Genomic DNA, 58946 nt, shown 5'->3' with positions numbered 1-58946 from the left:
GGTATACGGGCCCAAAAGGGATTTATGTCTCCCTTCTTTTTGGTCGAACCCCAAATTTTTTCCCAAAAGTCTCGGGCATTTTTAAGACCTCGGTGGGGGAAACCGGCCCCGGAATCTTGTTTTCCGACCCCCGGCGGCTCTTTCCTTTCCCCGGTTTCCCGGCGTGCCATTGGCCCTTTTTTCGGCCCAATTTTCCCCCTTGTGGCCAAGGGGGAATGGCCATTCCCTGCCCGATTTTTTTTCCCTTTTGTTCTTGTTTTTCTCGAAAATGGACGCAAATTAATGGTCTTGGGTTCCTCCGGTTCGGGGGGTTTTTGGGTGGGGAAAACAATGTAACGGGTTTGATTTTTGGGGGATGGGGGGCCCGGGTGGGGGGGCCTTGATCCCGGTTTTTTTTTGGATTAAACCCCCCCCTTTCGAGTCGACGGGGTTGGGGTCGGCGGGGTTTTCGGGGGCCCCGTGGTTGGCCCTTTTCTTTTTCCCCGAAATTTTGGTGTTGTTAACGTGGCGGATTGCCGACGTCGGCCATAGATTTGTTTTTGACGAGGACGAACGAGGGGTTACGGTTTAAATGAGTTTGATAAGAATCAAGACTAAGAACTATTATCCTAGCCCCACGGTGAGCGCTTGGCTGTTACCCCGGAATCGGATAATCAATTGAATTTGTAAGTGGGTATAGGATATGTGCTTTGTTCTTGACGTATGTAAGATAAAGAAAATATAGATTTGAAGGCTCACCACTAAAGCAGCCAAAGATGTAAACGTTATGAGCAATGAATTATATTATTAGCAATAATTCTAAAAAGAAATGGCCTTGGCCGAATAAATGAAAGGGAGAATAAATATATGAGATTCTTCTCTTGCTAGTGTTCTTGAAAGATAAAGGGAGCCAACCCCTCCAAAGGAGGGGGGTGCCCCATATTTATAGTGCTGCCCCCATGGGCTTCGTACAATGTGAACTAAATAAAATAATAATAACAAGGACAGCCCTGAACGGATTTGGTGGGATTAGACCGCGGCGCCGTCGACACACGCATGGTTGGTGGGCGCCGGCAGCGCACGCTACCGACGCGTGGCTCGCGTGCAACGGTACATACCGGACCAACGACCACACGGACCAACGGCTACACCGGAACAACGGCCATGCGGATCGACGATAAAGGTGGTGGACCAAATGGTCTCCTAGCTCAGCTCCGGTCTAGGCGCCCCTCCGGTTCAGTTCGAATGTTATCGGACACGTTCCTCTCTTCTTTCCCTTGGTCCTCATTTCATCGGTTTACGTTATATCCGGTATTGACCGTATACAAAGATATGTTGAACTAGACATAAAGACAACTGAAATTCAAAATCGTAACATTATAATCACAACGTGATCTATAAGTAATTATTAAAATTTATATAATATTATTCATCGCATAACAATCTCCATGTTAATACTTACCACATCCAACTATGAAATACTCCCTCCGACCTATAATAAGTGTCACCTTAGTCAAAAACACACATATTAAGAAATCTATAATGCAATGTGAAGTTTACTAAATTACCCTTATATAATAAAAATAAATTACTTTTACCTTTTAATTAGAGCATGCACAAGAAGTAAACCTTTTGACATTGAGAATCCAATAATACCATGTTACTATGTGGCTTTTCTAATCATTATTTAGATGTTATTTTATTGTTTAAGAGTAGAATTGAAAAACACTAGTCAATTTATGTCTTGATTTCCTAATTTGACACTTATTATGAGATAAAAAATTAGTTAAGGTGACACTTATTATAAAATAGAAAGTGTAACTAACAAAAAGGAATAGCCTAAACAAATAAAAACACCCCTGGAAAATTAAAAAGTGTGGATCCAAAGCAAAAAGGTGGAAATAGCCAATCCACATTTATAGTACACCTAATGATTATCCTTTGAGTTCTCTCCACCACCTCCTTCCTAGTACCAAAAAAAAAAAAAAAAAAAAAGTCCACTTTCCTTCTCCTTCTTCTTTTTCCTATAAATTTTGCAACATCTATTTGCAAAACTTTCCTTTTCATCTTTTTCCCCTCTCTCTCTGTATATATTCTACATATATAGAGGGAGAAAAAGAAAATCAAGAAAAGAAGAAGAAGCATATGAGCCAATATTGTTGAAAAAATAACCACATTTGCAAAAATGTTGGCTTTTGAGAGCATACAAGAGGCCTCTATGTCTCTAGGGAGGAACCTAACATTTGGAGAGACATTATGGTTCAACTACACAGCTGATAAATCAGATTTCTATCTGTATTGCCACAACACAATTTTTCTGATCATTTTCTACACGATGGTCCCTTTGCCAATGGTGATTCTTGAGCTAATGAGGTCCAACAAGTTTGATGTTTACAAGATTCAACCCAAGATCAGATTTTCTTTATCTGAGATGATGGAATGCTACAGAAAAGTCCTCATCACTTTTATATTTGCTGTTGGCCCCCTCCAATTTTTCTCCTATCCCATCATTGAGGTGTGTATCCATCCATGCACTGTTGTTCTATTTGTTTGATGAAAATTTTACACACAGTGGACATTAGTTGCGTGATTTTTTTTTTTCTTTTGCCTCACGGGTTAGTGGATCAAATCTATGAACTCAAAAGTGTAAGATTTGGTCCACCAATTCATGAGACAAAAACCAAAGCACATGATAAAGTTTTTTGAAATGGAATTATTTTGTCCTTTTTTTGGTTTTTGGCTCATAAGTGTCTGGCCATTAATAACGTAATAATGACCTCTCCACTAAATGTTGCTCAAGCTAAAAAAATGCAATTAAAATTAGGGAAAATGACCAAAAATACATTTGAACTATTCAAAACAAGTTATCCCATTTCGAACAATTCAAATACCGTCAAGTTAAAATAAAATCACAACACCAAGTAAAAAATTTAATTTAATAATTTAGAAAATAAGACTAATAACTTATTTATATCAAATTTAAAATATACCGATAGTGTTAAAAATTAGACTATTAATATAGCATACCGACTAACACTCTTTGTATGTATGATCGCCTTGGTGTGATACAGGTAAGCAATAAAAATTAGTCATGCAAATGAATTTATTACCTACTATGTTGTATGCGTGTCTCATTGAATTGACTAGAATATTTCTCTCTCTCTCTCTCTCTCTGTCCCGTTCATCCTTAAGATATTTTGAAATGACAAGGGCATTTTTCTTTACAAAATTAGGATTCCCCCTTTGACGCAAATTATTTGAAATTCTTACATTATACATGTTCGAAACTGCCAATACTACTTTGCATGTTTCATGGATGACGATATGAATTAGGTCTAAAACTAACAATAGACAAATCCTGTTCATGATTTTGAGATCTTGGAAAGAATTGAAGTGTTTGAAGTTGCAGGAGATATATGAAGTGTTTAAACTTTTCATATTGTACCCAGTGACGGAACTAGGATTTTTATTAAGGGGTGTCAAAATATAAAAAAGTAAATCTACAACGAAATTAAGGGGTCAACACATAGTATATATACATAAAAAATATTTTTTTACGTATTTACACAGTGTAATTTTTTGGCGAAGGGGTGTCAACATGGCTCCGCCACTGATTGTACCGAATAAAACAAAATTAACATTTTACAAGTCTTTTCTTTATACTCGTACGATCACATTCAAATTTATGAGTGAACTTAAAAGGTAGGTGGGGGAGGGTGTTAGATAATGTTTTGATATAAGCAATAGAAGCATCTAAATTTTCTTAATGGTTTAAGTTTTTCCCATCAAGTGTAGTATATAAGGACACCAAAGAATCTATGCATGTCTTGAATTGAGCTACTTCACAGGTTGTCTTAAAATTTTGAACTGGATCTTTTTTTCACTGAATGGTAAAATTCAATAACCTTACATGCAGCCCAAACTTTCATGTACTTTCCTGTTAACATCTTGCAATTAAAAAAAGGGAGGTAAAGGCCAAGAAAGATAGAATATAGGAGTAATATATTTTTCTCATTATTGATTTTAGTACTCTATTTGGGCTTTGTGCAGTGGGTTGGAATAAGGACAAGTTTGCCCCTGCCATCTGCATCAGAAGTGTTTTGGCAATTACTGGTATATTTCTTAGTTGAAGACTATGCAAACTATTGGCTTCACAGGATGCTTCATCACTATAAATGGGGTTATGACAAAATCCACAGAGTCCATCATGAATATGTGGCCCCAATTGGTTTTGCAGCACCTTATGCCCATTGGGCTGAGATTATTATCTTGGGCTTGGCTTCTTTCCTTGGCCCACTTATTGTTCCTTGTCACATGTTAACCTTTTGGCTTTGGTTTGTCTTGAGGCAAATTGAAGCCATTGAGACACACAGCGGGTACACATGATTATTACTTTATTGCTCAATTGACCATTCGTTACTACTCGATTATTTTATTTTTTTGGAAGAAAGAATGATATTTGATATAGAATTTAATTTAATTATGCAGCTATGAATTTCCATGGAGTCCTTCAAAATACATACCATTTTATGGGGGAGCAATATACCATGATTATCACCACTTTGTTGGAGAAAGTTGTCACAGCAACTTTGCTTCAGTCTTCACTTACTGTGATTACCTCTATGGAACCGACAAGGTCTGTTCACCGTTAACCTTTATATCATACAAATGAAATTTCAAGAACTCGATTTTCTATAAATAAAAAGATACAAAATTTGGAAAAAGACCACTTGTTATAGAGTCGAGACAAGGGGAACTAAAAATACGGGATTTATTTTGAAAATCTGAATTACTTAATGTTGCGTTACATGAGCAAAATATGTTATGCTAATGATTTACCCTCGTAATTCTATAATATTTTCTTTTTGTCTCAGGGATACCGATACCAGAAGGAAGTCTTCGAAAAGGTATCAACAGAACATTCTTTCTCTTTTTTCCTTTTCACAGAATACGGCCAAATTGAAGAAAAAAAGAAAAACAAAACCTTCATATTAATCCGTAAAACATTCTTTTTCTTCATATTAATTCGTAAAACATTCTTTTTCTAAAAAGAAAATTCGTGAAAAATGTTTCTAATCATTAGATTAAGAGGAGAGAGCATGAATGTTTTCATTTGGGGGAACATTAGGAGCTTTCATTGGCCTTTTTTTTTTTTCCTAATGTAGAAAGAAATACAGTCAAACGTCACTATAACAGTGTTGTTTGTTCGGATATATTTTGATTCTTTATAGCGAAATGTTGTTAAAGAGAACATATTTATATAACATAACATGTAAAACTTGTTCCAGAGAAATTTTTTATAATAATTATATGTTATTATAAAGAATAACCGTTATAGAGAGGTCCAACGAAAGCATGTTAAATTGTCTAACTTGTGTCTTGTGAATATGACAGAGAAGAGAGAAATTGAGGATGGAAGACAATCGTGATGGATCTACACCTCCCTTCAAATCTGAATAAATGCAATAACCCTTTTTTGAGGCTTTGAAACTCTGCCTTTTTGTTCTTTTTATTTTTATTTTAAATGTGTGATCCTTTCTCTCTCTTTCGAGACAAGTTGATTTAGTAAAATGTTGGATTAAGTGTGAATGTACGTGCTGCTTCTATCAGGCACTATATAAATGGAGTGCTTGCATAGTTTGTGTTTTTTCTTATGTAACCTAAAAGTTAGAGATGTTAATTATATGGCTAGTTCTATAATTCTTCTTTATGCACCATCTTTTGAAACCTATGCTATTACTTTTTTAATGTATATCAATGCAAGTGAACGTACTTAACCTTACACCAATTTGAACTTATTCAAATTTAGAACCTTTCCTATATTTATTTTATAAAGTAAAAGACACTGCAAAAGTACTATTGTAATAATAAGAATAGACGTGTAACAATGAAAGATGAAATTACACATTTGTTATTTTTTTGTTTCTTCTGAAAAAGAAAAAGAAACTCTTAAAAGTTGAATTTGAGGACGAAAGACCAAACATGACATCAAAAAGAGGCTTTTAATAATTTAGTTTTAGGTTCCAATTATTTTAAAATGTACATAAGCGGCACCAAGGTGTAACATCAAACTTTGTAGTAAAGTAAATCAACGAAACCACAAGCCCGTCTAGCTCAGTTGGTAGAGCGCAAGGCTCTTAACCTTGTGGTCGTGGGTTCGAGCCCCACGGTGGGCGTTAGTTTTTTTGGTTCCTTCTGGATTTCAAACTTTGCTTTTTCTGGAGATTGTCACTGCTTCCTCTATTTCAATTTATGTGGCAATATTTGATTGAGCTTGATGTTTATGAAAGATTTTTTTTTGGATAAACTAATAGTAGAAAATTACCACATAAATTAGATCTAAGGTAGTAGTATTATTTAATGATTACCTTTATTCGTCAAGATCACTGTTCCACCCTACTTTATCTATTTTTCTTCCTCGACACTTCAAATGCTCTACGTCACCATACCTGCAAATTACAGTGTGCTAACCTTTTACCTTTTAATAAGTTGATGATGAGCCTCAACAAGGAGAACCGTTTCCACTTCTTATGGCATTGCAATTTCTGGTTTTCTCTCTTTAAGTTACTGAAAGCAGAAAGAAAACAATCCCATTTTCCCTAATAAGTTGATGACCAAACCGAAAGAGCAACTTGACATTCTACTTTCTAGTTTCTACCGCAAGCAAAACAGAACTTTCCATATTTTGTCATCTTTTTTCGCTGTGGACAGAAAAGAGGAAATGACTAACATAACCAAGTGGATCATTTTCTACATTCTACAGCAAGGAAAATAGAACTCCCTATTCCTTTGTTATTAACTTTTGACTGAACAGAAAAGAGAACCTCCTGTTTTTTCTAATAAGTTGACAACAAACACTTCAAAATATATATTGCTCTTTTAACCTGAAACAAAAAAAACCACCTTTTCCAATTCTCAGCTCTAAAAATAAGCAACACCTCATCACTTCTCAGGGCTTGAGAGAGAACCACTAACCCATGTATAAAACATCAAAATTTGTCTAGCTTACTACATTCTGGTTAAATCTCACTTTGCATAACAAAAACCCTCAAAAGATGTCAGAACTCATCCTCTAACTTAGTCTGTATTCTGCTCTTCGGACTTGAACCCTATATATAGTATGTGATCTATTAGTTCAGAAACTGGGTGAGACATCAATAGCTTGTCATTGACGGACGGGGCAAGGCTCCATAGCTTATTCATGATGCATTCAGGGATGGAGCTGCCCACAACTTCACTTTCTTATCGACACTGGCTGTGGCCAACACCACAGCTTGCTTGTCACCTGATACACAGTTGCAACAAGAAAAAGAAAACCAACATAATAATGTGAGACCATCTCCAGAAAGCAACGATTATAGAAACTTTTTGCACAAAAGAAACACTATTATTTTCTTTTGCTGCCATCACAAATCCTTGCTAAATGCACCTATGAATTTAGAGCCTAATGGTTATTAAGTTACTAGAATTTCTTCAACAGCAGGAGGAAGTGTAATGATAGCTTCCTCCTAAACCACGAGGATTTGGTCCTACTATTCAATTTTTCCTTTTCGCGACAGTTTTTCATACTTTTCCCCATCATAGCTATAATACAGAAAGCGAGTCTCATCTCCATACTTGCTAAAATATATAGGGGAAAAATGGAAGAATTCAGAAAATCCATTAAAACTAGAAAGAAGACTTGAAAGCAAGATGCCAGCCAAAAGAGACCAACTATCGTTTGACTTGGTGACAAAAGACTTGGAAAAAAAAAAAGAGGAAAAAAGCTGATCCTCTTTATGAGCTAATGTAGACAAGAAAATAAAATAAAATAAAATCACACATAATACAGAACTTCCCTTGGGATGGGAGAGAGACTTACCGATTGGAATCGGAGAAGGCGACCATGCCATGTCAGTGATATCACCTGTACACAAAAAGTGGAAGAATATAAATTTTCAGATCAGGTTAATATAACTTGACAGCGTGGCTGGTATGGCTGGACTACCAGCCACAGTGGCAGAGCCACGTTGAACACGCTGGGTTCACGGAAACCTATGCTACTTCCCCAAATTTTGTTTTGTGTTGTACACTATACTTGTAAATCAGGCTCATAATGTCGTTGTGCACCCAGTAGACTAAAAGCATTGTGATGCACAAGTCAATGAATAAGTTACTTGCATCTTTATCGGAGACTCTCGTTAAGTTTTTCTAATAAAGTTTCTTATTTATATTGTGTTTGCACAAACAATAAATGTTGTGAACACCGGTTAAGTAATGAATTGTGATACTTAGGCCAAGGGTTCTATTCCTTTATGGTATTTTTATTAGATTATCATTTTTTATGGTTTTCCTATTCTGCTATTTTTTTTTTTGATGACACTATTCTGCTATTTGGTTCAGTTTGTTTTACTTCTCTCTTTCATTTTATTCCGGTGTAATATTGCCCTTTCTTTTTCTTCTAATCCCAAGTTCGCCTATCATCTCTCGCGGGTCACTGATCAATTACTTGTAACTTGATAATATAAAAAGAATTAACACTGTTGGTAAAAGTTAAACTCTTTTGGAAAAAGAAAATCACTATTTTCTCTTCTCTCTCATCCAACTCCATTCCAGTAGCTTTCAGTTCTCACTTTAGCCATCCCAAGAATTCCAAGTCTGGCATCCTACACTCATGACTTCGTCCATCTTCTGTCAGCAGTGGTGCACCGATCCCCATAAAATCCTAGATCTGCATGCCACCTTCAAGCACCATGATAGAACAACTTTACCCTCATCTCCTATTGATCTAAGACATCCCCTCTCATCTCCTATTGACCTAAGACATCATATTGCTTCATACAAAATTACACCTATAGCGCAGAAACTATGTAAGCGCAGCAGAGGTTCTAAGACAAAACTCATGACTTAAACAAGAATAGTAAGTAGAATGGTTCCAGCAGAGCCTCACAGCATCTAGGAACAATGAAATCTAACTTAAAATATTCGTGACTCCTGAGGAAACTGAAAAGGAACACTCGTGAGGAAAAGAAAAGGTATCAAGACAATACAGTGCTCAATAAAATGAAAGCTAAAATGCGGATGACGTCCCAATTAGATTCTAGGTAACACTTTATGAATCTTCCTCCTCCTTTTGATGGGGAAGGGGTGGCAGGATGGGATTTGGAGAAGGTTTTAAAAGGATGTGCTAATGTATTCCATTGAGGTTCTTGTTGTCTATTGGGAAGGAACGAAAAGTTGAACTGTTGCAAAGAAGCATCCAGTCATAGGCTCATAGCTGCTTCAGAATATAGAAAAATTTCTACAGACTGGTTCAATACATACAAAGGGATGAAAATGGTGGGACATTTTCTGATATAGGTGCTAAGTAATTTTAAAAATATACCATCATGTGCTTTTTCAGCTGTGTCCAAAACCTTCCCAGTCTCCGCACATAGCCATTGCATCATTGAACCATGAGTGGTGGCCAATATCTTCCCATCAGGTGACAGACATAAACGATCATAGTGTAAAGTTGTGCCATTTGCATCCTTAAGGGGAATAGGGAACACCTTTAATGTCTTAGGGTCCTCAGAAAGATGATAGCGCACTGCAGAACAAGAATGTTGCACAAAGGAATATAATTAGATGAGGTAATAATGGTAAATTGGTAACTAATAAGAGCTAGGGAGGGAAGACGTACCATTAATATTCCACACTCTGATGGTACCATCCTTCGATGCAGTGACTATTTGTTCAGAATTCGGGCTAAAGCATAGCCACGTCACTGCACTCTGTACAGCACACATAAAATTTAGACATATACAGGAACGATTAAATAAAGTAACAAATTAATAGCAAATCCAAAAAGAAAAGGTCAATCGCAAAAGTTCATTGAAACTAAATGACACGGTCAGTCGAGAGAGCATTGTACACCTTCTATAATAAAAACAAGATTTCATTCATCAGTTAAATCATGCACATAAATAAAAAGAGATGTTCCCAGTCTACGATCAACTGCAAGTATTTGAATCATGGAGGTCTTTGATGAAACAGCTACTTCAAATTGACACTCCCTTAGGAATTTTCTACAATTTCTCCTTTCCCTAAAATATTAACATTAAGCTAAAAGGTTTCCCCGAAGTACAAATCAAGACAATAGTAAGCCTGCACACACTAGAAACATCATCAGACACACCTGAATTCAGATCATGTTGATCTAGAACCCAGAACCCTAGAGAGGGCTAGAAAAGGAGAAAATGAAAATAAGACTTCCCTAGGGCAAGAACGTCATATCATTTACCTTATGCCCCTTGAGCTCCATAATCCTTGAAACCTCCTTTACAGCACCATCCTTCGAGTACACAATCTCCCAAACCTGTCAAAAAGAAACTTCTTCAGGAACTTTTCTTTGATGACATCCAACAACCAAGTCAGAAATATATGAAAAAATCGTTGCCAAGTTGACAAAGGAAAGGAGCGTGATGTAAATTGCATAAAACTTAAAAGGACTCAAACCACACACAAGTAATGAGAGCTTTACCACAGTATTTAACCCCCACCCCAAATTTATATAACCTACTTTTCCTTCATAACTTATCCCAATTTAGTTGACTTCTTTGGAAAAATGACAAATATCTACAACTTCCATGAGTGAAAGATAATACTTAAATAAAATCAAACGATGTGCAATGTCCACCTCTCTCAGGAAGGATTGGAAAGTGTTTAGCTATTCACACAGATCACATAGGGAAAACATATTCTTTGGATAACCCCATCCGTCTTTCACTCTCTTCGGCTTACATAGGACAAACATTTGGATCCCTCTTTGTGGATGGGTGGTGGGTGTACGTGGTTCTGAAATATGTTCTTGAGTGAATCAATGGCAAACACCATTTGACCATCTTTGTCCAAGCTTTGGCCCAGCTGCATACGAGATGACTAGAACCAGGCGATAACCATATGTGTATTTCCTTGAATAGCGCCACCCCATAAGCTCCTTGTTCTAACTGCCCTTCCAACCACCACATTGACAAGACTGTACATAACAGTCCGATTCACATGCCAGACTGCCTGACAGTTGACGCTGAACGACAAGACGGCAACTGAAAAGAATGTAGCTGTGAAAGTCTTAACAGTTTTAATGTCTCAGGAAACTACTGGCGCAAGAATTTAGTACAGGTTATTAGCTGGAACTCTTTGTTTCTCCTATCTAACCCTCCAAAAAATTTTGAACAGAAAAAGGACACTCACGTTTCCTTTTTTCTTCTCATCTTCCAATATCTCTTATTACTACCTAGTTTCCTAACATCATTTTCCCACTACTCACCTTAGATTGAAATTTGACACAAAATGTAGCACATCACTGTTGAGACTATTTATAAAAGCTTAAAGCAGTTCAGTCTCACAAAATGATAAGATCCCAACATCAAACTTCACCTTGACATCAGCAGTAAAAGCTGCAGCAGCTATAAAACGCCCATTGGGAGATATAGTAGCCATGTTATTCTTGAGTTGATTCGTATCGACGTTCCCAACAATCTTGCCACTTTTTCCATGAAAAAGGACAATATCAGTACCTAAAACACAAAAAATACGGAAGCAGATTATTTCATGTGTCATTTTGCCTCATGGAAAAAAAAAAAAAAAAAAAAGGTTCTTCCACACAAAAAAGAAAGGAAAGGAGGAATCTGGTTGTAAAGATGTTTGTGGATATGAAATCTCGGACACACAAATGGCAAGCAGAAAAGAAAACTATGACACAAAGAGGTAGTGGAATTTAGGCATTATGAGCGAGCTGGTCACACGTCTATGGTCATATCACTAATATCCATCAAAACCCAAACGTGGCATCCACAGTGCATAAAAGATTCTTGGAACATCAAAACCAATCTTCATGTCATTCAAATGCATCCACTTTCTTCCAAAAGAATTGTAATGTAAGTTTGAGATCAGATTGAGATTTATTTTTCCAACAAACACCAATTAAGAGCATTGCCTGAAGCAAGATCATTTGCTTTCATCAATAAAACTAAATTGACAATGTCATCTTTATAAAGCGATAGCATTTTAAAAATATTTTGCATCATACAATCTTAATATTAAAATTTGGCAGTTAAAGACATGTACAACAGAACTGTCTGCCAACAAGTTTCTGAATTTCTATTTTGGTTCGTCCTGCAAATATAGCAACAAGCAGCAGAAGTGTTTGATCCCAGAGTCCAGAGAGAACCCGGAAAAAGAACGCGACCAAACATACTAGCTAAGGTAGTGTTATCAAGCTTCATAATTTGGACTAAGTGAAGCAACTTCAACCAAGTTCTACAACCCCAATCTGATCCTAAGATCCATTCAAAACTTTGAATGATAAAATGAAACTTGATTTTATGTTTTCTTTTTCCCTATTCATTTTGTCATTGTGTAATAATTTCAAATGTAATATATCTATTCACTTTAAAGCAAGTGGTACTATTATATGGCTCAAAGTTGAGGAAACTAAAGCACTTGGAATGAATTGTGTTTGCACGTGTGCAAGAAAAATAAATCGCATTGATTTTTCATTGCTATCTAAAATTTGCTTCTGAAACTCTGTACTAAGGCTACAGATTATCAATCTTATGGTAAAATGTGATTTACCTTCTTTAATTAGTAATAAAAAAAAATAAAAAAAAAAAAAAAGACTCCCAACTTGTGGTGTGGAAAAACTTTTGGTGCAGGACTGAAAGTGATTTTGGTACAGTAACATTTTTGATCATGATACTGTAGTTAAGGAAATTATGTTAGGGAAGTAGGTAATTAACAGTTCCAGTAATTAGTGACTTTGGTTACCTACCAACATGCTCAAATTTTGAGATAGTTGATGCACTGATGTACACAAAATATTAACATATTAGATATCATGTCCACAATTTTCTACACGATCTCAGGCCAAAATCCTCTACAATGCCAAAAGAAGTCAGAATTAAGCATGCCAGTTAGAAGAAAATAAACAGAATGTGAGGTTTAGAAGGAATTGCTTCAAGTGGTAAGTTGAAAAGCATGCCCAACTTCTTTTGAAATTGGGACAGTCAAGACAACTTAATGGGACTCCTGTCAGGCTCATATGGACTGCAAATAGCAATAGAAAGTTCACTGTGAATTCAAGTTAAATGTTAATAGGGATGACTCTTTTTCTTCTCGACGGTCAAGAGCCTTGATTTGGAAGTCTATGGACCAAGTAAAGTAGCTTGCTTCAGCTGGGTTTTGTAACATGATGCCTGTTTAAAACAGCGAGATCTTCAGAGAGAAGGCTTTCACATGTGCAGCAAGTCAGATTTGTGTGGGTTTGATAATGAAGAAACTGACCACTTATTTTTGCATTGCGTAGTTACTATGCAGAATGTTTTTGCAGATATATGTGGCTTGAGGAGAGTCATTCCAAGAACCCTAAAAACAATTGTATTGCTTCTGGGAAGGACGGAAAATTACAAGGGAGCTTAAGAAAATCTGGATGACAGTTCCACCATGTAAAGTTTGGGTAGTTTGAACTGAAAGAAACAATAGATTCTTCGAAGGAAAGACTACATCAATCAGTATTTGAAGTTAACATGCCTTAGTTTATTAGGACAATGGTGTAAATTGATTGCTGTAAATAGTGAGGACATCCTGATAGAATTAGCTGTAATATTTTAAAAAATAGTACTATAAAGGACGGAACATCTTTGTTAATCCAGCACAAACTTAGTGTTGGTCTTTAGCTACCTCAAAAAAACTTTACGTACTGATAAAAGCTAAGCATGGTAGTTAGGCCAATTAGCACTAGCTACAGAATGAAATTGAATAAACTTAAAACTCAAATACAGAATTCAAAAATCAATATGATACATGCCCGCTCTCTCATAATCATGCATTCTCCAGCTACAAATATGAGCCCATGAAGCTTTTACAAGAATCAGGATATCCATTGAGCTTTAACTCAAGAGTTCTCTGGGTAAGCTTGAAAAGAATTTCATAAGAATCCAATCTTACCTTCAGAACATGAAACAATGATTGTGCTCCCATCAGCACTACCATATGTAGCCTTGGTACCAACTAGAGTCAGGACTGCTCTCTTGTCATGAACTTTATGCTGTTCCCATTTGATTTCTGGAAGAGGAAGCTTGGCCTGTTTGGAATCAGCATCTGCTTTAGGTTTCCCTTCACCATACATGTACAGGGAAGAACCAAAAAGACCATGGCATGCCACTGCAACTGAGGAAGCTTCATCAGCAACTGCAACTGCAGTTGGATGACCTCCAGCTGGCAAATTAATTCTCAGAAACCTGAATAAGATACACCATAGATTAGAGTTAGAAATTTGCAACTAAATTCAAACCTAACAAAAATATTGATAATAATAATAATAATAACAACAAAAAAATTTTGCTCGGAGCTTAATAATAATTAGTGCCTTAATAATAATAAGACAGTAAAAGTCATACTTAAAGCTTTTGCTCGAAGCATCATCCAACTTGAAGACCCTAACAACCCCGTCAGCACAAGCTGCAAGAGGAAAACATTAGTATGGAAGATTGACATCTATCTCCCCCATCCTCCTACAAAAATGCATAAATGGAATGTGAACGACTATTTCTAGAACCATAAATCCTTTGAAGTGATAGAAGATGCGAACGTAATTATGACTACGATTTATAGCATGTTCTCTTTAATTATAGTAGTTTAAGGATAACAAATATATTTCATTAAGTAGAAAATGTCCTTCATTAGTAACACACCAAGGCCATCAAAGTTTGTAATGTGGCCAAGTCATATCTTTAAGTTACCTAGTTATCTATACATACAGGTATTTCCCCTATAGACCAAATATATAAGTGAGACGATGTTCTTAAAGCTTCTTACATCCCCTCACTATTCCAGAACAGTTTTGTGAATAATAAACGTATAACAACAAAGAAGGTTATCCTAAACTCTGCCTAGCTGGTTTTGCAACATATAGCAGATCCAAGCTCGGACAAATGAGGAGAGTGTGGTAGGTTGAAGCCTAACATAAAAATAATCTTAATGAATCCTCTCAATAGTAAATTGAACCCGAATAGAGCGGAATCGATAACATGACTAATCGGGGTACTATATAGAAGTATATCTCCCTAATACCGCGCTTAACCACTTGGACAAAGAATCATAAAATTTCTTCCATTTATTTTCCACTCTCTTTTGTTATCTTCCCAAGGGCAGTGAAAATGTATACGAAGAGAATGTTAAATATCTCCCTTGCCATCCCCCAAACAGACTGACCTAAGAAAAAAAAAATCCATACAAGTGAAGTTGAGCCCATAAAATATTTCAACAGAAATCAAATCCTATTAGCAGAAATTGTCCCATAATCACTAATCACAATGGTAACATTAAACCTACAATAAGTCCCAACACAATGGTTTGACATACCAAGGATGAAATAATCAGCAACAAGAGGGCAAAGCAACTGCTAAGGTACCTTCATTGGAATAGTAAATTATTGCTACAACTTTGTTTCCAAAATTAACGTGAATTTTATGGACGCTTTATTAAGATGAGAAGTAAATGTTTACCTTTCTTTCTTTTTCTTTTACTTTATCAAAAAAAATTACCTTTCTTTTTCAATAAGAGAATAAAATGGAAAGCTGATTATAAGAAGAGTAAGAGTGAGATCTGGCTTTTATACGACTTTTTATATTCATAAATTTCGGCAAATAAATGGTAGAATATTGCCTTCCCAGAAACTGGACTATGTGGCATCTGGAGACGATGCATGATGGAAGAATTAGCTTCCAATTTCCATGTAGGTAGTAGAGAACATGAAAAAAGCTTATAGGATTCAGAAGTTTCAAAGTAAAGACAACCAACACATTACCCGCAAGGGTGGCTTAGTTGGTTGAGCATGGGGCTTTCATAATGGAGGTCTCAGGTTTGAAACCCCCGCCTAAGACAGCAGGGGATTTGCCTTCTGGGTCGAGCTCGTCGCACGGGGCTTGCCTAGTGCTGGTTACCTCTCCTGTGTGGTTTGCGAGCTATTGCACAGGAGCTGGGTTTACCCTGTGCGCACCCGAAGGGTAGCGGCTGCGGGTTCCCATGTCATCAAAAAAAAAAAAAAAAAAAAAAAAGACAACCAACACATTTATGTGTGTATTTTTTGTGCATCTGTAGCGTTTCTTCTTCTGTTAGTAAGTTATACAGATCAATAACTCCTATTATATCTTGACCCATATGTTGGTTTAAAGAAAAGTCCCAGACACTATGCTGACATTTTTAAGCAGAATGTCAATCAATTGACCAACTATTAGTCAATCTATCTCAAATTAGTTAGATTTCGCTATATGAATCCTCAATTCAATTCTACTATGTGGGGCCCATTTCATCCCAATACTGGTAATAATTTGTCTTTTAAGAATGTAAGAGTTCTGTACCCCTCACTGAAAATACTGTAATCTTTTTAAAGATGGAAAATTTTAAAAAATTCCTAGAGAATTAGGCCTTGGAAACTGAATAAATTTCAGGTAAACAATTGTTGCAAAGACCACGAATTCGCCATTGCAGGAAAACTGATAGAATAAACTCCAAAGGCAACGTTAAGCAGCATCCGGCAATTTTTATCCCCCTAGATTCATTGTCACAATTTAGTACAATGAGAACCTGTTTCTTTTTCCCCGTTTTAGTCAGTAAGTAAAGCTCTTGGAAGAGCTACAATGCTAGCGACTAAGTGCTAAGTAAAGCTCTTGGAAGAGCTACAATGCCAGCGACTAAGTGCTACTTGTAGCTATGACCCAATGCTAGAATATTCTAGGACAAAGCATGCACTTATACCATACAACTTTCCAGTGATTGTATCAATTGATTAGAGTTCTGGTCAAACTTTAATTCCTTACCCTTTTAGAACTTGAGTTCTTTCTGCCCTGTGTTTTAATACATTTTTGTAACAAATTTGTTTTTCTTATAAAAAGAAACTCAATCCTATAGCTTCAGGAGGAGGATGCAACGGAAAGGAAGAAACTAAAGCAAGACTTATTCGCGCTTAAATTTTTAACCCAAAGTTCTCGTTAGATGGTACCAAGTATAGAAACTGTAATGCAATCAAAGGGATTTTGATATGAATTATATCTTTCTCACTTTCAACCGCAGCTCATTTCCAAGCAATATAATCCTGTACCAAAGAGAATTTATCTAAAGAAAATGAAAAGAAAAAAGGTTGCTGGTTCCAACATGCATATCTCGACAAATTAACTGTAGCGACAAACAAATTGGCAGACACTTGTGCACACTAGTAGAAGTACGGCGATCATACAACTTGGTTTGTGAAGCTTAGAGCTCAAACAATACAAATACGTAAAACCAAAAATTACCAGTTGCCAAAGACTGTGCATTGGGTAAGAAGCAAAGCCCTGTGACAATATCCCCATGACCTTTTAGAGTATTCAAGTCCAGTGGGTGATGCCTTTTGTTTGCATCCTGCAGACATAGCCAGTAACAGAAGTCACTTTCAGTTGCCTAATCATTGAATACACAGCTCATGGTTATATTTGCAAATGAAATCCAGAAACACCTTAACTGATGATAGCAACTTGGCTAGTCTGTTGAAACATATTCGGGATGAGAAACGTCTGGTTTGAGTTCATGGTAGCGTAAAAATAGTGTAATTATGACAAAAATGCAACAATGAAGTGCACCTTGGAGCTAAATTGATACAAAAATGCATACAAAGAATTCACATAGCCAATTCCATTATCTTGAGATTGAATACACAAAGAATCTCAAATACGCACATTTCCAAAGCACAAAGTTAATAGCTTTAAATAATTCAATAGCAAAAAGCATCAATAAACCCTAGAAACAGGAAAAAAGAGAGAGAGAGAAATTTAACTTTTTCAAGCAAAATAGCAGTAAATTTTTTTTTTGTTTACCTTATGATCGGAGGTGTGAGAATGAGATTTAGGTTGAGATTTCTTCAATGTGTTTTTGTGAGACTGCTTTGAAGTTTTTTGAATTGTGGGTTCCGGATTGGGGATAATAGATTCAACCTCAGATTTCCTTTTCTGGAAATAGTTACTGAAAAGTAGAAAAGCAATCACAATTCCGATAATTGCAGATACAATCGCAATTGGAAGCATCGAATCCATTGTTGATGAATAATGGGGAAATGGAGTGTGTTCTCAAATCGCAAAATTGAAGTTGTAGACAAATCACTAGTGTTATCAATTCAAAGCACGTAGCTGCGGCTAAATGCACGTTCAGTGTCTACATTTGCTAATCTATTTCTCTCTCCCTGGATTTTATTGTGGATTAAAAAATTTTAATTATATACCGTGACCATAAGAAGGAAATTTACATTATAAATTTATACGTTTAATCGAGAAAAGGACATAAAAGGTCCCTTAACTATGAGAGTAGGTTCAAAATAGTTCCTTAACTATGCACTTAACGGTTTTGGTCCTTTAAGTTTGCCATAAGTAAACAAAAATGGTCCCTTAACTATGAGGGTTGGTTAAAAATAGTCCCTTAAGTATGCAATTAACAGTTTTGGTCCTTTAAGTTCACCAAAAGTTAACAGTTTTTTTCTCCGACAAAATATTCATCGAATTCTGTTTGTTAGATTTGACGAGAACTATAAATAAAAGGAAAAAATTAGCGAGAACTCACTAACAGCTAAAGACATGAGCACTTATAGGAATCGAGAAAAATAAAGACTTGACAATGTCGAAAAAATTTTTTCGAAACATAAAGACCAACGGCTTCGTCAATTAAAACCGAGGGAATCCAAAGGCTAAATAAAATACACTAGACTTTAGAAATTTTAATTAAAAAAATCACTCCAAAAACAGCAAAAAAATGATTCTCATGGATAAAATCGAGGGACACTATTTTTTAATTTTTATTGTTTTTTATAAAAAACTAAGTCCATCAGCTTATTTCGAGGAACAATGTTTAAAACTATTTAAAAAAAAAAAAAGAATCATACATTTTTTTTTTTGAAAAACAAGTCTAGTGTATTTTACTTAGTGAATAGAATCCCTCGATTTTAATCGATAGAGTCTGTCGGTCTTTGTGTTCCGAGACACTATTTTCTCGACATTATTTAGGCTCGCTTTTTCCTATAACCGACTAACGTTGTTGTCCCGAGGTATTTGACCAATCTAGAGTTCTTTAATTTTTTTCCTTTTTCATTCGTCAAATCTAACAAACATAGTTTGATGAATATTTTGTCGAGACTAAAACCGTTAAGTTTTGGCGAACTTAAAGGACCAAAACTCTTAAGTGCATTAGACTATTTTTAACCAACCTTCATAAAAATTTTTGTTAACTTGTGGCAAACTTAAAGGACCAAAACCGTTAAGTGCGTAGTTGGACTATTTTGAACCTACTATCATAGTTAAGGACCATTTTTGTCCTTTTCTCCGTTTAATCCAAAGCTCAAAAGTGTTTATTTTTTAAAAAAAAAAAAAACTGAACTGTTTGGCCAAGTTATTGACATAAAACAAGTGTTTCTGAGAGTGGCAAAAATGTTTCTCTAAAGCTAAAGACATGAGCACTTTTGAAAAAATATACTTAATTTTTTAAAAGCTTGGCAAACACTAATTACTGCTCAAAAGTATTTTTTAATTAATCATCCAAACAGTTGTTTCTCATTAAAAAGTATCTTTTTCAAAAACACTTTTCAAAATAAGCGAATTTTAGAATCATTTTTTTTTTTTGCACGGATTGTCCTTCAAAGGCACTGTTCTTTAATTTTTATGGTCTTTAATTTTTGCCCTTCACCTAAAAATTCATGGTTTCGAGTTTAAACCCCCGCTTAATCAAAAATTAAAAAAAAAATCGCATGGCAGAGTTTTGGCAATTTGAGGGACAAAAATTAAAGACCACCACCAGATAAGGACAATCGTGCAAATTGCCCTTCTAGAATTTTGGCCAAACATACCATTATTATAGTTGTAACTTGTACATATAATTGTACTATCCATAATTTATAGAATGCCCTTCTAGAATTCTATTGCTATGTTTTGTACACTGAAAAGTTTCGTTATATTTTGTAAATACTTTTCTTATTATGTATACATATATGTCAATCGACCTTTGGAAAATATACTATTACTAGCATTTTTGGTTGGGGTTCCCAAACTTTATGTAGTAGTTTTTGAATGTAAAAATATTGGACAATTAATTAACATATGATTTCGTTCGTAGCTATTTCCTAACTAGCAATACATGTGAACATGTCTATTCACTTTAATTAGTCAATCTTTATGGTTTGTATTTTAAAAATAACTTTTAAAAACATTCTAATTGTTATTATATATAACAACATATACAAAATTTATTTTATGTATCATCACTTTAGTTATAATTAAAAAATGGAGTTGATGGAATTAAGTCTTTGAGATGGAAAGGGTCGGACTTTTTTCTCATTATCATGACAATGAAAGTTGTTCATCGATGTAAAAGAAAATTAGTAAGAATATGAGGAAAAATTAATATTTTGATTCTAAATTTTTTCTTTTGAATTCTTTAATATCTTATATGTATACCGACAGGTTAATATTCATTTCAATTAAGTAACTATTCAGATCCAAACATAAGAACCATTGTTATATATATTGGATTTTTTAAAAGCAAAACTAATAAAATATTTTTATTAAATTAATTAAAAAATATATTATAATTTTTTATATTAACAATTATAGATAAAATAAATTGTTACAAAGAAATCAAAATTAAAAAGATATATGTTATATCATTAATCACCAAATTTTAATTCTGAAATAAAAATATAAAGTAATACATTTTATAAATGTAAAGAAACAATAATCAGAGACTGCAAAGGAGACTAAATAAGTAAAGTAGTGACAATGAAGGGAAACGGGGATAAAAGTCACTCCCTCCTTTTACTTTTACTTGTCGACGTTAACATATCAAGGAAAAAAAATCTTCTTCTTATTTTACCCTTCACATTAATTGTTCATTTTTAAATCATTTTCTGAGGCTATTGAGACTATATACCAATAAATATGGATATTATGATAAAATATATACTTTATTTATTAATTCTCAAAGAACGTGAAAAGTCAAAAGTGAACAAGTTATGTGTAGGAGAATTAAAATAACTTTTGGTATAAATTTGCATTGCTATTGTTCGTCCTCTCTTCACGTTTAAAGTATTGACAAAGAAGGAAAACAGGGATAAAAGTCAATCTCTCTGTTTACTTTTACTTGTCCACGTTAACATATCAAGAGAAAAAAACTAATATGGTAATTATTAATTAGTATGAAACTTCAATTATGTTGATTGTGTATAAAGATAACAACTACGCATATATTATAGGCATACATATTTGTATACATGTCATTCTTTTTCTTGTATTCCGTTATTTATCATGGGGACCATCAAGCCAGGCAACGCAAGAAGAGTTGGGAGAATCATGCAGAAGGGGCTGGCCATTAATTTCCATGGAATTAATGAGTGAATATTTGTGTGTTCTTATTATTAATTTTACCCTTTAATTACTCATTTTCAAATTATTTTCGAAGGCTATTGAGACTTACACCAATAAATATGAATATTATGGTAAAATATATACTTTCTCTGTCCCATATTACTTGTCACTTTCCCTTTTGCACGCCCCTTAAGAAATCAGAAGTAAAAAATGTATTTTACTATCTTACCCTTATCTCTCTAATAAATACATTCTAATCAAATTTGACTATTTTCAAGAACATTTATTACTAAGGGTAAGATGGGAAAGATTTAATTAATTTTATCTTGTAATTTTATCTTGGTTTTGTAAATGAACAAGTAATTTGGACATATACTTTTAGTAATGTGGCCAAGTAATATGAGACGGAGAGGATAAGATGTGAAAGATTTAATTAATTTTATCTTGGTTCTGTAAATGAATAAGTAATTTGGACATATATTTTTAGTAATGTTGAGTGCTTCATTCATGAACAAGTAAAAGTGAACGGACGAAATAAATATGTGTCGGACAATTAAAATTGAACTGCATACTTGTATACATGAGCAGAGAATAAATATTCAGTAAAAAAGTAGTTTAGTAATGTGGCCAAGTAATATAGAATAGAGGGAGCATTTCATTTATTAATTCTTAAAGAACTTGAAAAGTCAACAAGTATAAGTGCACCGAGGAAATAAATGTGTCGGAGAATTAAATTTGAAGTGCATACGTGTATACATGAGAAGAGATAAATATTGACTACATGACATATGATCACGTGGAATAAAAAAGTAGTTGGTTAAAATGTACAATTTATATAGCTTGTGGTACAAATTTCTATTGTTGTGTTAGTCCTCTCTTCACACTTAGATATATTAGAATAGAAATAGAAAAGAAGAAAAATATAGAATAGAAAAATAGACATATATTTTTAGTAATGTGGCCAAGTAATATGGACGAAGGGAATACTTCATTTTTATTAATTCTTAAGAACGTGAAAAGTCAAGTATAGTAATGTGGCCAAGTAATATGGGACAAAAAGAGTACTTCATTTATTAATTCTTAAAGAACGTAAAAAGTCAAGTAATGTGGCCAAGAAATATGGGACGGAAGGACTACTTCATTTATTAATTCTTAAAGAACGTGAAAAGTCTAGTAATGTGGCCAAGAAATATGGAACGGAAGGACTACTTCATTTATTAATTCTTAAATAACGTGAAAAATCAAAAGTGAACAAGTAAAAGTGCACGGAGAAAATAAATATGTATCGGATAATTAAAATTGAAGTGCATACATGTATACGGGGAAGAAAATAAATATTCAAGAAAAAACGTGAAAAGTCAAAAGTGAACAAGTAAAAGTGCACGGAGGAAATAAATATGTGTCGGAAAATTAAAATAGAAGTGCACACGTGTATATATGAGAAAAGAATAAATATTCAGTACTATGACATATATCTACGTGGGATTTATTAATTCTTAAAGAACGTGAAAAGTCAAAAGTGAACAAATTAAAGTGCACGGAGGAAATAAATTTGTGTAGGAGAACTAAAATTGAGATGTCTTCATGGGATGTAAAAATAGTTGGATAAAGTGTATAAATTATATAGCTTATGATACGAGCACTCATTGCGTGTACAATTTGTGAAGCTCATGCTACAAGCTAGAGGAGCGGTGCCCGTCCCTCCTCCACGCTTATATATAATAGAAAAAAGTAAACGTTCGAACTGGTCCAAATACTTATTCCAAATTTTGAAATTCATTTAACAAATAGGTCTACGAACTCGTGTGGAAAAATCAAAAGAAAATGATTTTAGCGATTAAATGACTCGAAAACATGTTTAATACAATTGTCATCTTCACTCTATAATTGAACCTGAAAATTAGCATTTAGAATTTGAAAGAGTAAAGGGAACTGGTCTGCTAAGCGTCCCTTTAATGCATAATGTGTATCGAATTAGAGATAGAATGTTCTAATTATTTGCGATATCATATGAATGACGGGATAAATTTTAAAGTTATAACATGTTTAAAAGACTATGATTCGATAAACAGATTACATTGTTTAAAGATTTTAAACAAGGATGGATAACGTTTAACACATAATCTTTATCTATATAGCATGTACTTATTATTAGTATAAAGTGTAATGTTAGAAAATTTTAGCTTAAAATTTTAGTGGCAAGCAAATGAAACTTAAGTTTGATCACCTGAGAAAGTACTAATTGACTCCAATTCTGAGCCAAAGGCATTGAAGATAGTCTATTAAATCAGAAAATTCCCTTAAATAAACAGATACAAACGATCTTTCTTCTTTCAGCACATGTCATTTAAGACAAGACTTGGCCAACTAAATTTGGTACAATTACAAAAATTCAAGAGTGCAATCCTGCTTGTGTTTCAACTTCTTTTTCTTAAAAATAATAATAATAATAATAATAATAATAATTAACCAAGCTGTATTCAAAGTCCTTCACTGCCTCATGAATGTTGGAAGGAAGTTTCTATATCATCTTCTTTCAAAGATAATTCTTCTACCTAAGCTGCAGATTAGTATAAAGGCAGTCACCCAACTGCAAAATTCCAATATCATGAAGCCTTCTATAAAATTGATATATGCCTTTGCAGTTAATCAAGTTCTTCCCGATAAGAGAAGCGCCAGAAACTAAACAATCTGCTTCTTGAATATAAATTGCATACTGCAATTTAAAATTGGAAGAAAAAAGTTTTAGTTGTAGGGATCGAGTAGTTCCTCAAATGGAAGAAAAAACATTAAACAATGATCAGTTTAGCTTTCTCACTGACCTTTCGGGTGTCAATGAAAAATGTCTACAAATCCCAAATAACACATTAAATTCCGAGGCCATGATCTACTGAAAGTTCTTTCTCCGATAGCAATTTCAGTTTCTGTGAAACAAGATGAGAAGAATGAGTTCAGACTGAGTATATATTTCACTTGACTATTAGTGTTATGGAAGCGATGCATTAATTCCATTTTCAGATCTTAGACATCACCACAGTTTCTAACTTTGGGAAATTTTATAGCTATTATCATAGCCTGTGAAAAGCTGCTTCTCCAGCCAGATTGCAGTTTAAACAATTTGAACGTTGAAATGATTACAAGGCCTATTGGAGCTTAATAAAACATTTTTCTTGCATGCCTTCGCAAACACAGTTTTTTAAATAGTAGATCCAATATTCACATACAACCAAGATTGAAATTAGTGTGACATGGAATAACTCTACATATGTAAAACTTAAATTTTAGCTCATGAATCATGGAATGATATCTTGAAAAACCTAAAGTCTCCGAGTGATTGACACCAAGATTGATCATTTTATTATGAATGTTTTGCAAGCATGTTAAGAGCTATTCGCAAGTCTTTTCTTTTTCTTTTTAACAGAGGAAGCTTGTCAGAATTCTTAGAAAATCGTAATCGAAGGCACCACGCCAAAGACTTAATATTACCGTGATGTATTGAGGTGGATCATCTAGACTAGTCGTGCCGAGAACCACTTCCCTCCTTAACTTTGATGTAAGTTTGTGACAAACCCTAAGCTGCATAGAAGAAAATCAACGATACACCATTTCAGATGCCCAAGCCTTCACTTAGTGGAAAGCCAGTGGATGGAAATTAAAAGTTAAGGAATTACCTCAGATCGAGTTGCACCACCAATAATGAAAACAAAAATCCGTTGCCCCATGTTCTTAAAATCAGTTGAAAAACTTCTGAGACTAGAGTCACTAGAAAAATTCCAACAAAGACACAAGACAAGATGAGGAATGTTAAATTGCAATGATCAATTTCTTGAACATATTTAAAATTAAGTATATTAATGCTGCATGCTATGCAAATCCTATACCATGGAATAGTGATGAACAATTAAATGAATAAATATGGTACTCTTGTTTCTGAAAAGTGACAGTTCCTTCATATGGAAGTCAATGAGGTCTGGATCTTCTCGGTTTAAAAAGAAATAGAAATTTTATTAAAGATAAGTTCTACGGGAGAACCTTGAATATCCATCATCAGAAGTACGAGAACGTGCCCAATTCGGAGTCCTCCTTGATCTCACTGAGCGTGGATTAGAATTAGTAGATTCAGTGGCCTTTGGTGGGATATTCCCTGCAGAAGATCCATTGACCTCACGAGTTGCTGATTGAGGATTGTTCAAGCACTGATAATCATCTTTTGACAAGTCACCTTTACACATTTTCTCAACTAACTCCTGAAAGAAGCAGGATGGTTATATGATTTAGGAAGCATGAAGTACGAGCTAAGCCATTGAAAGAGCTATTTGCAAGCATTGAATCATTTGAAAGCCTGGAAAATAATCGAAGCTGAATGTATTCTTCTTTCACACAATGGCAATTTGAAAAAGCATCTCTCCTTGTAAAAGCATAATGTCTTTCTTTCTAAGCATTGTAGTCCCCAAACTCAAAAATAGAGTTCCAATAAGAGAGGCAAGAGCAATTGGACCCCGTTTCCAAGTATGGAAGTTTTCTGGAATATGATTCAGAACCCTCCAATGGTAAGCAGGTAAAATTGGTCCTTAAGCAATATCCATTTCAAAAAAGTACTGGGCATCCTCTATGTGGAGTATGCAAGAAGATTTTCCAGTCAAATGATCCATCACATATATATATATTCATTGCTAGGTCATTCAGTGGATTCAATCAGTCAATTAGGACTAAATCCTACAATTCATGTAGCAATTTGAAACTAATTAACCTCTCTGGTCACAAAATTGACAGTTAATTTACTATTCCAATACTAAAAATCAGCTTAATCTAGAAAATAAAGAAGATATAATCATATGGATGGTAACAAAAACTGTGACCTCTTACAGTAACAAGCTTATAAGTACTAAACTAAAGATGAAAATATCTCCCCAGTTTACTTCTGCAAAATTACATTCAAGGAGGATTAGGAAATCTTATAGCTAACCTCTATGACGGGATAAAACCGGAATAGTTGCCACGTTTCTTCCTCTCCAGTTCGATCCTTTCTGGCTGCATTCCCTTTCTAATATGCAAACAACAAAATCTAGCAACTGTCAGGTCTCATTTCTGGCATTAAGTGAGCTGAAAACTCCAGGAAAGTTTTAGTGCTTACCTTTTGTGAATCAAACTTCAGGGAGAAGCTTCCACTTGGCTTCCGTTTTTCTGAGCCCTCTAGCATTCTCATATTTTTCACAGCCTTCATATCCTCAGGTGACAGTTTTGCTAACTAAGAGAAAAAAATTTCTATATTAAAATTTCAAAGTTTCCTTAGCTTCAATAGCAGTACAAATGAACCAATACAAAATATAGCCATGCATTTGAGAAAAAGAATAACAACTCTACAAGTTGATTCTATGACAGAATATGGATAAATTGGGGATGACCATATTTTCTTATGGCATAAATACATTTGGTTGAGAACTTTTTTCTCAAAAACTGGTTAATTCTCAAAATAGTATCCAAGCGGCCAAGAAATCCTGAGAGCATTGATACAAAGGAGATAACTTTTATTGGCCCACATGGTGAAATTGTTACATAAACTAGAACTTGTCCTCTTGATCTACTCTTCTCACTCCAGAATTTGCTTCAAATTCCCTAAACTACACCCAGTGACACATTATAATTGTACTTGAAAAAAACTGCTTGAAAAGTCGAAACAGAAAACTGCCTCAATTAAGCTAACTGCATTATTGTTCAGAGGAACAATTTTTTTCTTTTACCTTTTTATATTGTTCTTGTATTATTTGGCAAAATGCATAGAAACCCCAACATTTTAACTTGTTGTTCGCAACACCCTATTCATATTCTTCTGATATTATGCATTCTATTACTTCTTTAGTAATTTTCGGGCATCATCTTTCTCGATGCATTACCGAAATCATTTCGAGTTGCTTTTCAGAAGATTCTTTCTTCCCCTTAAAGCAACGGCCGGAACTACTAATCTCCAATTGTTTTATTATGTGTCCATATAAAACAGGCATGCCAATCCACCATAACGTTTGAACAAAACCTCAATGATAGGGTAGATGGAATTCAGACTGTTTCAAGATATTAGCATGTAGGAAATACCTGCATCAGTTTCGCTGCTTTGTCGCCCTCAAATTTTTCTGGATAAACAGATGCATAAATCATCATCAAGCGTAACTTATTTTCACCAGTAGTATCCTGCATGCAGCAAAGTTGTTACTAAGACCATGCCTAGCGGTGGAAACTACAATGAGTTTGAATACATATTCTGAGCCAGCACAAATTTATCACCTGCTTCGTCCTTAGAAAATGGATAACTTCCTTTGTTCCTGCATCACCAAAGACAAGATCCTGCTCTAGCTGGCCAAGTTCCCGAAGACCTGTTTCTCGGATAACTTTATTAAGCTCTCCTGCAATCTGATCAATCAAGGAATGAATTAAACTTCAGCATTTTATTGCAGGTAGCTTCATCACATAGTCAAATTCAATTGGTCCTCAATAACCAAAGAATAACTATATGGACATTAACATAGGTAAGACCAATGACATGGAGGCTGTTATGTCTTTTAAACACCTGCATTTGTGTTCGAATAACAGATGACTATCTCCATGAGCCCTAGTTTACCGCAGAAGGAGACAGGAAGAAGCTGGTTGTTATTGGGCATTCTACAAATTTAAAATACAACCCTAAACCAATGAAACTAGCTCCTAAGAGTCGTACATCCAAAAGTACCTCAAAGTCTAATTTCTTATAGTCCACCTCTATTCAAGAATGACGTTAGCATTTGGAATTGTTAAAGTGTTACTCCATAATAACTACTAATTGTTAAGAAGGGATAAAGTTTAAGTTTGCTTTTTGAAAGAGAGGAAGAAGTTCGCGCATGGATCCAGTTCACGAAGGAACAAACCTCGACATGGGTAGAGAGTCTCTCTTTTTGTTCATTATACTGTGGCAAGGCTTGGACCATCTTCTGCAAGTCCCGTGTAGATAATTCACCTCCATCCCTATGTAAAAATAGATTTTAATTGAGAAATTATCCAAAAAATGGAAGTTTCATGAATAAAGTTTTGTACATCTACTCATCTGTAGCTAATAAATAACAGCTATTATCAATTGGTAACAACTAAAACAATTAATAAGTCACTGAATGCTGCATTAGCCACAGATGCTATACTCATTAAGATGCAGGTTTCCACAAATTTACCGAAGGAACAAAGATTATATATACAGCTTTAAAAATACCAACCTCTGCTCCATCTGTGCTGCCTTGTTCTTAGAAACAAAGTTTGTAAACCTATCGTGGAGTCGTTCACTAGCCTGATAAAGTCTTCAAGTTAGGAGTTGAAGTACATATGACATGCGCCAGCATCTGAGGAATAAGGAAATTCACGAGCACCAGCATCTGAGGAATAAGGAAATTCACGAGACTTACATCAGCTATATGAGTATGCCGTAGCTCCAACCAGACAGGATCCTGGTCTTCCAAAAGAACTTCCTTCTTCTCAGGTGGACCACCTGATTTGCTAGGAACCTGATGTGAATACATTTCGGTCAAACTTCAGGAAAATATTGATATAGGAGATCCAGAACATGAAGCAATGCATACCTCATGTACATATTTATTTCCATCCATATCAAGCAGGTCATGGCACATGGCATCATATGTCCATTCATGAATCACAGGAGCAATCTAAACGGGAAGATTCGTCATTGTATCAAGTTAATAATGAAAAAAGACAATGCTGATTATTATTTTATCAACAAATCAATTCAAAACCTGGTCAACAGATCTGTCCAGAATCAGTAATTCACATGTCTCCTTCTTTGGAAAATTAGGAATACTAGACCGATACATAGTGATATTGTTCCATATGGCTGTAGCAAGCTTTCCAGGAACTAATTCACGGAAATTTGTTGCTGTTGATCCATCCTTGGCAGCTCGATAACGCACATTAGGAAATTCCTGGATGTAAAGACAGAGTTTTAGCCAACATTAAGTTGGTCACTGGGAACGGTAACAGGAAGAGACACAAAATAAAAATCGAAGACATTTGTGATAATGCAACGTCTTTTGTGCCGCCAAAAATTCTTTACTTTGAACTAAAGAGCAATCACAATTGTACCAACCTTATCAACAAATTTTATTTGGCAGAGTATTTGTAACATAAACTAATACAGTAGTCTTTTGGTTTGTTTATAAAACATAAGACGAAAGAGCAAATCATCGCATTAGTGAAGTTTATATTACCTTCAGTGAAGCAAAAACAGTGGAAATTCTTGTGGCCATTACATTCAAGCACGCTTCAGCACGCCGGGAATTTGGAGCACTTTCACCAAACAACTCTCCAAGTGCTCTTTCATGGTCAGTGACAAATCCCTGTGATAAAAACTGACGCATTAATAAAGTCTCAATCTGCATAATTCTTAAATCAATCAACAGAAAACTACTCAATTACAAATTAGTTGGGGTTAGCTATGTGAATTTTCTACATCTGTGCCTATCAATTCAGGTCCATTTCATGTCTGCATAATATTTCATTCATCAAAATTGCAGAATTCTTTTAACTCCCAGTTTATAAACAGACATAGAACTAAATGCTCTGAGTAAAGCAAGAAAAGTGTTCGTCGAGAGATTTTCCAAATTACCTGGCTGTCTATTGGAAAGTACTCAAAGTTCATCTGCATTGTGCAATAACAAAAAATATTCAGTCAAACTTGTGAAGAGATCATTTTCATGATGCATACAGTATTGTAGACAGAGACACATGATCATTACCTCTCCTAGTGCACCTATACGGGGTATGACACTTGTGTCATTCTTGATGCGCGCAACCAGGTCCTTCGGTATTGGGGAGCTGAAGTATACATATGCTCTGAAAAATAATAGGGAAATAACAGAAGTAAGAAGACAAGAACAAGAACATTCAATTAAGTGAACAAAGTATGGTACACTAAATTTTCTAGAGAACAAGATCCTGTCACATACTTCCTGTACAAAGGTTCTCTTCCTGACATATCCGACAAGAACATGACAACACTGCAAATTCAAAATTTAACTGTTAGTTCTCAGTTTTAAGTGCTGCAGAGGGAAAAAGTACTCATGTTTCGGGCAAGAATAAATGAATTAACTAACTTTAGAGATCAGACATGATGGAGGAGAAAGTACATGCAAAAATCCACATCATGTAGCAAAATGTGTAAAACCTTATGCAAGCCATGGATGAGGTCCTCTTCCATCAAATTCCACATGGACAGTAATATTTTAATTTGCTTCTTTAAGTAACTAAACAAAGTTATTTATTCAAATGGACAATTTGTATCTAATTCAGCTACTTTCCTTGTTATTTAGTAGTTCCAAGGGCATGCATATTCTTTTATTTGCTGATGTAATTTCATCCAATTTCATCCAATACTGTAATTTCATCCAAGTTTGTTAATTTATTCAGTCAAATCAAATAAATTTCTTACATGTGAAGTAGAGGGTTGCTTACGTTTTAATCATCTACTCAGTACATATATTTTCTCATTCTAAAATGAAATTTTTGTCCTTCTAGTTACAGTCTTCTCAAGTTTATTCCATCGGTTTTGTTTATCAGTTTAAGTATTATTTCCTGAAAAGAGAAGATACACAACATTTCCTGAAAAGAGAAGATACACAACATAAAAAGTTATCCATGTAAACAGACATAGAAGACAAGTTGTATCCTATGCAAAGCATGGCCATGAGCTAGGTTAAAGTTAAACTGGGAAAATGGGCAGCAAAGGATATTTAGAAGAAAAAAGAAATAGAGAGAAAGCACATCATCTCTAGTCTAATCTAAATTGCTGTGTAATAAATGTTCTCAGCATTGATGGCATCCAAGCCCAGTCGCTGACTATTGAGAACTAAGCAGAGTTAAAATAGATTCTCTTTTCCTTACTTTGAGAAGCAGCTAAAAGGGGAATATGGCTTCCACCTGCTCAAACATCCCAAAGTGCGAAAAAAGGTTCTCTTCTACATTATTATGACAGGCCGGACAATATATTTTAGTAAACCAGTAGGGATCTCAGTGCAGAATAATCTCTCATTACAGGAACTGGTAAAGCTTAAATGCACAAAGCTTTCGACCTGCAATCCTGGGTAAATGTTTTGATCACTTGAAAATATTTTTCTCAACTTTTAGCAGAGAAGCAGAGCTTGTTGATCAGAAATTAAATAGCAGACCACTAGACATCTAAGATTATCAAGTACAGTTACAAAATAAGACAAATTCTCCAGCCTGCTTTTGACCCAGAAATTCCACTGGAATGAAAAATGACCAAGATCCCTGGATTACGTCCTCCCAAAGCATAAATAATTTCATCGCCGCATAAAAGAATTCTTAGTCTGAAACTAGTTAGGTCATTTTTTCCTATTTCATTTTCCAGGTGATATAAGGTCCGTAAGACCACAAAAATATTAATACTTCATTTAGACAGATATAATAGGCATTGGGCATCCTGAGCTGAAAGGAGGGAAGCAAATGGAGGCATTACTAGTCGACTCCAGGAAAGAAAAGCTTCATAAACCCGGTCAAGTAGACTATAGAATGCCTATGACCATTTTCTACTTAATAACTGAAGGAGAGAGGAATTTGCAGAAAGAGGGAAAAGGAGGATTCAAGAGGCCCCCACAAAGACTCTGAGACTTAAATTTAATAGGAGGACAGGGGGTTGTTTGATTCAATTGTAACTTTATTTCATAAGTTTGGGAAGTGGAGTCTCCCTCTATTACCACTGGAATATTCCTTACCCTAGACTTTTGAGATGTCTGGATCATGGAAGACTGGTCGCACTAGCAAAGGAGTAGCAAGTCAGATATCTGTAAGCTATAGTCTGCAATGGTAAGCTTTGCAATCAAAGTAATTTGTGTCTCTACTATAAAAGTTTATTTCTTTGATGGAAAGTGACAGGATCAGAACGTCCCAGAATTTTCCTTATTATTCTCAACATTTAAATAAAGAACAGGTTATGGTCCTATGGAGAGGGCTATACCTTTATACTATTCTTAATCTATAAATACCAAACAGTGCACCAATGTTGTCCTGCTTTCCTTGTATCCTTAGCAGCAGGGTCACAACCAGCTACTATAACGTATAAAGACCAAATGAAGGTCCTCCAAAACAAAAGTCTTGTTTCAATTCTAAATGCAAACCGGCCTTCCTCTTACCTGATAAAGTTAATCAAAATATATAGAAAACTTATGACTGACACAGATGATGAATAGAAAATTTTGGAAATGGGTACAACTCATATGAGAATTTGGAGGTAAGTGTGAGGAGCAGGCAGGTGGGGAAATAGAACATTCAAGATCATGTATAAAGTCAATATGCAGTTCTCTTGCTTTGTTTACAAAATCAAGCACATGATGATTATGTAGAGAACGGATTTTGAGAAAAAAGATCATACTTCTCCTTTGACGGTTGGATGAAATATATAGCATCCATTGTTGGCAAAGGTTGCCTTCTTCTGAAAAGGTCTTCCACCACTGTCACAATAAATACACATTATGCATTAGAACATGCAAGACTAACAACCAATGAATACACTACATGGGACTTTGTGACTCATATTGCACCAGGTTTGGTGACAAAGTCAATAAACCTTATGTTTCTGACTGAGTAGAACTAGAAATCACAGAGTAACTTCTGTGGTGCCTTAAAACGTTTTTTTTTTTTTCTCTCTACAGAAATAGGAGTAGAAACATAACCTAATGAACCTAGTCATCACTCACTTCTCATGGAAAAATGCTCTTCTTGGTTTACTGAAGGGGTTTGATAATTTAGTGAGGCTAGATTGTCAACTAGATCTACAATGACACAGATAAACTAAAAGAGTTCATTGCAAACTAAAAGAGTTCATTGCATGGGGAGCTCACATGAAACTCCTTGATCAGTGATATCAGCCATTTTGCATGTGGAAGACATCACTTTTACCGTTACTTTATCCATGATAAGAACCTGCAAAGAATTAGTTAAGCAGAGCATAAATTTTTAAAATGCAAGTCTCCCGTGCTGTCAAGACATAAGGGCTGCACATAACTGAAAGGAAAAATAGAGAAAGAAGTCAATAACAACAATAACTCCTAACTTTTATTCTTATGCAAAGTTATGGTTGAGGTTTAAAAAGTTCATGATCCACTTTGACTATTGACATACTCACCAAGAGACTTCCCGCTGTTATATGATCAAGCATTGTGTAATAACACAGATAAAGTTAGGCTATTCATTTTAAATTAATCAAGTCATATTGGTAAGGTATTTTACTACAAATCATGTATGTCAAAACTTGATAAGATGGTAAAACAAGAGATACTATAGAAAGTTTGGCATTGACAAGACAGCTGATGAGTTTTCACTATGATAAAGTTGCTCCTTTGATTTAAAGCTCAAGGAGTGGAAACAACCTCTCTATAGAAATGGAAGGAGAAGTCTGCCTACAGTATACACCACTCTACCCCTAACCCCCCCTAGTTGGGAAGCACTTCGGACACAAGGTAAGCCATTTTGAAGCTGGTGCAAAAAACAACATAACAAAATACGACGTACTAGCTTTCCCCAAACATCTGGATGAGAGTCGTTCTTTAAGAGACAAGATTTTTTATAAAGTATATAAGGCTATGAAATATAAAGAAAATAAAATTGTTTCAAGAAGAAAAGACAAAATTTAACAAACTGATTCGTGTAATAAATTCCTTCTGTTAACATACCTTCCATGAAGATCTTGAATCTCCTGAACCCGAAGTTCGAAGCATTTCATGTAATAGTCCTAGAACAAAAATACATCTACACAGTCAGTGCATTAGTAGAAACTCATCTTTAATGTAGTGTAAAGTGCCATACACAGCCACGGTGATGAAGGGACAAAGAGCAATCTGGTGGTACTAACATAGTTTAATGCTGCAATATAATTTAATTAAACAAATTTAGTCTACATTCATTACTCCACATATTATAAGGCTTCTCGGGTAACGTACTTCTTGTTGCTAGATTGAAAGATGCTAACAAAAGGTTAGATGATTTTACTGGCTCCCATTTTGCATTTCTGTTCTTCCATTTTTCAGTATTTCACTCTCACTGCAATTATTAAAAGAGTTGTACACCACATGCGTAAAACGGCTTCTATTATATATATGACCTGACTGATTTCCTGAAGAGTTGTCTTGCTTGAGATTATATCTCTATCAGCTACTCATTGTTGTGCATCAACGTTAAAGATTCAGCTTATTATACAATAGATTAGGAAGGCAACCAAGCACTTATTACAGTTGGAGATGTTTCAAAGAAAGGGAAAGAAATTGTATAAGCAACAAATTTTGAACCCTACCAGCTCCTACTTGGAAATCCAAGAAGTTTTGGTCAAATCTACAATTCCCAACAGAAAGCACTTGTATGTTTTGATGATTGACAAAGTGAATAAATAAGGTGAATGAACCAGGTCTATGGACATGTTCCATCTCAGTAACAGATGCGAGACAAAGTGAATGAACCAGGTCTATGAACATGTTCCAGCTGAAAGTCCTGCTGCGAGTAGAACTAATGAATGAAAAGGTTTTGAGGTAGGAACTTGGAGGACAAGTTACAGGAGTCATTTCCATAATCATTCGGGATAAACTTTAGACTCTTAAAGGGATATTGAAGCCCGTATGACACGCAAGAAGCTTAAGTCAACTCAAACCATAATTCTCCTATTGGGCCTCATCATGTAGGGTTTGTGTTCAGCCGACTTACTGTGCACCAAAAGCTATATATATCCAAGTCCTCTCTTGAAGAATCTCACGCACTCACACAGAGAGACAGAATTCGAGCAAATACAATCAAAGCAATACTTGTGAGTTTTGATTCCTAAAGTGTGGCCGGATACAAAGAACAAGATTGAAGAACCTATTTCATCGTGTAATGTTTTACAGTCTTCAAGTCTAGATTCTTGTATTAGGATTGTTTTATCGAGTTGTACCTTTCCAGCTTTCATAGAAGCAATTATCATAGGTATAAACACTTGTCAAATTCAGCTTCAAGTTGAGGGCAACTTGAAGTGGGCTCAATAGTCTAGGGAGATTATTGAGATAGGAATTAGAGTTAGTTCCTAGGTTGTAGAGTTTGTAATCTGAATTTGCAAAGGCTCAAAGTTGTATTGAAGTTTTGGGAAAAATCCTGCAGAGGTGTAGGTCGTGGTTTTTTCACCCTTGTGAGCCGGGTGGTTTCCACGTAAAAATACTATGTCTTTACTTTTCTGTTCTTCATTATTCCAGATAGAGTAACCTGATCTATCCTATTGACAAAAATGGGATACAACTTAGGATAGATTTTTGGTCGTGCGAAATATCAGCAGTTGAACCCCTCAGAAATTTAAATAACTTAAGAATAAACATAGACTATGTAGCAGGATGTACCTCTTTCTCATGTCAATGTCGCTGCCTAAAACGAAATTAAAACCGTCACCCTTAAGCAACTGATCTTATAAGAAAGAGAACCAAAATACGCATTTTCATATCTGTCACCAATATATTTACGGAGAGCATTTTATAAGTTGAAATACAAGTATGCTACGAACGCACATTCTCAAAATTTGGGCACTGATTACACAAATAAATAAATGCAATATAAGAAAAGATGAGAGCATACGATCACGGCTGATTTGCTTGAAATTCTTATATTCTCCGCCATGAGAGGACGACGTCTCCGAATCTGAAAATGACATATTCTCCTTGCAAATTCTATTCACTGAATTTTATCTGAACATGAAGTGAATGAATCAGGAATTGAAATTTTGTGAGAGAGAAGAGCCACGTAGATACAAAGTGGAAGGAGAAAAATGAGGGAGTTCGTTTTTTTAAGGAGGGAATCAGAGAGTGTCTGAAAAGGTCGTTAAAACTTCGTGGGGACGCACAAAGAGCTCTAACGGTGAATTTAATTTCTTTCTAAATATATCTCATTCTCCTCCTCCAATTCTCTCTTATTTCTATTTATATATTTCGACCCTTTCCAATTCTCCAACTAGTATTAGTTATACATCTAACTATGTTATTAATGCTATAAATATCGATTGTATATGTGTTCCAACGCACTTGCAATTGACCAAGACCGTGAAAAAATTAAGACTGAACTAGTAGAAAATTATTAAGTATTTATTCCCATCTATGTTTCTAATATTTCTTACAATAAGTGGCTAACGACAAAAAAAAACTTTAAAATATCGCTCAAGATATCATTATTAGGTTTGCTAGAGCCAAATCTTGAGTGAGTTTAATTAGTGCCACTTTTTTTTTTCATACATATTTGAAAGTAGTTGGGGAAAAAAGAAAGTTAAGAATAGGAGGAAGTAATTTGTATTTATTTGATACCAATAATTGTTTAGACTTGGACGTGCATGTTGGTTTCTCCAACAAACTGCTATTGGCGACCAAATAATCGTGCATTAACTGAATAGGACATACCTCTCTCTTTTTTTGTGCTTAAAAATTATTCTACTCCCTTAATCTTGCGTTTTTTTGTTTTTTGGCCTTTTTATTCAATTTGCCAAGGTTATATTCTCTTACTTGAATAAGAAATTGAGTAAATTATTCTAAAACACTCATATAAAATAATTCAGTCGTCAATAAAATTTTCTAGTGGGTGACAAAAAAAATTATTCTCTCATTCTTAAATTTCAAAACTTAAATACATAGGTAATTTCTCTTTGTAATTTTAATTTGCCTTTTAATTGTTCTTTCTTAATATACTCAATTACGGATATATTCTTAAAACTAAAAACTTGACGTACTTGCAAAATAGAAATATTAGTTAAACTAATCTTGCATATGAGGATCAAGTTTATGATTTTAAAGTATAAGGGGTGTATATATATGCAATTGAATCGCATTAAAGAGGTGTCTAGTGCAATTTAGCTAAGAAATTTTCGGCCAATACGCATAGTTAAAGGGGAGGATGCTATCCCCTCAAAAAATGAGGAGTGAAGTACAATTGTCCCTTTTCTTTATTCAACGAAATATGTAAATGGTAATCAAATGCACAAAGCCATCTACAGGATCTTTAAAAAGATATTAAGATCATGGTGTTCTTCAGTTCTAGAATGTGAAAACATAGACCCATATATCTTAGAGGTTTGAACCTAAATTAAATGACTAGAGCAGGCCCCTTGTTTTGCAACACTCAATGGCTCCATCATACATTTCCTCTGGTCCATACTTGAACTTGAATCCAGTGTCCAAAAGCTTCTTAGATGAAAGTCTGGGATATTTTAGGCCACTACTCTCCTCCAAAGAACTACAAAAGAGATGATAATCAATTTATGTTTTGTATATTGTTGATCATTAATTATTTCAAGAACCAAAAAGAAATAATATTGATGACATACATTATATGGACTTACTCTTCTATAATTGGTATTTGATATTCAGGGCATCTGACTGAAAGAAATTTGGAGAGTTCATGTATTGTTGTCTCTGCAGAAGAACAAATATATCTCCCTTTTGCATTTGGATGCTCGAAAAGAAAGATATGTGCACTCACCACATCATTTACATGTACAAAATGAATGAGTTTTTGTTGCTCTAGCACATATTCACGATTTCCTGTAATAACATAAGAAAAACTATAATTGAAAAACGGCAATCGATTATGTTAAATAAATGATTATCAGTTTGTTGTCTTGACATGTGTAGAAAAGTGATTTAATTACAGTATAAAAGAATATTTATAAGTACTATTAAGTCACCTAAATAAACTACAGGTAACTTCCTATAAAAAGTGGCATTGCTAACCTGGCAGAACCAAGAGTTTTAACTAGGAGATTTAAAAAATTCAAACGTGTGACCTAAAATAATTTTTGAACTACCAGTGCCGCTATAAGGGTATTCAAAAGTTAATATATATCCAAAAAAATCTCTATCCTTTTACACAGTCTATTTTCCAACAACGAGGATCCCCTTTCCTTAGTTGTTGACTTGTTGTGGCTCCGTCACTGTTTGTCCATGTATATAAGTTAAATCTGGCTAGTGAAGGAAATATACATACCAAATATCATGCCCAAAAATATTCGAACAGTATCGGGACAGTGAGGAGTTATGAAGGGTCCATGTACCCAAGAAGGAAGTATAGAAACAAGTTCAAGTCCCTTTTTTTCTACAAATTCAATTGCTGCTTTCTCTGTCAAAGTCTTACACACTGAGTATGATGGTACTATTGTCTTTGCAAATTTAATGAAATCAACATCACTCCAAGAGCTTTCATCTACTATGTCTAAGCCTTTATCATTAAATAAAACAGCAACATCACTAGAAGTGTATACAACTCGTTTAACTGTCTTTGAATCGATACATGCTTGTAAAATCGTCAATGTTGCTGCAATGACACTTTTGACCTTCATTTCGTCGACTTCTTCATCTTCAAAATCCATCGGTTGAGCTAGATGGAAAACTCCCACACATCCTGCAATTGCTGCAGAAAAGCTTTCTGGATTTTTGATATCAGCATTGAAAATTTGAAGCCTCTCTGATGCACCTTCTAGGTTTGTGAGGTAGCTAATATCTCTCTTCCTATCTGAAATGCGGTTGAAGTAGGCTTATTATTTCTCTTGAAATACTAGTCAAACAAATTTTCCAGTATTTCACCAATATTTTTGAAACTGAAGTTAAGTATATTATTGATGGCCAAACAGGTATGTCTACAAAGCATATCCAGAAAATACTACTACTACTATTTTGTTGTATTTTTTAAACGGAAAAGGCTCAATAAAATTGGGCTAATTTAAATAAATGACGTAGACCTCTAATATTAAAACAGCTAAATTTTAAATCCCAAATTAATAAAAAATCCGAGTCATACACTCAACCCAGCCACAACCATAATCTAGTTGGAGGCCACATGTCATTTCTGGTATTGTAAAACCGGCGTTAATGAAAAATTGGCATGGATGGGTCATTTTAGTAACGGCGATGGCATAAATGAGCCAAACTATTGATGAGTGGCATGAACGAGCCATTTCTGATAGTTCGATGGCATAAATGAGCATAACTATTGACGAGTGACATAAATGAGCTATTTCCGATAGTTCGATGACATATTTGAGCCTTTTTCCTTTTTTAATTATGAGTTTGGAGTATACATTTATTAAAATTTAGCAACTTTTTGCATATAAAGACGTATTTCGTATCGAAAATACTGGATTAAATTAACCAACAACTAATAGGTTATATCCTCCATTGTATTTGACTTTCCCTTGCGTGAGTGCCCCAAAGGGTTAGGGTTAGCTACCCCACGATCGTAGGGGTATTGTTTGATGAGGATATAGGCGGACACTCTCCGTGCGTATTGCTAGATCTCACATACGAATGGGCATGGCAATCATGTGTAACTCTAGTTTTCTATTTTAAGAAAGTTATTTGAGAGATATTTTGAAGGCTTAATGCATATGCAACCCCCTAAACTTGTTTCTTTTTTCCATTTTGGCATCTCAACTAAGTGTTGTTCCTATTGAACCCTAGAACTCGTCCTCAAGTGTGTCTATCAAACCCCCTAAATTTGATTTTTATTAGAAGCAAAAGTTAAATTGGGGAAATGAAGGTGGAGTAATATTTTAGACATGTGATAAACTATTCTTTAGGTCATAGATGTATTGGTTTCTGCTGGTTCTACTCTTCCACTGTTAGCTTAATTAAGAGCTATTCTTTTTTCCCCTCTCAATTCTTTGTTAATCTTAGCTAAAAGATGGATAATTAAATTAGAATATATATTAGCATGTTGCTACATTGAAAATGGAATACTATGTAAGTCAGATTGTGTTTGATAGACACACTTGAGGACGAGTTCAGGGGTTCAATAGGAATAACACTTAGTTGAGATGCCAAAATGAAAAAAAAGGGGAAGTTTAAGGAGCCGCATATGCATTAAGCCTATTTTGAATGGAAGGTAATTAACCTGGATGAGATCTAATAGTGGTGTTGACAGAGTAACCATGTTGAAGAAGCCTCATGATGAGCCATGATCCAATAAATCCTGTTCCTCCTGTTACACATACTCTGCTGCTACCCTTTTTTGTTCCTTCCATCCCTTTTACAATTTATGTATCTATGTGAAACTAATGATAAATTAGCACCTGATATATAGCTATTGGGATTGACAATTTGATGAAAGTACATCTTGTTTCTTGTTAATCTTGTTTCTTGTTAATCATGTATTTAATTATTCAATTTAGTTGGTAATAGAGAAAGAGATGTATTAAATTAAATATATGCAGAGAGCGAGGTTCTCTATATAAACAAGTTTTCAAAGAAAACAACCATTTTCCAGCAGTTATTGCTTTGTACCTTTATAAAATTATGAAACTATTTCATTTAATTTTCCAAGCTTTACTAGTTACACCTAAATTCCTGACTCCGTTACTGGGCGAATATCGTATAGTACATGGACGTATAACGTATAATACATGAACAATTTTAGTAGTTTAAATCATGAATGCCATTTGATTCAAATTTTAATACAATTTTCTCTAATTTAATTTAATGAACATAAGAAAGAAAGATAATAGAACCAAATCAACAACTAAGAATATGATATAGTGACTAATAAAGTAGTTTGAAAATCATGAATGTGAGGTTCAAATTTCTAGATTATCTCTTTCCATCCGACTAAGCTCAGACGGACTTAGTAGTAGGTATCAAGAAAGAAAATAGAACCACATCAAAAGGTCCAAAGTTACTAAATTGCTAGTAGTTAATTAATTTTACACATGCAAATAGAATAAAAGATGTCAATTTTGTATCACCCATGAGAATGAGCCAAAGTAAGAAAAAGAACCTTCCAATTAATCAATTAGGTTCACACACCATCTAGCAGTAGCAGTTGGGAACTTGCCAAGCTTGACCGAACATCCCAATACAATGGGCGCTGTTGAAATTCCAAATTTACCCCTTTCACCGCTTCTCAGTTTCCCTTCTTCCTCACAACCATTTCACTCTTCCTCAACCATGGATTCCACTTTTCTCAACTAGGAATCCATAAAAAATTATTAAAACCAAATTAATCAAAATAAAACACTCTCAAGAAACAAAACAAAATTTAAACCCCCCTTTTGATTCTTATTTTGTGTAATTCTCTTTTTTATTATTATGTATAGATCTGGAACAGTGATGGCTTGGAATGTATTCAGATTTTGTACAGCCTTAAAAGGGTTAGGTTCAATTATGATCTTGTTGGTCTTAGGTGTTGTCGGTGTTACCTATTACGCTGTCGTTTTGACCTGCTATGGTCCATCCCTTGTTAGTGGCGATGGATTCTTGAATGCCCTTATCTCTCTTGCTGTACTTGTCTTGTTTCATTCTCTGGTAAAATTTCTTGACTTAGGGCTCCTTTATTTATCATTGGTTTTAATGGGTTTGTCAAGAAACTGTCAAGAATGTGTTTTTTGGGTGTGTTTTATTTGACTAAAGTTTTGTTCTTTGAGAATGATGCTACATGATGTGGAATGTGGATGTATTGGGTTTGGATTATAGGATGTATGAGCATATTCTTGGGATCTTTGTAAAAGTTAGGCCTTTGGGAATCAACAACAACATACCAGTAGTATGCTCATACCTAAAAGTTAGGCCTTTGGGAATATTTGAAGATTTTTTTTTTCTGTATCATGCACACTTGAATTTACATGGGTGTGTTTAGGTTGGTCAGAAATAGATGATAGTAGAGGGATCTGTGTGAGATTATAGAATCCTAATTTTCAGGGAACTTCTAATTTGTCATGAAAGATTAATATTGAGTAGTGAATGAAACTGGTCCAAATGGAGCAGACGGTTTGGCGTTATCAAAGGCTCGCTTTGTGCACGCGTAAGCAATAAAGCGAGGTGCAAAATAAGCTGAGCTATTCGCTCACTTAGACGACAGTTCAGTTAAGGCCCCAACGCTGCTAAGGCGCGTGTCTCATTACCCGTGGGCTCTGACTTGAAGAGGGTGACTCTAGACAATAATTATAGGGATATGTGTGAGATTTGCAGAGTCCAAATTTTCACAGAACTCCTAATTTGTCATGAAAAATAAATATTGAGTAGCAAAATGATACATGGCAAATGGAGTAGATGGTTTGGTGTTACGAAAGGCTCGCTTTGCTACACGCGTAAGCACTAAAGCGAAATAAGCTGAGGCTTTGCTTGCTTAGACCACACTTCAGTTAAGGAACGAAAGCCCCTAAGACGTGTGTCTCATTATCCACGGGCTGTGTCTTGTAGAGGATGACTTTAGACCATAATTATTTGTCAATTCCTTTGTCGATATAATTGTTGTTAACACTGTAATTGTTAAGAGGATTTACAACTAGATTAGATAGAGACTTACCTGTCCACAAATTTCCCTCTTGTAGCTTAGATTGCATTGAAGAATTCCAAGTTTTCTATTTTAGATGGTAAATTTTCTCTACTTCTAGTGGAAGGTATTAATAAGAGTTGCACAAAAGAAATATACCTTGTATGTCAAGTTAGGTCATATTCAAACATTGAGAAGACTGATCATAGTTAATGCAAAATGCCAATTATTGAGTAGTGAATGAAACAGGCCCAAATGGAGCAGACGGTTTGGCGTTATCGAAGGCTCGCTTTGAGGCACATGTAAGCACTAAAGCTACGTGCAAAATAAGCTGAGCTCTTCACTTGCTTAGACAACAGTTCAGTTAAGGCACCAACGCCCCTAAGGCACGTGTCTCATTACCCATGGGCTCTGACTTGTAGAGGATGACTCTAGACAATAATTATTTCCCTTGAGAATAGTTTTCTTTCAATTCCTTTGTCCATTTGTCGTTAACACTGGAAGAGTTAAGAGGATTTATATAGCTGACCCCAACTAGTTTGAGATTGAGACGTGCTTGTCCACAAATTTCACTCTTGTAGCTTAGATTGCATTGAAGAATTCCGAGTTTTCTATTTTAGATGGTAAATTTTCCCTACTTCTAGTGGAAGGTATTAATAAGCGTTGCGCAAAAGAAATATACCTTCTAAGTCAAGTTGGGTCATATTCAAATATTGAAAAGACTGATCATAGATTCATAGTTAATGCAAAATGCCAATTATTGAAGAAACTTTCAGGGATAGTTCTTATTACGTTGCGTGAAATGGAGATCGACAATGTACTTGTGCTACTTAGTTGGCACTCGCAGAAAATCTAACAAAATATGAGTTCGATCCAATCTCTTTAGCATAAAGATGGATATTCCTTGCTCGCAATCATATAATCATTTATTCACAATCTTCACGTGGGTTAATTGTATTCATTAACCATCATGGAAAATCTTGTTCTCTGCTTAGAAATTCCGTATCTTCTAATTTTGGGATTCATATAAAAGCCAAATGAGGCTCTGGATGCATAGTAATCTATGCTTTCTATCTGAAAGAGTAGTTGATCTTTAATAACTGCAGTTGGTGATGCTTTTGTGGAGTTACTTCTCTGTCGTTTTTACGGATCCTGGTAGTGTACCTCCAAATTGGAAGCCGGTCTTGGATGAAGAAAGGGGTGACACTGATCCTTTAACCGCATCTGAATTTGGGGCTTCACCAGCTGATCCGGCAAACCCTAGAGTGCGGTTTTGTAAAAAGTGCAACCAGTTGAAACCACCTCGATGCCATCATTGTTCTGTTTGTGAGTTGTTGTTATGCACCTTTTGTGACGATTTTTGTTTCCATTTTTTATTCATCCGAGATTAAGTTGTACATGTTTCTGTGTTTTAGGTGGAAGGTGTGTGTTAAAGATGGACCATCATTGCGTGTGGGTTGTCAATTGCGTTGGAGCCCTAAACTACAAATATTTCCTTCTTTTTCTGGTAAGTTTCACTACTCTTAAATTGTTGATAAGATTCTACTATCAGCAACCTAAACAAAATTGATAGTGTACCAGCAAATATGAAATTTCTCGGTGGTTTTTCTGCACTGATTGCTCTCAGACTTTGTTGTTAGCTTTCTGTTCTAATAGCTACTAGCCCTTTCGCTATGCAATGTATTCCGTGTTACATTGATTGCTCCTTTCATACCCCAAAGTTCCAAAGGTTTTATTTTAGACCAACTCCTTAAAAGTTAAACAGACAATGAGAAAGAGCTGCAACTGGAAAATCATATTCACCTATTGATCCACAGTGCACAATCATGAACAGCTGTGAGTTCTTGATCGTAAGTACAATCATCCTAGAATCTTAGTATATGACTTGTCTCCTAATTTTTCTTCAGCTAGTTGTACAAGTATGGAAAGAACTGGCTATTTTCATTTGGAAAATCTGAAAGACCGCTTTACTTGCTTCAAATTTCTGTAACCTTGTTCTTTGCCAAATTTTACTTCTCCTTTTATGTTGGTTTGCAAATCTGTGTATGTGAGCTTTGCATAGTTGCCACCAAGATTGGATAAAGGACAGTTGTGGTAGGTTGTTGGCCAGCGTAAAACTAATCAAATCATGATGCAACCAACCTACCTAGTTTGGAATTGATGCTTAATTGTTTCACCAATTGACTTGCATGTGATATTGAGTTATATTTTCCATCTTATTACTGCATGTTATGCCTGTCAAGTGCTACTTGTATTTATCAATTTTCAATGGAGATACATATCCACTATTAATGTTGCATAGGTTGGCAATAAATACTTTATTGTCCCTTTTCCCGAATTAATTACGTCCTTTCTTTATGCAGCTCTACACATTCCTTGAAACCACTCTTGTGAGCCTAGCATTACTGCCACAGTTTATTGCATTCTTCAATGATGGAGAGATACCTGGGACTCCGGGCACTCTTGCGACCACTTTCCTTGCTTTTGGTAAGATGTAGAAACTCTGCTTCCAAACTTCTCCTGTGATTTCTTACATAGGCATGCAATTTCCTATTTATTGACACAATTCTTGTGAACTGCAGTCTTCAACATTGCATTTACTTTGAGTGTATTGGGGTTTCTGATCATGCACATATCATTGGTGTCTGGTAATACCACGACCATTGAGGTATTACACCTTCCTTACTTTTGGGTTGAAAGTATAATGGGCTAACTGCTATCTGATCGTAAGGGGAAAACTATTGCTACAATTTGTTGTTTCTCCTTGTTTTGGGTTTAGGAAGGTGGGCTTGCTAGATCAATTATCTAAGTGTATTTATTTTTGTTCGTTTTGATCGACAACCTTGTAAAAGTTGCTTTATTGCAGAATCATGAAGGTCACACTCTTCATATTTTCTTCACCCCACAAAAATAAACAAAATTGAAGTAGAGAGATTCCTCATCCATTTTACTTTCCCTGCTATCTTTTTTCTTTTCTAAACTCAAATCTACCAAGAACCTTGATTTTACCTGGAGGATCCAGTGTGGCTTCCCATAGGAGAAACCGAACCCGTAACTCTTCTTCAGCCAGAGTTGGGCCGGATAGCAGATGAAAATACAAAGTTGGTCATCCTTTTAATGGACTTCGTATACATATTTGGACTGTATTCTTCTTTATCATAATCATAGGTCACCTCCTTGCATAGAATCCTTCTGCTGTTGATGGCCTCTCAAAATCTAACTTTGGCCCTTCAAACTACTTTCTGAAATTGGAAAATACATTTGCCGTGGCTATTGGACTAAACTACATGATTTACCCAAAGAGACCCCAGCTTATTTACATCTTCTAATGACAAGCTTCCTCCAATTAGATTGTTGCAGCTCAAGCTCTTATTTTTGGTTTCTTGGTTTCATGGACTAATTGCTCCTTTGAGGCCACTGCTTGTGCTTCCTTGGGATTAAATAAATCAGAAATGAAAAATCTTTCGGAGAAGAATAACTCGAGACATTTGAACTTGAAGTTTCCGCAGTTAACTGACCCCTTTAACTGACAGGATTATGTGTATCCTTGTCCACATTAAAACACTTCTTGTCCTTGCAGGCATATGAGAAGAAGACCACTCCAAAATGGCGTTATGATCTTGGTCGGAAGAGGAATTTTGAACAGGTTAGTTTGACTTTGGAAGACATTGAGATTGTCACTTGTCTGCTTTTATGGAGGGTTTTCTCAGTTGCAATGTGAAAAATGATGCATCTCATGTAGCATTATGATCTAAATAGATAATACTCATGTAGAAAGGTGCAAGATCAATGGAGGTAATCTCTTGTACCAGGTGCTATCCATGGTCTCCTGTTTTTGGGGGTCTGTATGTTTGAGTCTGGGTCAAATACTTTCAATTGTGCATCGTAAGTATCCATTCTAACGTATACTTGTAGAAAATTGAACATAAAGCTTCGCCTTTGCAATAAAGGGGAAAAGAGGAATACTTCTTCATGTAGGACTAGGAAGCAGTCACCACCAACTCAGAACGTGTATATCTTCTACACATGCATACCTGCGTTTGAATCAAATTCTGAGAAGTGAGGACATCCTATAAAGAAGTGATACACTGATGTATGCATGTACTTTTAAGATAGGAAAGGTTGGAGCAAAAATTGATTGTACCTTCATAACCTGCTTGCTTTATCTCAATTGTCTTTGTTTTCTAGCTGTTATATCACATTACTTTTAGAATTCAAATTGTGCCTCAGCATTTGGGGAACCAACCTGGTCTAAACAGTTTGTACTTTTATTTATCTTGTTTTGTTTTTGGAGTTCAGCAGTAGAGAAGTTGGGTTTAACTGGTTCTTCATAACTAGTTCAGAATAAGAACCCTGGTTCCTAGTAAATTTAACCCTGTTATTAAGGAAGCCAGAGCAAGAATCTTTTACAAATTCCGGAAATTTGTACTCTATGCTGATCCCCTGTTCCCTTGATATGGAACATATAAAGAATGCATTATGGGCCTTTTGAGTATTCAAATGAATGTCAAGGTTATGGCATTTGTCTTGAAAGGAGGTGTTGGTGTTGGCCACAGCAAAACAACTTACTGTTAGAAAGGACCAAATCCCAAGCTTATCCAACATAGACTATGTGCCTGTGTGATTTTCTGACTGCTTAAATCCATGTACAGTTGTTTGATATCTTCTTTAGCTAGAGTCCCTTATCGAGTTTGTGGTGTTACCTTCATCTGTGTTATACGTTATGCCCATCGCATTTCGCCCTTATAAGGTTGTAATATTTTTGCATCAGGTTTTTGGCCTAGACAAGAAGTATTGGTTCATCCCCGCTTACTCAGAAGAAGATTTAAGAAGGATACCCGCTCTTCATGGTCTTGAATACCCATCAAAGCCCGAACTAGAATCCCAAGAATTCTAGGGGTCATCAAGTACATGACCAAGCTGAGTTTGTTTTTTTTCTTTTCTTTTTGTAACAATTATAGAGTAGTACCTAATGATGCCCATCCGGTGTGATCACTTCTACTGGCGCTGTGCAGAAACTACGCGAAGATATAGTAGAGGCGGCCCGAGCAGCCAAAGGATGCAATGATGTATTGATATGTTCATTTCGTTTGAGTATCCGTTAGGGAAAATGGGTTCTGTAAGATAGTAGGTTTGTTTATGTTTCAAGTCTGACAACAGGTTTTCTTGTAAGGTCAACTGGTTGAATAGAAATGCAGATTGATCTTCAATGACTCCTTCATACGTGTTTGTAAGTGTTAATGTAAATCGATTGTTCCTAGTCTTGGATTTGTCTAAAGTGGTTCTAAGCTCTCATGGCATTGACTTAAAATTGCAACATCCCTTGGATAATCCGGTATTGTCACTCTATTTAGTCACATAAATAGACTTTATATACATGTATTTTTTGCGTATGTACGCGCCTTTGGAACCGAAATAATGAGTTGAAGTTGGATGCACAAATGAAACTCCGCTAATAAATTTATTTAATTAGAAAAAATGGGAATATTGTTTTTATTTTACAACGTGCCAAAATCATTGATAATATTCCGTTAATAATGTTATGCTTTACAATTTCATATTCCGTTAATAATGTTATGCTTTACAATTTCATACTTCTAATTAGTTTGTTGAATGATTTCAAAACTTTAATATTATGTAATATTCGTTTATTAATTTCTTGCTTTTTATTTAATGTTTTACACAATTAGATTAGCTTGCGCGTACCTCAATTAATTTTAAGGGGTATCTGTTACCTTCCACCAGTACAAGTATAGGAAATCACAGTGTTTGTTACTCCATTAAAATTTAGATATGAGATCTGATGATTTTCAACTCAAATCATTGGCCGCATATAACTAGTTTTTGTTTTTATTAAGAGTTAAAAGGATATTTATAGCTAGATTGACTGGACTTAAATAGAATATCCTTTATATAAGATTAAGATGATAACAATAACATAAATAGATGAACAATAAACAACAAACTTATAACTAGGAAATGTTATTAGAAGACACAATGACAAAACAGAGATAGAAAATAAAAAATATTACATGCTCGATCAACATTCTACGGATGCCCATCCTTCTCGCATTGTTGTCAATAGCACGCTCATTGTTTGCAACATCTACAACTACATGTTCATCAATGAGTTGTTTTCTCCGTATGTCAAGTTTAGTCCTCTTAACAGTAGATAGCTTTAACAATTCTTTAATTTCTCTAGCATCAAGGTCATTGAAGTTTTTGACCTCAACAAGTTGATTCAAAAGGTTTTCCACTTCTTTCTCTACAGACATTTGCTCTATTTCTTGAGCATTCACTTTTTCTTGAATTTAGGCTTCATGTTTAATTTAACTTTTTTTCTCTTTGGGCCTTGGAGCAAGCTAAATAGTCCTTTACTATGTCATTAGCCTAGGTTAAAGACGGTGATCAAGCAAAAGAAGCATTGATCTCTTCGAAAATAAAAACAATTAGAACGACTCTATATCATGTACAATAGATAGCTCTTCTGCTTTCTTACATAATGATGCTTTTTTTATCTACAATTACTTTTTTCGCACTTGCACTGAGATTTCTAGTATTCCTAAGCCATTTCCTAATCATCTTTGGTATACAGAAAAAGAAGCAAAGTATAACTGAGTGAGTACATATTTGTAAAAATAAAAGTGGAGACTGCGGAACGGGAGGATGATCGCGTGGATAATCTTTTGCTCGTGCTTGAAGATTTGATTCGCGGTCGCGGTCACGTTTCATGAAATAAGTATCGATTTTATGTTTGATTAAAATATGTGATTATGTGTTGTCTATTATTCATTTAACCAATATGTTTCTGGAATGCTACCGCTGTGCATTTGTTCTGTCAATGCTAATCTTTTATCTAGAATGGCTTTTCTCGCACTTTCAATGAGATTTCCTAGTGTTTCTAAGCCTTTTCTAATCATATTTGGTATACAGAAAAATAAGCAAAGTACATCTAAGTGAGTACCTATTTCTAGAATAAGAGTGTTTGGCTGATATATACAATGCCTCATAAGACCACATAATTAAATAACTATAAAGTTGATTGAGATAATTTGACCATATTTAGAAACAAACTAATTGCGCAATCTGATTTGAAAGGTATTTATTAATTACTTTCTTAAATAGATGTAATCAAAATCCTAAAACTCAATATTGAAGTTGGAGAAATAATCATAATTTCACATAAAGAGTTGGCAAGATAAAACTTAATTTAGAGAAATAATCACAATTTCACATAAAGAGTTGGCAAGATAAAAACTTTAGAGCAACCCACTAACACCTACGATATTGTGTAAAAAATTGGTCTTTTGATATGATTATTTAGAGCAACTTTCACTCTTAATCATATTCGAATATATGAAAATATGATTATTTCTCCAACTTCAATATTGAGTTTTAGGATTTTGATTACATCCATTTAAGAAAGTAATTAATAAATACCTTCCAAACTAGATTGTGCAATTAGTTTATTTCTAAATCTGGTCAAATTATCTCAATCAACGTTATAGTTATTTAATTATATGGTCTTATGAGACATCTGTATATATCAGCCAAACACTCTTATTCTAGAATTAGGTACTCACTCAGATGTATTTTGATTCTTTTTCTGTATACCAAATATGATTAGAAAAGGCTTAGAAACACTAGGAAATCTCAGTGAAAGTGCGAGAAAAGCCATTCTAGATAAAAAATTAGCATTGACGGAAAATATGCACAACAAGAAGCATTTCAAAAACATATTGCTTAAATGAATAATAGACAACATATAATCATAGATTTTAATTAAACATAAAATCGATACTTATCTCTTGAAGCGTGCTTGCGACCGCAAATTGAACCTTCAAGCATGAGCAACAAATTATTCACGCGATCGTCCTCCAGTTCTACAGTCTGCAGTCCTTTGCTATGTAACCTAACTAGCCTTTGGATAGAGAATACTCGTGTCGGCAAGTATTACGGATCAAAAAAAGCCAGTCTTACGGATGAACATGTATTCTATTTATAACTCACTTTTTACGGTGTAAACCCTAGTCCAAAACGTGCAGAACTATTTTCCAAGTCCATTAATTAATGGACAAGGGTCAATAGACCCCTTTAAGATCGAAAAAATGCCAAATATACCCCCCGTTATACTTTGGATCCAAATATACCCCTAACGTTATACTATTGACTCAAATATATCCCTCCACCGTTAAAGTTGATCAAGGTGGAGCCCAATCCCACGTGACATTAATATTTTAATGAAGCAAATACCATGTGACATGTCACCTCACTAACCAAACCCAATTTTTTTCTTTTTTCTTGCTAAACTTACAAGCCAACACTTTTTTCTGTCTTAATTCCAAAATTTCTGATAACTCCATTTCGGTCAGGACCATTGAGTTTATTACTAGGCTTCCAATCGTGGCATTAATTTGAAATATATGAATAAATCTTATCACAATAAATTATAAATTATTTCACTAAAAACTGTAATTGAACTCCTTGGCTCAATTTTGAAGTCTTTCATTAAATTTTATTTGACTAACACTACATAGATCAATCAATTAAATTAAATTACTGACAATTTAATTTATTGATTAAGTAAATTCTTTATACTGCCGCTTAACTTAATTCATATGACAGATACGAAATCCACCTGCAAGGTTTTCACATTAAAACTTATAAGTATCCATAAAGGGGTATCATCAATCTCAAAGTTGAAACATTGGTTCTATCCGCTAATTATTATATACAAATGTTATTTGTTACTATCCAACCAAGAATAATTTTTAATGAATTCGAGTAAAGAATAATTTTGAAGTTATAAAAAGAGAAAAAAGGAAGAACAAACAAGGTAGCTAAGAGTAGGGACGGATCCAGAATTTAAATTTTATGAGTTTAATTTTAAGATTACTAGCATTAAACCATTATATCCTTAACGATATGTGTTTATATCTATTATTTCTTTTGTCTCAATTTATATGGCGTATTTTTCTTTTTAGGATTTCCCAATAAAGATAAAGATAAGGTAACGTTTGTTCTAGACATCCTATTCTCCCTGTAACATTATTTTGGGATTACATTGTTATTATTTTTAAAAAAGAATGTCATATTTCTATATTAAGAAATAATTTAAAATTATGAGATGATTTACAGTTATATAAATATTTAATATTTATTTTGAATCATAAATTTTAAAAGTCTCTATCCTTTCTTAAATTTCATCTTAAATTTTATCTTATTCAAATGATGTCTAACCATAATTAATGCTATTTATTACCTAATCATAATGCTACGCCTCTACCTCATATGCCTCTAAGGTCGGCATAATTTGGGCCAACCGAATAAAAATGAAAAGAGAGAGAGAGAGAACTGGAAGGTTCTGACTGCAAGGAAAGAAACAGAATACTAGAAAATGAAAGGAAAAAAGGAAGGATCTAGGCTCCAAAACACGTGTCAGTCTCACACAACTCCTTTTTTTCATATACAAAAGCTTAGCCACGTACATTCATTCATCTTAAGCAATTTATTACTACTTATATATTATTCTTTGACTCTGCACCCAAGGTAATTCAACGTCTTCTTCATAATTCATCAATTTCGCAATCCTGATAAAAGGTAATGAACAATATTCGATGTTTATGTTTCTGGTTGTGTTTGATCATTGTCCAGTCATGTAGCTGGTAGGTTCTGCACTAGCTGTCCACTGATCTTTGATTAAAATGAATGTACTAGACATTTTCTATGATTAATTTCTAGTGCATATGTCCAGACATTTAATAAATCTTTGTTAAATTCAAGGCTTAAACTAGCTTTTCCGTGAACTCTTTCAAATGTTGCAATACTGTATAATATACTAAATTAGGAGCTGAGATGTTGCTGATTTCGATACACACAACCAAATTACGTAGATATACATAGGTTTGCCTTTTTGTTTCTTGAGAGGTTTGGGTGTTAGAGCAGTGGCGAAGCCGGAAATTTCATCAAAGAGTATGAAAATGTAAAGAAGTAAACATACGATGAAGCTAATGAGATTCAAGAAAAATATGACCTGACTACACGGTATAATTTTCGGGGTTAAGGACAGGGCGGAGCCAGTAAGGTCCAAGGGTTTGGCCAAAAATTACACTGAATGTACAAGCTGAAAATTATTTTTTATGGATATATATAGTAGATGTTGAACCCCATTGGCTTCTTCGTTTGTCTACTTCTTTATATTTTTGAACCCCTTATTTAAAATTCTAGCTCCGTCACTAATTAGGTGGCTTTGGCACTAGGGGTTGAGTTAAAACCTTGGGAGTTTTCTCTTTGTTGCTGATTCTAGTTGTATGTATCATCCAATTTTCAATCAGTTTCAACAGCTTTAAAAGACTAAGTTGTTAAGTTTCCTTGTTCTGGAAGTAGGGATTGGTGTGAGAATATGCAGAGAGGAAGAGGTGGCAGAGACAATTTCAACTCCTTTAGCAGTCCATTTGATAGATTTGGAGGCATAATGTCAAGTATATTTGGAGGAAGAGACCCTTTTGATGACCCATTTTTCACTCGCCCTTTCGCAAACTTGTCTCAGTCTTCCATGTTACATCCAAGAATTCCTGCTGATGAGTTGCAGCAGGTTGATGAAGTCAGTGGGCCAGTAATTCAAGAGATAGATATGGATGATGAGGAAGAAGTATCGCTTGAACTAGAGGAGGAAGACGGGGACGTTAATGGTTCTAAGGAGAAAAGAGATAGGGCTTTTGCTAACAGAAATCCACTTGTTGAACACCCTGAAGACCAAACTGATGGTAAGTTTTGCTTATATTCATCTTCCTTTTGTACAATACGGTTTGCCCTGATTTCTTAGCTTGTTAGGATTTCCTTACCATAATTGTGTTTTACTATTAAAAGAAAAGGAAGCTGATCCTTTTCTTGGAGAAAAAGTCTTTGGACTTTTACGATTTGAGGATCTTTCCTTCATACTATAACACAATAACATCTACAGTGTAGTCATTAAAGGAGTCTTGAGGAGAGGTTATTCTACCGATATATTTTCTATTATATTAGTTATCTCATAGGTAGGTCAATTGACCAAACCATATTAAAGTATTATCCCTCTTTTAGTATACTTCTTTTTGTTGTCTGATTTGCTTCGTTAGCTTCAGCATGACGAAGGTAGGGGTAAGGTCTGTGTACTCTACCCTCCCCAAGACCCCACTTTGTGGGATTTCATTGGGTATGTTGTTAGCTTTCAGATGACGCTTTGTTATTTCGATTCTTGCAGTTTTTGGTGTCTGTCCATAGTAATATTCTCGCTGCTCATCATCATTAAGTCTACTTATGTTGCAGACCATAGCAAGAGCAAGAGCGTAAGCAAAGATGTTAATCATGGAATGAAAGACTTGAAATTGGAAGGAGCACAATCAAAGACTCAGGGCATGAGCTATAGAAGAGTTACATATGGTGGAATAGACGGGACATATTACAGTGCCACCACCACACGGAGGACTGGAAATGATGGAGTATATGCTCTTCCATTGATGACCTGGCTTAATAATCTTGTTCTTGCTGGTTCTAACGGTGCATATGTTGTGAAACAGAGGGTGCTAGAGGAGAGCAAGCAAGCAGATAGAACAACTGGTCAAGCAACACATAGAGTCTCCAGAGGCATTCACGATAAGGTATAACTGTATAAGTTAATCATATACTTTTGGCAATGTTCTTAAAATATTTGATAAACCTATGTTCTTCTTTATGAGTAGAAGCTTTAAGTTTTATTGAACTTATACTTTTGGCAGTGTACTTCTTTTTCCAAGAAGCTTTAAGTTTTATGAGTAGAAGCTTCTTTATTCCAAGAAGGCATATAATCATTAATTAATTATTTAAGGAAGAGGAAATGGTAATTAGGTAATGGTAATTTAGTCAAATGCTCCTTATGATTGATGCTGTCAAATGAATTTCATAATAGGTATGCATAAAGCTTAAACGATAGGAAAAACAAACCGGAGAGAGTAAATGTGGCTGCGAGGATTAAGGAGTTGACACCTGAGTCCAGGGGCGGACCGATGTACTATTTTTTGGTGCTCGAGCACCCATTAACCATGGCAGATATCCCATGTAGACATATAGCAAATATTGAAATTTTGGTATAAAATAATAAATAGCACCCAGTATACAATAAAAAGATCTTGGTGGTCTGGTTAAAAGGTTGTAGGCTTTAGGCTAACCCATGAAGGAGCCAAGTTCGAATTCCGCTCAAAGCAATATATTTTTTTGTTGATTTTAAGGTGAGCACCCAGGACCATTGAATCCTGGGTCCACCACTGCGACCTGACTATCGAGTTCCTAGATTGCTATGTACATCTTAGTGGATTCTAGTTGTTGTGTGTTCTATGCCAGAGAGATGTTAATAATCTATCCCAATATTGATACTCAAGCGGACAGTATTAATTGGTCTGAGTTTCTCATATGAATTGCAAGACTGGCACTACTTTGTCCACGGTGGCAGTAATGTGATACTCTCAAACATAGTTTCCATGTGTATAGTTGAGGGATATTTGAATTTTGGCCCTTTCCATTGCTCTGATAACAGTGACCTTATTTTGACGGATAGGAAAAGAGTTTCTCATTGACATTCTTCTGTCGTTATTAGGGGCACTCATTGACAAGGAAGCTTGCCTCCGATGGTAAGGTGGACACAACACAGACATTGCATAATCTCGAAGAAGGTAGCAAGCATCTTCAATAAGATTACTTAGATGTTCTGTTCTTATTTTCCATTAAACTTCAGATTTTGCATCTTGTGTTGTTTGTTTCTTTATTGTGCAGATGAATTAGCTGGCTTTGAACAGACATGGAATGGCAATGCTAATAAGGAAATCCCTGTCTGGAAGAGCGCGAATGCAGGTTAGTAAGCAAAGGATATGCCTTCTCTAGTCATGAATAGTAATGGTACAGTACATACTTCAACAACGTATCTGATGAAGTTCTGCAGTCTCCTCAGTTTATATATATTGCAATCCTAACGCCAGACTTGAGCTGATTACTTGACCTGGCTTTAAATGCACGCTCAAGTATGGAGGCATTAAACAATTTTAGGCCTATTCTTTCTTAGTTTATGACAAATGAAGACCAGCCAATCTCGTGCAATGCTTTTTGTTGCCCTCTAGGCTACTTCGGAATGAGAGGTTTTCTTATATTGGATGAAACTTATGCTTGCATGATCCTGTAACAGTATGCTGTTTCGGTTATCCAGGAACAAGTAGTGATTGGCTGACGAACTGGAATCCTGGAGTCCGAGATCCATTTATTGGTGTGAGACCTGATAACTGTGCTCAGTCAGGGACTCAAAGTCGAAGGCCAAAGAAGGTCGTCCGGATCAATATAGAGTGAATGTACGTATTCGCCAGATCAACATCAAGCCCGGGAATGGAGAACTTCCCGGTAGACTATACCTGTCAAGCCACAACAAAAAAAATATCTACATATTTGGTAGTTGCTTAGAGTCATGGTGAGAGGTGACGAGCAGTTGTACGTCTATAAAGAAGTGATTGTTAGTATGTTAGTAATATTTTGTTTCTGGACGTTAGTGTTGGTTAGAATCTGTTTAGCCATAGTGATTTTAAATTGCTCGACTTTCTGAAAATGACTGATAGAATAAACATATCGGGATACTTTGCAGTATCAATGCTTTTTGTCATCAGTGACATTTCGATATTACGGAGTTCGTGCAGGCGACCACTTGTTATGTACGCATTGTAGTGGTTGTGATTCCTTTATCTATATTTAGACTTGCTAATCATCACTAACTTAGTTGTGAACATCACACAATTGTTGAAGAGAAAAACTTGAGAAAAGAAGAAACAACGTTTCATTTAGAAGGTATTTTAAAAGGTGCTTTTGAGTATTGGCTCTGTTACCCACGTCTTACATAAACGTTTCATTTAGAAGGTATTTTAAAAGGTGCTTTTGAGTATTGGCTCTGTTACCCACGTCTTACATAAATCACAGTAGTAAAAATTACATTGAATGCTGGATTTCCAAAGTCGGAGAAGAAAAGCCATTTGATACCGAGAGAATTGTTTAAAAGAAGATTATGTTAAAGTATTAATCAAAGGTGATATTTGGCACTATTGTTTCTTCTTAGTTAATGAAAGCATTGTTATGAAATGTCTCACACTTACTCTATGTGTAGTTTATTCGCTTTTTAACTTTTGACATCGAAAAGGTAGGAAGTAATTTTAAGCAACAGTAGTACGATCTATTTGTGCCTCTAGAAATCGACTCTCTTTGACCTACATAACATGACTTCGGCTTTTTTTGTTTTTTTCTTTTATCAGACCAGAAAAATATGGAAAAGCTGTTTTTTGTTTTTTTTGTTTTTTGTTTTTTGTTTTAGGTGATTGAGTAAGTCTATAAGCTAGTTAAATTAGGCTATTATAATTTATTAGTAACTTTTCAGTTATTATTTTTATGGGCGTTTAACAATATAAAATTTTCTTTTCGCTGGTTGTAATTTTTCTGGGAAGAAATTATTCATTACGTATTAGTTGCAACAGAGGTATTCGAATTCTGTGTATTCAACACGAAAGTTGGTTAGAGGCATTGGCCAAGTCTATTGCTTAAGTTCTGCTCGTGTTAGATGGTTTGGTTTCAATGTCTAACTCTGAAATACTTTGAATTCTTTTAGTGGGCCTCCGCTGTTCAAATTCTGGGCTTGTCCCTGTTAATGGGCTGCTATCATTAAAGGATTTTTTTTATTTTTTATTTTTTATTTATTTTTATTTTTATGAAAGCTTTTTCATCCAAAGGATACTTTCAAAACACGCGATTTGAACGTCATACACAATTTATATCACATGAATTTGTACTCAGCTGATTCTAATTTCTGCTATTTTTTTCTTCCCTATTTCCCTTTTCTCACGGATGCATTGTCTCTCTTCGTCGCGTCTCGCGTGCTTTGAACATTCTAATCCATTTTTTTATTTTTCATTATTTTTGTTTTCTCCATTTTCCTTTTCCTGCTAAAATATACTCTCCTCTGTCTTACTAATCTCCACTAAAGGAATCTGTTTCATGAAAGTTTGTCTTCAATTAAAAAGATACTCTTGAAAAGCGTGTTATGAACACTATATATGTGAGACATCAAATGAATACATTTTTTCTTAGACGGTAATAATTATTTTCATTAACGACATAAAACTAGTGCTTAATTTTTTTTATACAAGTGAGCGAAAAACCGTATTTTGGATTTGACTTTTCTTGAATGATAATAATTATTTTGCAAATGACAGAAAAGAGGTATGGAATTTCTTTCATGAAAGCTATTTTTCATCCAAAATGATACTTTCAAAGCACGTGATTTGCATGTGATTTGAACGTCATACACAATCGATATCACATGAATTTGTACTCATCTAATTCTAATTTCTGCTATATTTCTTCTTTCCTATTTCCCTTATTTCATGGATGCATCACCTCTCTTCATCGCATCTCACGTGTTTTGAACATTCTAATCCATTTTTTACTTCTTATTATCTTTGTTTTTCTCCATTTTCCTTTCCCCGCTAAGTTACTGTCTTTCTCAGTTTTACTAATCTCCACTAAAGGAATCTGTTTCATGAAAGTTTGTTGTCAATTAAAAAGATACTCTTGAAAAGCGTGTTATGGACACTATATATGTGAGATATCAAATGAATTCATTTTTCTTAGATGATAATAATTATTTTCATTAACGACATAAAACTAGTGCTTAATTTTTTTATACAAGTGAGCGAAAAAACGTGTTTTGAATTTGATTTTTTCTTGAATGATAACAATTATTTTGCAAATGACAGAAAAGAGATATGGAATTTCTTTTATGAAAGCTATTTTTATCCAAAATGATACTTTCAAAGCACATGATTTGGTCATACACAATCGATATCACATGAATTTGTACTCATCTAATTCTAATTTCTGCTATTTTTGTTCTTTCCTATTTCCCTGATCTCACGGATGCATCACCCCTCTTCGTCGTGTCTCACATGTTTTGAACATTCTAATCCATTTTTTTATTATCTTTGTTTTTCTCCATTTTGCTTTTCCCAATACGTTACTACCTTTCTCAGTTTTACTAATCTCTACTAAAGGAATCCGTTTCATGAAAATTTGTCTTCAATTAAAAAGATACTCTTGAAATGCGTGTTATGAACACTGTGCATGTGAGATATCACATGAATTTATTTTTTCTTACACGGTAATTATTATTTTCATAAACGACATAAAAGTAGAGCTTATTTTGAACATTCTAATACATTTTTTACTTTTTATTATCTT

The 58946-nt window shown here is 34.8% G+C and overlaps 6 protein-coding genes and 1 non-coding gene across 10 annotated transcripts; 4 read left to right on the top strand and 3 right to left on the bottom strand.

Moving 5' to 3' along the window:
* Positions 1 to 1965: 1965 nt before the first annotated feature.
* Positions 1966 to 5710, top strand: LOC132064057 (methylsterol monooxygenase 1-1-like). Its single transcript, XM_059456919.1, has 5 exons — positions 1966 to 2494; positions 4030 to 4355; positions 4468 to 4615; positions 4854 to 4886; positions 5374 to 5710. The coding sequence occupies exons 1-5, from the start codon at positions 2165 to 2167 to the stop codon at positions 5437 to 5439; spliced, it is 903 nt and encodes a 300-aa protein (XP_059312902.1). The 5' UTR covers positions 1966 to 2164; the 3' UTR covers positions 5440 to 5710.
* A 372-nt stretch (positions 5711 to 6082) lies between these two features.
* Positions 6083 to 6155, top strand: TRNAK-CUU (transfer RNA lysine (anticodon CUU)). Its single transcript has one exon. It is a non-coding gene; the product is annotated as a tRNA-Lys (tRNA).
* Positions 6156 to 6741: 586 nt separating this feature from the next.
* LOC132064056 (uncharacterized) lies at positions 6742 to 18100 on the bottom strand. Its single transcript, XM_059456918.1, has 10 exons — positions 17850 to 18100; positions 17292 to 17397; positions 14397 to 14457; positions 13945 to 14237; positions 11377 to 11516; positions 10241 to 10315; positions 9641 to 9731; positions 9344 to 9547; positions 7841 to 7885; positions 6742 to 7264 (listed from the first exon to the last, which is right to left on the bottom strand). The coding sequence occupies exons 1-10, from the start codon at positions 18063 to 18065 to the stop codon at positions 7179 to 7181; spliced, it is 1317 nt and encodes a 438-aa protein (XP_059312901.1). The 5' UTR covers positions 18066 to 18100; the 3' UTR covers positions 6742 to 7178.
* Positions 18101 to 23830: 5730 nt separating this feature from the next.
* LOC132062633 (protein transport Sec1a-like) lies at positions 23831 to 36345 on the bottom strand. The gene is made up of 22 exons (XM_059455165.1): positions 36006 to 36345; positions 34091 to 34149; positions 33260 to 33341; positions 32791 to 32869; positions 30350 to 30400; positions 30140 to 30236; positions 30010 to 30042; positions 29612 to 29740; positions 29141 to 29326; positions 28970 to 29053; positions 28796 to 28894; positions 28610 to 28680; positions 28271 to 28367; positions 27654 to 27779; positions 27465 to 27560; positions 26509 to 26622; positions 26341 to 26418; positions 25407 to 25621; positions 25046 to 25136; positions 24861 to 24950; positions 24197 to 24298; positions 23831 to 24090 (listed from the first exon to the last, which is right to left on the bottom strand). The coding sequence occupies exons 1-21, from the start codon at positions 36079 to 36081 to the stop codon at positions 24242 to 24244; spliced, it is 2010 nt and encodes a 669-aa protein (XP_059311148.1). The 5' UTR covers positions 36082 to 36345; the 3' UTR covers positions 23831 to 24090; positions 24197 to 24241.
* Positions 36346 to 37370: 1025 nt separating this feature from the next.
* On the bottom strand, positions 37371 to 40489 carry LOC132062632 (vestitone reductase-like). Its single transcript, XM_059455164.1, has 4 exons — positions 40299 to 40489; positions 38397 to 38921; positions 37753 to 37954; positions 37371 to 37646 (listed from the first exon to the last, which is right to left on the bottom strand). The coding sequence occupies exons 1-4, from the start codon at positions 40426 to 40428 to the stop codon at positions 37505 to 37507; spliced, it is 999 nt and encodes a 332-aa protein (XP_059311147.1). The 5' UTR covers positions 40429 to 40489; the 3' UTR covers positions 37371 to 37504.
* A 718-nt stretch (positions 40490 to 41207) lies between these two features.
* On the top strand, positions 41208 to 47931 carry LOC132064055 (probable protein S-acyltransferase 14). Its single transcript, XM_059456917.1, has 7 exons — positions 41208 to 41704; positions 43778 to 43997; positions 44087 to 44178; positions 45035 to 45158; positions 45254 to 45339; positions 46252 to 46317; positions 47443 to 47931. The coding sequence occupies exons 1-7, from the start codon at positions 41489 to 41491 to the stop codon at positions 47566 to 47568; spliced, it is 930 nt and encodes a 309-aa protein (XP_059312900.1). The 5' UTR covers positions 41208 to 41488; the 3' UTR covers positions 47569 to 47931.
* Positions 47932 to 52095: 4164 nt separating this feature from the next.
* On the top strand, positions 52096 to 56343 carry LOC132064053 (uncharacterized). 4 transcript variants are annotated; one of them, XM_059456915.1, is made up of 7 exons: positions 52096 to 52220; positions 53058 to 53437; positions 53979 to 54151; positions 54230 to 54310; positions 55282 to 55357; positions 55458 to 55535; positions 55885 to 56343. In XM_059456915.1, the coding sequence occupies exons 2-7, from the start codon at positions 53074 to 53076 to the stop codon at positions 56019 to 56021; spliced, it is 909 nt and encodes a 302-aa protein (XP_059312898.1). In that variant the 5' UTR covers positions 52096 to 52220; positions 53058 to 53073; the 3' UTR covers positions 56022 to 56343. The 4 variants fall into 4 exon arrangements, with proteins under 4 accessions (XP_059312898.1, XP_059312899.1, XP_059312897.1 ...); XM_059456916.1 differs by having other exon boundaries at positions 52096 to 52271; positions 55282 to 55315; XM_059456914.1 differs by having other exon boundaries at positions 52097 to 52271; positions 53055 to 53437.
* Positions 56344 to 58946: the final 2603 nt, after the last annotated feature.

The sequence above is a fragment of the Lycium ferocissimum genome, chromosome 7 (genome assembly GCF_029784015.1).
Source record: "Lycium ferocissimum isolate CSIRO_LF1 chromosome 7, AGI_CSIRO_Lferr_CH_V1, whole genome shotgun sequence".
NCBI lineage: Eukaryota > Viridiplantae > Streptophyta > Magnoliopsida > Solanales > Solanaceae > Lycium > Lycium ferocissimum.
The sequence above is the reverse complement of the archived record's forward strand: the minus strand, read 5'-3'. Positions and strand labels throughout refer to the sequence as shown.

Excerpts from the sequence above, each read along its gene's own strand:
- LOC132064057 (XM_059456919.1), top strand. The coding sequence starts at position 2,165 with ATGTTGGCTTTTGAGAGCATACAAGAGGCCTCTATGTCTCTAGGGAGG. Across the intron at positions 4,356-4,467 it reads GCCATTGAGACACACAGCGG|CTATGAATTTCCATGGAGTC; the intron begins GTACACATGATT and ends TTAATTATGCAG. Across the intron at positions 4,616-4,853 it reads ACCTCTATGGAACCGACAAG|GGATACCGATACCAGAAGGA; the intron begins GTCTGTTCACCG and ends TTTTTGTCTCAG.
- LOC132064056 (XM_059456918.1), bottom strand. The coding sequence starts at position 18,065 with ATGGATTCGATGCTTCCAATTGCGATTGTATCTGCAATTATCGGAATT. Across the intron at positions 14,458-17,291 it reads TGCACAGTCTTTGGCAACTG|CTTGTGCTGACGGGGTTGTT; the intron begins GTAATTTTTGGT and ends TTCCTCTTGCAG. Across the intron at positions 9,548-9,640 it reads CAGAGTGTGGAATATTAATG|TGCGCTATCATCTTTCTGAG; the intron begins GTACGTCTTCCC and ends CTTGTTCTGCAG.
- LOC132062633 (XM_059455165.1), bottom strand. The coding sequence starts at position 36,081 with ATGTCATTTTCAGATTCGGAGACGTCGTCCTCTCATGGCGGAGAATAT. Across the intron at positions 29,054-29,140 it reads TGGACAGATCTGTTGACCAG|ATTGCTCCTGTGATTCATGA; the intron begins GTTTTGAATTGA and ends CTTCCCGTTTAG. Across the intron at positions 28,368-28,609 it reads GCAGCACAGATGGAGCAGAG|GGATGGAGGTGAATTATCTA; the intron begins GTTGGTATTTTT and ends ATTTTTACATAG.
- LOC132062632 (XM_059455164.1), bottom strand. The coding sequence starts at position 40,428 with ATGGAAGGAACAAAAAAGGGTAGCAGCAGAGTATGTGTAACAGGAGGA. Across the intron at positions 38,922-40,298 it reads CACTATTAGATCTCATCCAG|ATAGGAAGAGAGATATTAGC; the intron begins GTTAATTACCTT and ends ACCGCATTTCAG. Across the intron at positions 37,955-38,396 it reads ATTTTTGGGCATGATATTTG|GAAATCGTGAATATGTGCTA; the intron begins GTATGTATATTT and ends ATGTTATTACAG.
- LOC132064055 (XM_059456917.1), top strand. The coding sequence starts at position 41,489 with ATGTATAGATCTGGAACAGTGATGGCTTGGAATGTATTCAGATTTTGT. Across the intron at positions 45,159-45,253 it reads GACCACTTTCCTTGCTTTTG|TCTTCAACATTGCATTTACT; the intron begins GTAAGATGTAGA and ends TGTGAACTGCAG. Across the intron at positions 45,340-46,251 it reads GTAATACCACGACCATTGAG|GCATATGAGAAGAAGACCAC; the intron begins GTATTACACCTT and ends TTGTCCTTGCAG.
- LOC132064053 (XM_059456915.1), top strand. The coding sequence starts at position 53,074 with ATGCAGAGAGGAAGAGGTGGCAGAGACAATTTCAACTCCTTTAGCAGT. Across the intron at positions 53,438-53,978 it reads CCCTGAAGACCAAACTGATG|ACCATAGCAAGAGCAAGAGC; the intron begins GTAAGTTTTGCT and ends CTTATGTTGCAG. Across the intron at positions 55,358-55,457 it reads ATTGCATAATCTCGAAGAAG|ATGAATTAGCTGGCTTTGAA; the intron begins GTAGCAAGCATC and ends TTTATTGTGCAG.